Consider the following 72,089-nt stretch of genomic DNA (forward strand, 5'->3'; position numbering starts at 1 on the left):
CTATAGTTCAAATTTTGCAGGGACCTTTGTAACTGAATAAAAAAGTTATTTGGAAGCCATTATAAAAATAAATAACTTAATATTACTGAAAAAAAGATATATATATTGTATAAAAATGTATGTAAAAATTATTGATACGGTTATAAGAAAATCCAGTCAGAACATATAATTTGGGTTCTAACTGGGTTTTCTTATAGTATCCATCTTTTAAACATAATTATTTATTTAAGTTCAAAAGATGGATGCAATGTAATTTCATCATACATTAGATATAGATACAGATTTAGATACCTAGTGTATCTGTTACCTAGTCAGTAGTATTCAACACAGAGCAATTAAACTGAATCAATAATCCCAAATAAATTAAAAGTATAAAAATTTTACTAAAATTTTAAATTGCTGTGCTAAAAAGTATAAAATAAACTTTTACTGTCAACTCATGAAGTCATTACACAATTTATAAGATATAAAAGCCTGTTTCGAGATTTAAGTACTCCTATTTACTTAGTTTGATTTGTTTTTATTTTAAATCACTCATCGGTCATGTAATTTAAATTATGTGTTTATCTACACAAGTAAATCTCGCGATAAGCTTTTATATCATACAAATTGTATTATATAATATTATACGTTAATTAGATGCATACATACATTGCAAGTTAAATAAAAGCTAATAAAGAAAGAATCTTTCACAGTTTCATACAAAAAATATTATCTAAACACTATTTTATAGAACTATATACAAAATTAATTATGAACATAACATTATGTTAATATATTCGGTACGTAATCAAAATTCAACGTTTTTACTAATTATAAAAAATACTACTTTAAAAAAATATATGTTGTGGTGACTCATTTACTTATATTTTCAGGGAATTACATGTGTTTTAATCAATTAGAGCTAATTGTAGGGAATAAACAAAAATAATACCATAAATTATGCTTACAATCGCACCTAGGGACATCTTCATAAGTTGTACGGTAATAGATACACAAGTATTAAGTTAGAAAGTTGAATTGTAAATCTTATGCCTGACAATCACGCTCGCTTTTGTCTAAAACTTGCAATCTAAGCCCTCTGCTGAGGGCGAAAGAGATTTTTTAAGGACTAACGCTCCAATACTAGCAATGCGCTAACAGTATACGTTAGCGGGATACCGGTAGAGGATGATAGGATTATCTTCATCAAGAGTGTAAGTCAATTAGCTGATCATGACATATTCACCAAGAATGGTGAAGCACGAACCACGTAGGTTTCCAAAGAAGACGGCATGGAGATCGATCTGACTGGTACATTGCTAGCAATGGGGAAATCGCCCCCGTTACTGACAATCCTCTTCCCTCAATAATAAGTTGCTATATTGCTAATTATTGCCAACTACAAAAAAATAATATAGTATTGCCAACATTTGGATATATGAAAATGTAGGTATTAAACGTGGATATAATATAGCATAATATAGTAGTGAAGCAAACGTATAATTATTGATGCTAACCCGAGATACACCCGCTATTGAAACCGAAATGTCAGATGTTCACGTTATACGTTATTAGCCGTTTTGTTTTGCTTTATGATTTAAAGTACCAGGGTCAATGGATGTGCATTTAGTTGATATAGATATCAATATTACTACGGGGGACTGTATTCAGCTAGTTATATATTTGTATGGTTCAACGCGATAATCTTAAGACTGCTCTTAGAATTCGGCTATATAACATCATATTACGTCAAATAAGTGAGGAGCTTTAATGAAAAATCTTGCCAAAAAGTGACGAAATGAGCAAAATAAATATTTATAGATATAAATGAGTCTATTGACCTGTTTATTTATGTACTTATAAAAATGTACTTGCGTATATTTGTCAGTTGTGTAGTACACATAGCACAAATTCTTCTTACTTTAAGACTTGTTGCACCCTGTATGTCATCCAGATTTAATTATTATTTTCATTAACTATAAGTTTCAACTGACATATAAAAGGATGGGTTCAAAGCGACTATATTTTTTGAGAGCAGAAAATATCTTAGATAATACTATCATAATCTAACCGCAATGGATGTAACAGACAATAAATTTGTTACACTTTTGTCAACAAAATCGAGTACTTTTAACCGTCATCATTTAAATTAACTTAACAAAAGATACCTGAAAAAGTCTGAATCAATTTTTTAATACTCAAAGAATTACAATAATCGCTCATTAGATAGTAGGAAGCATTTAGTCACTCACATTTGTCACTTTAGCTTTTTTTGTTCAAAGCGAAAACAATAACTCATAAATGGACACTTAATAATACAATTAATAAAGAATATTCATATAAATATTAATTAAAGGTTTAAAAATCTACAATATTTTATTTCTTAATTAAAAGAAAACAATATATGTATGGACATAATTAACTTATATATGAATTGCTTTATTAATCTGAAAAAATGTCTAACTATGATTAGTTCTGTTATTACTATATTTTATGTAACTTAGCGTTTAAATTACGTATCTAGAACTAAATTTGACAATAAAACATACAAAATGACAATAAAAAATCTAAATTTGTTGTATTTGAGTCACGTAATGATGCTGTAATAGGGCACGCATGATTAGAAACGGTATCAAGCGGCGAGATCAAAATGTCTTAACGGTACAACAGTTGTATAATGAGTGTTTCCAGTTGCAATTTTACTCGACTGATGTCACAATGGAGAGTGATGTGTTCATCTGCAAACGGTTTACTGATTTATAAGTACCATTAAGTAAGTATATTGTAACTAGTTACCAACTCCGGTTTTGAACGAGTTCGGTTTAATTAATTTACAAAAAATCTTGTACAAAAACACACTAAGTATTGTACAAGATTTTTACAATCTCACTTTCCCCAGGAATTACTTAATTGATAGAAGAAAGCGGCATAAAGTTCGTTCAGTAGTAGTAGCGATGATCTCATCGCTAACATACAAACAGGCGTAGTGGGGAATTTTGTTTATATGTTATGTGTATGTATATTTATTTATATAATGTTTTAGCTATCGTCTTGTAGAGAGGTAAAAACATTTTCAGGGTATAGTAGCCTCATTATTACATATGCACCTACCATCGTAGGGAGACCCCAAAGTGATCATCCCCGAATTCGCCATAGCATGCACCCTAACGAATATCGTTACCATAGGCAGAAGTGCCATTCCATTTTCAACCATTAAAAAACAATAAATTTAAAATAATAGCAAAGCTATACATATCTATATAATAAAATTTGTCAACGATTTTATACTTTATTAAATCATTTATGTTTTAATTTATTTTTCTTATTATTAAACTTCTTATTATTTCCTTTTTAATAAACACAATTTTTTTACAAGCGACTATAATTACCGACTATCTACTGTATGGAAAGTGCTAATTGTTACTTATAGACATGAACGACATTGCGACGTCGCAAAGTTTTAATACACATGCCGATTGAAATGGTAAGATACTAGATCCTTATTTTAAATAATAAGGATCTAGTAACTTGCTAATTTCTTTATTCTAAAATTTCACAACATAAGTGAATTTTTTATGCGATTAAATTGTTAAAAGTTCTTATAGCCTTATCTACTTGAAGGTAAGCGGTTATCACTTTACCATGGATATCACGTCATCATATGACGCCCGCTGTTATGCAGTACAGCAAACCCAATATATATATTCTTTACATGAACCAAAGAATTGTTGCCACCGCGGTATCACTGGATATGTCATACTCAATCACTGAAAAAGCGTTGCCTTTTTGGAAGATTGAGATGTCCTGCTTCGAACCCTGTGATTTCACTGTCTTCAATCTAACACATCTTAAAAAGATGCGGTAGGCGGCTGGAATAAATGACCACGTGTCCGCTCGTGACCACGGCTAGTGCAACCTAGTCGAAACGTCGAGAGAGGTTTATTTGCCTTAAAATTATTCGTGTTAAGACCCTGTTAATAATTTAAATAATGGAATAAATGAGACAGAGGTACTTACACAAACGACTCCGTACGAAGTCTATCTATTCTATATTAATTCTTGTAACAAAGCATAATTTTTACCAAAGGGAAAGCTTGATCCATCACATATTAACAATGCATGCAGTGAACATAAATTTTCTTTCTACAGACTAATAAAAGGTAAAGGTTTTTAATTTGACGGGAACAATATTTTTCCTTTTGTCATATTACAAAATAACGCTTAAGTACCTCTTAACTTTACTTACATATCCATGTTTGTAGAAATCTAAATGAATTTTGAAACTTGTGTATATTTTGTCACAATTTATAGTCTACGCAATACATCGAATTTGCAATGTCCGTCCCCAAGTCAATGTCAATACTAACTACAAATACATAATGTCTTCTGATATAAATGGTTTTTTTTTAATTCTCATGTTTACTGCATTCATAATCTGTTAATTTTGCCGTAATTAGTCTGTTATTTTTATTATAGTGTTACAGAATGCGGCCAATTAATAAGGAATTCACACGCGTCAAAAACTGTTCCAAAATATTTTTTTATTCTCACCTACATATTCGATAGTGGTAGCTGCACCACTCCCGCCATCCACCTTCAGGCTAGAAGGGGTGCCTCTATATAAAGTGAGAGTAACATACACGCAGCGCATACGTAATACTTGACGCGAGTGTGTGGTGGCCATTGTTTTTTTCATAAATTTTATTTTTTTATAAATTACTAATTAATATTGTGCAATCATGTTGAAGAGGTGTGTTACGTTAGCAATCCTGGGATGTGCTATGGCGAGACCACAGCATCAGTACCAGACGCAGCCACAACAAGTACGTGTTACATAATCCCTATTCTATTATTCCTTGTGAGAAATACTTAACATCACGACTCTTATCCCACATGAGGTAGTCAGAGGCATTGTCAAATGTCAATGTCTTTTTTTAATCTTTAGGGACTTTTATCAAAATACGATGTCAATGTTGTATGGAAAGAGATTCTTGATATGGCCATGTTTCGCTGCGTATACTTGAACTCAACGTGGCAGATTTTTAAGAAAAGCAGAGAGTAAAAAAAATATAAGAATGGAGAGTTAAAAATACAGTCTACAAACTCTATATAAGTAGATGTTATATATTCCTTACATTATGCCTCAAAACCTCTTATAATATTAATTTAATATTATATATCTACTTTCTTACAATGTGCATTCGAAGTTCATATACAGTTTAATAAACAGTTATGTACCTTAAACTACAATTCATTACGAATAAACATTTAGCAAATATCGACGCATCTCTGAGTATTTCAGTTAAATTATAATTCATTATTGTGAACTAGGTTCTGTACCCGACATCGTAATTGATCTGTATAAAAAGTAGTCTATATCCACCGTCTTTAATGCTACATTAGGTTTTTTAATGATTATTATTGTATTATATAATTTAGAGACAACCCTAGTTGAAGCCAATTACATTAGTCTAGACATAATCGGCGTGTCTCGTTTTATTCAAACTTGATCATGCAAGATCAATTATAAATTTAGTAATTATATAAGAAAAGTATAATTTAGTAATGTAAGTATATATTGCAATCAATAATTAGTTATTTTAATACAATCATTTGAGTTCAGCACTGAGTTCAAACCCTGGGTAAGGCAATGAAAAATAAAATTGGAATTGCATTACATAAGAACTTAGTGAACACACACCTGTATGTACCCACTCATAAATAAAGTCCAGGGTTTGATTCTCAGGGGAATCAATATTAAAACTCTTCTTAATTAACTTATGATTGCATTTTTTATGACTCTAGAATTATTTAGATTTTCTGTAGAAAACTTCCTTCCTGTTTACCCACAGTGGTATAAACAATCTAATCTACCAAAGATCTATATGCTTTTAGACCACTATTTCAAGTATATTTTTTTATACTTGAAATAGTGAAGTCCTAAAAATCCTTTCTTAGCAATTAGTTACATAATAAATGTATGTTTCAATGCAATTAAAATTAGTAACTAAAAACGATGTATGTCACATCAAACTATATTATAACTATATATTAGAGTCGATTAATATATTTATATGTATCTATATATTTTAAAGAATAAAAAAATTACTCGAGTATATGACCTCGTTACTGGATAATAAAACATATTGAGAGTAGTCATTGGATTCACGTAATGATACATAACGCATTATTACCATGTTGCATCAAGTGTTATTATTATTACGCCTTTGCGGCTTTGTTTTTTTATACAGTTCAGCTCTTAATATAGTCATCTCATAACACCGCAAACTTTCACTATTATTATCTTGTTTAAAACAGTTCATACATGATTGACAGGAAATAGATCGCGGTCAGCAACTGTGTTATGTCAGAGATCATTTATTTAATGATCATGTTTTAATTATAATGTATAACTATGTATTATAATGTTTATTCGTGTTAACTATTAACATACATCCATTTATTAATAAATTAATATTTATATAGAGATTTGATTTGTATGTTTAGTTATAATCAAGAGACATGTGACACACAATGGATGGAGTCTTCTGGCATTGGCATTTTTTATAAGGATACTTCAACAATTATATAGAGTTAAATAAAAAATTGTATTACCCAATTAAATGATTTAGAATTTGTATTTTGAAATATGCTGACAATTATTAATTTACTATATTATTTAATTACTACTTATACTATACTTATAATTGATATTAAAAAATATCTTAAATCTACAGAAAACGTTTATCTTATAGCGGTAAACTTTGCATGAATTCATCTGCGTAAGTACCTCTCTCTATCTCATCTATTTAAGCAGCTAGCTTTATAAGGTATGTTTTGGTTGAAGGGTGAGTTAAGTCAGTGAAATTGCAGGCTACAATGGCATGATATCTTAGTCTTATGCAATAGCAAAGCAGGAGTCATATGATAATATAATATACGTAGAGCTATTCGTATTTAGAAGCGACGGCTATGATTGTTCTAAAGTGTGCCGTTAGCACGATTGCCAATGCATTTATATAAAAAAAATAACATGGACTATATTTTATATTCCAAAAATCCCTACAATAACAGTTTATGGATGCCTGAAACACCAGGGGTGTCACGTGCGAATTGCCGACCCTTAAGAAACCATATATACCATTCTTGACAAACTCCATGTTGTAGTCTCTAGAGAAAACTACAGCAGGTAGTTCATTCCAAAATCTAAGTGTACAAGGGAGGAAGCTCCTCTGAAATCGCACTGTCCGTGACCACCTAGGTTCTTAACACGCTGTAACTCTTAAATAGAATCGCAAATTTATACATTTTAAACCGTTGTAATTGAGATTTTTAATAGCATCGTTACATAATTAGGTCCCAGATTTATTTTACACTAGAAACTTCGGAATATGGTTAATCAAAAGTATATAGGGAAGAAAGCATCAATCGTGTTAAATACGGATAGATACCTATTACTAAAGGAAACCAACCAGTCTAGCAACTTTCATATAGTATACTTCATGAAATATACATTGAATTGCTTTCCTATGATGCAACTACTGCAATGTGTATTATAAAGTTACGAATAAAATTCCATATTTTACGAATTTATAAAATTATAAAAAATAAACTTCATGCAAAAGTACAGATACAACTATACTGAAATTGAAAAGAATATGCTCAACTACACGTGCAACATTTTTATATACTGGTAGCTAGTCGCCCCGGCTTCGCACGGGTGTACATGTAAACCTTCCTCTTGAATCACTCTATCTATTGCTAAAAACCGCATTAAAATCTAATAATATATATAGACTTCGTAGTATATTATGTACAGATAAAACAATGTCACCGCCGCTGTCTGTTCGCTTATATGTTTTAAATTATGCAAAGGATTGCAGTTTTCAGTAATAGATAGAATGATTCAAGAGGAATGTTTATATGTACACCCGTGCGAAGCCAAAGAGTATAGAGCAATTCAAAGATTTGTAATGCAAGCGACCGAAGTCGAATGTTGCCAGTATTATTACAAAAAGCTACTATTTACTATTTAAAAAAAATATATAACTGTAATAATTTTCACGTAATTTACTGCAATTACACACAAATGCATAATGCAATGAACACCAAGATAAATCATGTTCTGTAGACATACAACTATGTTATTTATAGCTGTTGAAATTTTGATGAGAAACTTGTTAAACCACGCACCAGCTGAATTATGTACAAATGGACCGGAAAATTTGAACAAAGCATTTGCATAAGCCTCGCGTATGTGGTTCACAAATCGTTCGAAACACAACCGGTCAGTTGTCCGATTTCGTAACAGTGGTATATTTTATTTCAGCTTGTTGCACTAAGTAGGTCCATTCCAATTATGATGTAATGTTTCATATACGATTAACTGTATTGAAGTTTATTACTGTGTATTATCTACATAATATCACGCCTGTCCTTTATTGGCGTAGGCAGAAAAGGAATATTGAATGCTCCGATTCATACATTGTCTTGTTTATTAATATTGTAAAGAGGATACATTAATATTATTTGATTATTATTATTAATTTTCTGTCTGTAATTTTTTTATATATGATTCAATTTTTAAATTCATTCATGTAATTGTAACAACATTATCACCTAGTAAACCGTGAGATCGCCTTTCGTAGGTTTCTCTATATAGTTCATTTATAAAAATACCGTGTATGTGACAAAAATATTTTATCTAATATCATTATTTATTCTTAAATTTAATCTTTTATGAACTTTCTGTATAAAGATAATAATATTATATATTTTTTGTACTTTTTAAAGGAGATTTTAGTTATAACAGTTAAAGAGATTGGACCTGGCCCGTGCATACCCAATCTTGAATAAAATTTTTGTTACTACAATTTTATACAATATTTTAAATACACATAATAAAGAATTAGTTGAAATATAATAAATGTGTAGATAGTGAATAGTAGTAGACTCAGCGTGTGACTATTTGCTCACAGCACACATTTAATAAGAATCGGTAAAGCCGTTTCGGAGGAGTTTGTTACAAACATTGATACGAGAATTTTATGAATCAGATTAGTTTTATTTATACTTACTGTTATGTTTAGTTAAATATATAAATATAAATAATATTCCAGCAGGTCGAGGGCATACCACCACATCTATTGAGACAGTACATCGGGCAGCAAGGTCAAGTGCAAGCTCCCACACAAGTCATCGCCAGACCCGTGCAATCTCAGGCTCCAACGCGTCTTGTAAGTTTTATATTAAGTAATATATATATCTTTGTTCAAGTAGGTCTAGTATAGACTCATACGATACGTCAAATCTGCCGTCAGTCCGGAGTGTTATCAAGCTGTGAAGAATTTACAAGAAACTCAGCTTTAGTTAATATTACTATGCCTTTTTACCTTTTGTGTATTTATATTAATTATTAATATTTAACAGTTTCTGTCTGCTGTCCTCTACCCAAATGTTGTCTGTAAGAGATTGCTCGCGATAAAATCGCCTTTTGTAACTTACTACTTTTATTCATCTTTACATAGTTTAAAATGAAGTCGTGTCCGCTTTTTATTTGCTTAGATCTTTTAAACTATACAACAGATTTTAATGCAGTTATTCGCAATAGATAGTGTGAGTTTTCATCTCTTTTCTCTGAGAGAAAAGTACATATACAATACATGGGTGTACATATACAATGCAGGTAACTTGTATTCTATATAATTTACTGCTGGTGCAATAAATAATAAAAACATAACTAAAAGTGACTTAACATCAGGCGAGCCGTCTGCTTGTTTGTCACTCCAATTTTATAATAAGTGTTATTTGTATTTGCAGCCATATTCAGCACAAAGTGAAGGTCAATACCAGCAACAATATCAACCACAACCTCAGCCCCAGCCACAATACAGACCCCAGTATCAGCCACAGAGGCAGCAGGAGTTGCGCGAACCACAAGAAGACTACGACGTAAGTAACTTACTTAGTAGGTGCTGTTTAAGGAATTGAGATTATGGAGAATTATGGTATATGGTATATTATTTATATACATTTTTCAACAAACTTGCTCGTAATGCAGATCTTATTTCACTATTTCTATCTATTTCACTATATCTATTCTTAGAAATAGTCTAATTTCGATATTTATAGCAGCTCATAAAACACGCATGCTTTTAAACGGAAGATGTTAAGTTATATTCTATAAATGCACTATTTGCTATGTTTTGTTTATTAAATTTCGAAAGTAACGTAATATACCCATAAAATAGTTAGTAATCGTAACTAGTTTACTAAGAGATTATTTACTAAGACGATCATTAAAATGTTAAAATATTTTTATGCTTATTTCAAAATTTGTTATACTTTTTAATTCCTCAATTGTCAAATAAAAACAAAGCCTGCTATTTCACTACAGTTCACATTATACTAAATGAGGTACAGTTATAAAACCGTATAGATATCAAAATGAACTGTAGGAATATAATAGAACTAGCTTTTTGAACCTCGATAATCTAGCGGTATTACTGCCTGCCTGCACATTGCCTTACTTTCCCATGGTCGGCGGTTCGTTTCCTCGCACAGTACAAATATTTGTATTCGTGAGTACGCTAATAATATATGTATATCTGCGTTGCCATTCCCGAGGAAATAACCTTGCCTTCCTGCATTCTACTACCAGGGCATTATCTCTTTTAGTATAAATTTTATTACTTCCAATGGAAAGTCGACAACCCTAGCAATCTAGATATAGAGCGTCGAGTTTCATAGTGAAAGTTGTCGATACTCCCCTTTTGATCCATCCGCATTACAAAGTACTGTTAAATGTAGGTACAAACCAGTACTGACGGAGTTGCGTGCACGCGACAATAAAAGTGTCTTCTATAATGTTTATTCAGGAAATACACGTTTCTACGCTAATATTTTCACCGCAATAATTAATAAAATAGAAAAGTTTTATTGGCCACAGAAAAAGGAGGTGTAAGAAGAATTAATAATTCTATTACACGACGTTAAACAGTCCTTCTGTCTAATTTATATTTCTGACTAATTCATATGTGATAGAAAATTAATCCGAAATAGATGCCGCGGCTTCTTATAACATGCCTTGGTTCGGGTGCAATTTAACCTTTTTTTTTATTAAAATAAATATTTTCCCGATATAAAAGGAGCCTAAGTTACTCCTTATGACGACTAACTACGAATGAAGGCCTGTCAAAATCGGTCAAGCCGTTTCTGAGATTAGTTTATTTATTTCATATGTCCGTCTATTTGTTCATAATAGACGGACAGATGAAATAAATAAACTTAATTTTTTTATGTACTTTCGTATACTAATGAAATATTGAGTGAAAAGCTGTTAATTTATAATTACAAACAGATACTTTAATTTTATTTATTTGTATATAAGAAATGTATATATTCAGGTGTTGCGTTCAGCATGACGTCGACATAGGTAACGGTTCTGACTACCCCATGTATAATATTAGTCGTAAAAGTATATTTATACAAACTTATTCAGTTAGTTTGTAACCATAAATTACAACTTGAAAATGTAAAGTTACAACAATTATTTGAAAGAGGAACACGCTACTTTCTTGCTCGATCTTCTTATGATGAGACAACTTTCCGAATGAGCGGTAGACTAAAAAAATACCTATGACTATTCAAAAGTGCTTAAATTTAAGTTTATTTCAAATTCATTTCAATTCTGTAAATATTGTAACTTTTACATACTATTATACACTATGTTATAGTCCTATTAAGGAGTTACCTCACCGAACATGCATTCAAGTGGAATTGTAGGGCAACCGTAAAAACTGTACGGTAGTAAATCGTAACAGTAGCCTTGGTATGAATAAAGATAGGATCTAAATTCTTTCCACGCTATTGGTAAACGAACTCCGTTCACTAATTAACCCAATTCGAATTGACTTTATGCTCAGAGTTATATTTTGACTGTCGATTACAAATCACCCGCTGCCTTCCCTGTTTTTATAGAGAAATATATAACTCATAAATTATTATAGATCTGTCTTTTAGTCGTAAGGTTACAACGGATGGACAGACACACAAAACGAAAATCAGCGCTGTAAGCGCGGCTGTAGCACTATAAAGTATTATTAGCATATATTTTAGAGCACCTAAATGTATTTTAATTAGTTAATTATGTTGTGATGAAGTGAAGTTTAAAAGTAACTATGTTGTGATGGCTGTATAACACAATATATATATACATACAGCCTCGTTGTCTAACGGTATAGCACACCGCCATATTCCGATGGTCGCGGATTCGATTCCTCGCAGGGTACAAACATTTGTATTCATGAGCATGATTGTTTGAATTAGTCTGAGTATTTTCTATATATATGTATGTATAAAAATGTATCTATATACAATTATACATGTATCAGTTATCTTGTACCCATAATACAAGCTCTGCTAAGCTTGGGACTAGAACGGGCAACGGAACTAAGCGCTGTGTGAATTGAACTGAATCCCAATTATACATACGTAAACTTCATTTGTTTGTAAATACTATGTTTGCTAAACAAATGTTTATAATTATATCTAAGTAATGATAATTTATCTAGATGTTAAGTTTGTTTGGCAGCTGAAATTAAAGATCAAACGAACTTACCAAGTGAAGTTTGATCATAATTATGTGACAGCTTCATTCTTAGCGATTTATTCACTAAGAATGAAGCTGGAAACATAATAGGTGAGATATAGGTGTTTACGCAGACGACTTCATACAAAGCCTACCATTGTAACGTGTATTTTAACACCTGACTGAAATAATGCTATCAATCAAAATATAAACATTCCAGTTCTAATGATGTAATTCTCCACAGCCTCATCCTTCATACCAGTTCGGCTTCGATGTCAACGATGACCAGTACACCAACTACCAGAACCGTAAAGAACAGCGCGACGGTGACGTCATCAAGGGCTCGTACTCCGTGGTGGACAGCGATGGCTTCGTGAGGACAGTCACGTACACCGCTGACCCTAAAGAGGGCTTTAGGGCTGAGGTAAGATACTAGAGTATAATACTGATTTACTATTATTTAGTTACTCAACTAGTTGGTTGTATATTTAATATTTTATCTATTTGAGTATGTAATTGAATTAGTACTAATTGCTAGTTCGTATTCACATACATCAACTTAAAAATTTAAAGTAACAACAAAATTATTTAAAAGAGCAACATGCTGGTTTCTTTATCATTCTTCTTGTGGTGAGACAGCTTTCCGAATGGGCGCTAGATTGAAATAAAAATGTGATAACTATTCAAAAGCGGTACAATATAAGCTTATTTGAATAAATTATTTTCTGGTTTATTCTTTATGGAATAATAATGACATACAAGCTAACGGCCTGGTGGTAAGTAGTAATCGTCACTTATATACATATAATACATGAAGAGCACGATGAACTTCACAATATCATGTAATTTCTCTACCGTATCTGAACCTGAAAACAAACCACATCTTACTTAGAAAGCTGCTTAGCGAATGAAATAGTAGAGACAAAGTTACATGCACCGACGATTTTTGTACAATGTCTATCTTTGGTAAATCCTGAAAAATAACTATTTGTAATTTTTTTTCAAAATGATTTTAATATGAGTTTTTTTTTCAGGTTTCTCGGCAACCAACCGACATCGTAGTCAAGATCCCAACGCCAAAGCCACAATTGCAAGCGCAGGTTGCGCATGCGCAACCCCAAGTCGCCCACGTACCACGCCAACAACAGCAGCAAGCGCCACAGTATTACCGTTACGAACAATAGATTATATTAATATAGCAATAATAATGTCTACACAGTAATAGAGTTAGATCAAAATCAACAATTAAATCGGTTACCACCAATTCTTTATTCAAAACTGATGTTTCTAAAACAGATTATTTTTTTCTATTTCTAACTCACCTTGCATTATTTTTTATATTTCTGACTATATCAGCTAGTATTATCAACTCTGTTTTTAATGACTATACTTAACCTTAGGTAGGACCTAAGGTTAAGGTTAAGTATACTTATACAAGTGTATCATTTCTTATGCAATGAAAAATTGGAGTCTACATTTAAATAAAGACAATAAAAGTCAATTCGTGCATGCAGATGAACATCTGCAATCCTTATAACAAATGACTAAATGTTCTGCAATACAGTAATTCAATTTTAATTGTGTACATTAAAGTACTGGGTACATAATATAGTGTGGTTGGTAACCCTAGTTTATAGTAGAATAGAAAAGAATTAAATAACTACATATCATTCAAAACTTACTATATATCGATAAATATTAATTGTCTCTCATATTTACAGTAGGTATATACTAATACTAGAGCCATATGCATACTTATTTCCTATTTATGTTTATACACAAAAAAAATCTATAAAATGATAGTAGACATTATTATTGCAAACTGAGAATGCACAGTTCACTTTTTTATCTGTTCCTCGTAGATAATTTAAGCAGATTAGGAAATAAGAAATAACATAACTTAATATTGACGACGCGACGGTGCGTACTGTCTTAATTTTTTTCTTAAATAATCTGAAAGAGTAAAATAGTCATTTTAATAATTTATTCATTAAGTACTTATTTTTTTTCTTTGTCGAATTAGCCATAATTTAATGTATTACATTAAAAAAAAATACCTTTACTTTAATTTTGTTAAATAGTGGATCGATTAATTCTAATATTATTTTCTGTTGTTGATAATATACAACATATATATTTATATACAATAAATACATTTAAATAATTTTCATAATTATACACTACAATATATCTATATCAATAATATCATTACAAATTGTAATAAAATATCTATATTTCTATGAAAATTAGATAATTGTAAGGAATGTGATTGTAAATATGTAGAGCGGGAGGTTTTATATGTATATGCTGTTCAAATAAACGTTGTATGATACATACAAAAAAAATATTATCGTATTTGAATTTCAAATCAATACCTTTTTGATATAGGTAGATATATTTACCTGTGTCAATATTTATTATGTTTATGCCTAATCATCACCATTATGAATAGTCCACTATTGGACATAACCATTACTCTATATAAAGTCGTAAATTTGCCTCTATATAAGTCACGAATCATCCGGTGAAACTGTAAGGCCAGCTGTGGCCAGCATTAGAATTGTCCAAAAAAACCACTATTATGTGCTCAATAATTTCAGTGGTCAAATAGTAGGTGGCAACAATTTCAACAATATATTTAATTCTTATATTGAATTGCCTAATTATTTGTTAGTCACTATTGAAATTACTACCCTTCGTGCATATAATTAAATATTGAAATTTAATGTTTGATCCTAAACGCAACAACAAAACCGAGACTTTTTATGTAATTGATATGTCAAAGATACTGACGACCCCCTTAAGGTCATATATGGGAACCTATAGGTTGACTATTTAAATACATATATGTACATGAACAGCATCAGGAACGTTACGTTATCACATGATCCTAGTTGTGATAATGATATCGTACTTCTAATTCCTGTAATTCACAACTTTAATTCACCCTTCAACTGAAAATCATCCTATAAAGCAAGCTGTTTGGCGGCTGATTACTTGAGGCGATACCCACACTATTGTAAGGCCCATAACCCACAATATGCAAACAATTTATAACTATAATAAAATATTTATACGTACAATGATAATTAAAATAAACACCAACGGATATGTTAAAATTTATTATTGTTTATTACATTCGTTGTTCCGGATTAACTAAAATAAACTACTTAAATTAAAGAAACATCTCGCAGACACATAACAGGATTCATAAAATAATTTACAATTAAGTAATCTAGTAAATTCGATAAATAAAATATGAATACAGACAACAGCGCGCACAGATATAAATATATTTTAATAAATAAAATTAACAATAATAAATTCAGTCTATATAGATTTATTTTAGCTTTACAAACTACAAAATGGCCGAAAAATTTAAGTCTTGTATTATTAGTAACAAGCAGCAATAAACTTGAGCAAAACTTTAATAATACATAACTTGCGCAGTAACTTAACAGTTTTAATCAAAGAGGATATTACCTAGGTACTGCCCATTTTTTTACATCATTTTGCACAAGTTATTTGTGACGATTCATGACGATACAAGACGATTTCATGGCAATTTTACAGTAACCAATAAAATATTTTAGACCCTTCGTTACACCAATACCTTTTTGAAGCTTTCAGTAAATTATACCTTTTAATTTATATATTAATATCATTTATCCGTACTAATATTATAAAAAGGTAGTTTGTGAGTTTGGACGTTTGGAGTAATTGCCGCTACAACTGATCCGAACTGAACTGTCCGATTTTGAAAATAATTTTAGTGTCGGAATACACATTTATCGGAAGCTATATAACATCACGCTACGACCAATAGGTTGAATTGCAATGAAAAACGTTGCAACATGGGAAAATGTGACAAACTCTTAAATATAATAACATCATAATCGACTTTTAAAAACCCTACAACTTAACCTAGCTTGGTTTCGTGTATGACATTAGTACTTTTCTAACCCAATGACTTTAATATTTTTAAAACGTAACTTAGGTACAGAAGTACTGGACAGACAATTTTACTAATCTTTGAAATATTAACCAACAATAATTTATTTGATTATTTCTCAATAGATATTTCGGTCATTACATTTATTTATACATTTTATTATTATTTGGTTGTTGAGAAATATGTTTTTCGACCACAAATTAAATCATTCCTTAAAAATTCTTTTGATTTTCACATTCTATCGACCAAAATAAATATACTGATCCATCCATATTAGTATATATTTACTTCCATTGATTTTTCCTTCCTAGTAATTTTGTATTTAAGAGGACTATCATAATTCTAATCCATTATTTAAAACCTACCAAAAGCGTGATGTAGTAAGGTCGAAAGTTTGTTGTAAATACGGATATTGCCATGAGAAAGCTTACGACCTACTTTGGCATGTGAAAGGCTTGAAACATCTACAAGGAAATCACAAACTCTCAATATATCTTGCCTGTAGTCATAAACATTGATTACAATAGAATGATTAGCAGTTTACAAACAAAACATCGACTCATACCATTTGTTTTAAAATCGGCAATTGAGTTAACATCAAGTATTATAGAGTGAGTATTGAAACTTTGACTATAAAAAGACGTTGGTGATTATTAAGAATGCATTTTTGTGTGAATGTGTTTGTCAATAACGAATCAATTTGATCATATAATAATAGTTCTTAAAATTGTTTCAATTTGGGACACAGCACATTAGGTCTACTTGTATATTATTAACTATTAGTAGCATTTTACTATAAGATGTATATTAGACATTTTTCTCAAAATAAGTTATTTGTAATAATTATTATAATTAATTATTATTCATCTACATTTAATACAAGTAATACAACAGATTCATTCACTCTATACACGCATTTCTCATTCGTTCTTTTACTTCAAATTTTAATCGATTCGATTTTCAAATTCAAATATAGAACAAAGTTATGATCGGAAACGTGAAGTCAATATAGCAACTACTTTCAATTAAAATGTCGAATAAAATAACTGTTTCGAATATATTAGCCAGGGCATACTGTTATCGTGTCAATGTTTTAGTAGGTTGATCGATTGAGAATAGTTATCAATATCGATTGTTTTTGAATCAATATTAATGATGTTTGACATCGATAAACTGCAGTCTGTTGGACTTCAATGTGTTACTACGCCTCCTTATAACTATAAGAAAAGCTACACGTATTCATGATAATTTCGTATAACACCTATCTAATTAAGATACAATACCTATGGCATAGGATCTGGCCTGCAGACACACCCTGACTCCACCAGCACGTAGTCCTGTCCAGTTAAAGTCACAGGTCCCAAAGGAAGAACTAAGAATAAATAAGGTACATACGTTTGGGTGCATGAACCCCGCACTAGGGAGCATTCACTTGATCTGAAATGGATAAAACAAAAGGTATTTTGTTAGGATACATTAAGAGAAAGAACACGTACAATTTTAAATTAATAGAAATAAAAATAGTATGTACACTTTTGAATAGTCATATTTTTTTGGATGAGCAAGAAACTTGCGAGTCTCTACAACGTTTGGGCATGCGACGATCAATATAGAGACCGCTCTGCACTCAATCTTTGTGCAATCAAATAATATTAACATAGGTACTAGGACTAAAAAAATACTTCTATATTTAAAGACATGGAATATTAAACCAGCTTGCACGTGATCCTATATATTATTGCTACACCAGCTATTGCTTGGTATAGTCTTTTATTCGACTTTCCCTTTCCTGTACTGATATTATTCCTTTTTTCCTCCTGATGGCTCTATCGTAATCTTACTCCGTGACTATGAGTTCGAAAGGGATTTTTATTACTGGTGACTGTGACCCCCATTTCTAACATTTGTATGATTGTTTGTATCGGTCTGGGTGTATTCTATGTGTATTATGTATGTATTTTACAAATATATATAAGTATTTGTATCAGTTGTCTAGTACCCATAACCCTCTACTTAGCTTGGAACTGGATGGCCCTGTATAAATTGCCCAGGGATATTATTGTTATTATAGCTGGCAATGGCAGGTAGATCACCAAGTGATCCTCCCTAAAAACTACTGCGGTTAATTCATAGCTAACTTGTCACGATAGACTATCTGACGTGACCTCAAGTTCAACATGAGCTTGAGGTCAGGTCAGATAGTCTATCGTATCAACCTCAATTGGTATACCATTTAGCAAAACCGAGTCCATCTAGAAAACTCCGTAACCACGTATAAATATCTAATGGATCACTAGTGAGCATGGATCTTATAACCGAATAAAAAAAATATTAGTATACTCACTCGCAAACCTCGAATACCACTTGCTGCAGAAGATCTGGGAATTTCTGGACTATAGTGACGGGCTGTCCAGATGTCAGCGAGACTCCATACATGGGGGCGGTGGTGTTATATCGTGTTCTGCAGAGTCTCGATCCACCACACGAGTTAGACGCCATCGTAGACAGGCCTGGAAGGTTCGTGGCACGACCTGGAAGAAGTCAGAAAAAGTGGAGATATACCATCACAACTGTTATTCTAGATAGAGAAACAACTGTCGACGTCTCGGTAATTGCAACAATTATTATACATACTTATGTTTGATGATTATTATTGTTTAATGAGTGGAGAATTAGCCGGCAAAGAATCAGTAAGAAATACGATTTGACTTGACAAGTAGAGATTGTGACTGTAAAAAGCATGGGTTTCAGTCACTAAGCATCATTGTTTGTAAGCTGTTTTGTTTGAAGGGTCAAGGTTTTGGGTCAGATAAGACAGTGAAACTACAGAATATTGAGGCATGACATGTTAGTCCTAGTTAGGAATGGTATGGTAGCATAATAACGTGATGTCTATAGTATTGTCCATGGGCGACGGTTAACCGTTCGTGGGTAGTCAGCCATTATTTTTTTTTTCGGAAAAAGATTTTATTTTATACTATGATCCGAATGATTTGAACCCTAAAGTGCAAAACTTTGGGGTCTAATTATTTTATACTTGTACTCATATATTATTTGCGTACAATGTGTTATTTTACGAAAGGTGTAATTATGATGAGTTTTACAATATTTTTTTGAGAAATTACTGACTTCCCCCATATACATATAATTATCCTAGACATATATATAATTTTCCTGATCCCCTATTTCAGTTTTATTTTCGCAACATGAGACCAAAATAGGAGGTGAAAGCCTCCTATTTTGGTCATAATAATTCATATTTCTATAAAATTCATTAACTTTACTCCAAACATTTAAGCATAAAAAATTAACAGACAGTTCACTTTCGCAATTGTAATATTAGTACTTATGTATCTTTTGTAATACCAATAACACGGAATAAATATAAATATACCAGTTCTGTTGCCAGTGTGGACTTTGGCCTTCGCCTCGGAGTAACCCTCGTGCGCATCAAGGAGAGCTCGCCTCATCAGCGCCGGGTCCAGGGTACGAACTCCTCGCCCCTGGCGTGATTGGCCCCATGGTCCAGACTTCAATGCCCTGTTCACTAAATGTCTGAAATGAAATAATGACATTTTTAAACTTTCATGTGTAGTACACATTATTATGATGTATGACATACGATGACCTCGGTGGTGTAGCGTTTTAGCATACCGCTTTACTTCCGATGGTCTCGGGTTCGATTCCTCGCACGGTACAAATACAACACACTACACAACCTCTGCTTACCTGGGATTAGGTGACATAGTGTGAATTGTCCAAGAGTATTATTATTATCACAGATAATATAATTATTATTATTATATAGTTAAACGGGTCTTAACATGAACAATCGTGTGGTAAGGTAAAGGTATACTTCTCTCGACATTTCGACTAGGTGTCACTAGTCATGGACACGAACAGACAATAAAATTGCTACCCCACCTGGTTAATTAGTGCAAACGTACCTCTGTCTGTCTGTCTGTCGCGCTTTCTCGCGAAAACTACAGAATCGATTTAAATAAAATTTAGTACACAGATAGTCTAGACCCTGAGAAAGGTCATATACTACTTTTCAATGCGAAAAAATGATTGCAAGGGGTTGATAGGGCAGATGAAAGGTTTTGTGGAAGTATCGTTATTTTTAAAACTAGAAGTTTGAAACTTATTGTACTACTTTTAGGCTCTTGATTAAATATAAATAAATACGACATTCAAAATTTGTAAATGTTTTACATTTAGAAAGGTAAAATATAATAAATAAATAATTAATAATGCTATCCAAGGTCCTTGTCCCACACAGACATAATCGCGAGCACAGCTAGTTTATTATAAAATTAATATTACAGATGTCTCGTTAGGCAAAAATTGAGCTTCCCGTTACCGTCACGTTATTTAGTAGCAAACTATAAAGATTACGTACATACTTTACCAAATTATACAGGTGGCAAATATTTGAGTGTGAAAATTACTTTTTGATTGAGTTACTCAAGGTTGATGTGGTGAGAATGTTCTCACAAAATACTAAATTGAATAGCGTGCAGATGATGGTAGATTAACTGTAACTATAGCTACAAATAATATAAATACTAATGCCCATTATATCTACCTGCTACCACAGATAAGATCTATTCTGATAAATAAACTTAAATTAAAATAAAAGAACAAAAAGTGCAAAACAGGTGCTAGAATATCAGGTAGATGGATTTGGTAGCAAAAAACATCGCGAAACCAACGTTCAAATTTATTCGCGAATACAGATCTAGACAGATAGACTTTTCTACCTACGGTTTTTTACGACCTATTTATTTTGTACCTACAATAAACTTAAATTATTTTCATACTTTTTCCTTATACAACTTAATAGAAGATACTCGAAGAAATTACGAAATAAAACGTATACTGATGATTTTTTTAACTGATGATTACAGAATGGTGCACCAGCAAGTGCGTATATACGTTATCAGATCAGTAGGGGAGGATGAGAATATACTAATGTCAACTAATCCACCGTGGAGAATTTATCAGCAATTAACCACAATAGTTATACAGAGAACCAAGTCGAAGTCGACCTGACATCAACTGAATATTATTGCTAGTAATGAGGCCACTACTAACAATCAGCTATCCGTGGTATCCATCTATTATTTTATTAGCAGCATGGAGAGATTTGGAGAACGGGTCAATATTATAAAAGAATTTTACAACAACTCTTAATACTTCTCTAACATTAGTTTAAATTGATAAATCGTATCTATAATATATAAAGTTTCCTTAATAAACCAAGCTATTCAGATATTATATCAGAAACTATATCTTTTTTCAGATTTATGCTAGACGTTACCTCATTTGGAGGTCTGCATATCGTTTCATTAAACATTGTAATTAATGTATATTGTAGATAAGTAGCTGTGACGTGGTCGAGTGGAATGAGTAGTCATGCTCACTAAAATGTCCAGACATGTGGCGGCGTGGTGGGCCGGGTCATTCATCATCATCATCATCATCGCAGTCCGGAAGAGTCCACTGCTGGACATAGGCCTCCCCCAAAGATCTCCACGACGATCGGTCCTGCGCTGCTCGCATCCAATGCCTTCCAGCGATCTTGACCAGATCGTCGGTCCACCAGATGGCCGGGTCATTAGGCTCCCTAAAATATTGTCGAGCGCAGTGATGGCTGGCTCATCCGTCATACTCGTGAACGAGTGCTGCTTGTAGGGACTGGTCTGCTCTTATCACTACGACTGATTTAATCTTATTGTTTATTTATATTAGACCCAAAAAAACTAGTGTTGATTGGTAGTTTGTATTCACACGTTTCGACTTGTAAACGTAAACTTACAAGGACTATTTGAAAGAGCAACACACAAGTTTCTTATGATGAGACAGCTTTCCGGTCGAGCGGTAGATAGAAAAAAAATGTTATGACTATTCAAATGTGCTTAAATTAAGTTTATTTGAATAAATTATTTTCTATTAATTCTAGGTGAATTGATCTTCGACTACAAATCTATTTAATTGCCAACACACCATTTTAAGACACTATAATATCGGGAACACCAATTACTCTAGATATCTCTTATCAAACATCTATAATTTCGAGAATAAATATATTTTTAAGGTCTCTAAATATATGTACTTGCTAATATATCCACTGTTACACCATCATGTACACAAATTCGTCATTAGAATGGTTAGTTACATCAAGACCTGTGCTGTTCTCTGCGTCTGGGTGAGAACAGGTGTTGTTTATTATAATATTTTGAGTTAAAACATTGTACTGATATTATGTGAATTAGGTGGATCACTATCATCTAAAGCAGCCAATAAATCTGGACCAGCAAAATTATATTAACAGTTTCTTTTCAAATTAAATTAACAGACTTTTCTATATTGATTTTACATACCATATATGGCTCCTCGACAAGTTTGAATGCCATCATCACCTGTCTGTCTGTTTAGTAACAGACTATGCTCTTGTATTTCTTTAATATTATACATTTCTACTATAGAAACGAATTGTCGTCTATCCTCCTGACTAGATAAAGAGACTCCTCTTTAGACTTAAACAAACTTCATCACGTGGTGTTTGAATAATATCACATTTCTAAGCTCGACTGTTATCGAGGGAACTTTTCTGCCAATTTTTTTAATTTACTTTATCTCTTCAATAAACTCATCTGTCCAGAGTGAATAAATAGAGCAAGGACAGTTCTGTATTAATTAAATTAGATATTTTATGCCTCTCCTTACAATACATGCTATTATTAAAACTTTCTACAATAACTAATTAAACTCGATAAAATTTTGTTCATAAGATAAGACAACTAAGATCAACGTTTCACAGTTGTAAATTTTTAAACAATGTGAAAGACGCTGGAATTTTAATGAATTTTCAGTGTAACAAAACAGATACCTTCATATTGACTGTTAGAATAAGCCGAGTAGAGCGGAACGTAAATATTTCCAGCAAAATTTCAATTGAAAGTATTGCTATCGCTCTTAGGTGACGGAAGACGCAAGGTTTCTGAATAGACATATGAAGAACTAATAATGCAGGTAACATTGCAATTTTATTGCGTGGACATAAACCTCTTAATATAGAGTTGTAAATCCCTGGATATCCGACATAGTTAACTGAATGAAGTCTTGGCTATTAACCGAAATAAATAATAATAATATCCTTGGACACACTCTCACAAAATCACACAGCGCCATCTAATCCCAAGTTAAGCTGAGCTTGTATTATGGGTACCAGACTCCTAATATAAATACATATATACTTTTTTTTGTAAATACATACATAATATATATATAGAAAACACCAGGACCGATACAAATAATCATACTCATGAATACAAATGTTTGTACTGTACGAGGAATCGAACGCGCGACCATCGGACGTAAAGAGGTGTGCTAAACCACTAGACCACCGAAGCCGTCGAGTAAATCGACTGTAACCCGGAGAAAGATAAACATTAGCCACGTTGTCCGGCTGGCCAGGCCAGTAGACGCGTATTGCCCATAAGTAAGTACAGATTATTCAATAAAACCGGTTTGGATCAAGGTCAGTGTACGCTAAAGTGATAGTTTATAATTAGACAAAAGCAATTATGTACAGTAAGAACATAAATTAAGTATGTAGTACATGCTTTAAAGTACACGAGTAATTTAATTTACTTAATGAATCTAGGTACTAAACACATCTAGTAAGTTCAGTATAGGTTTGACATCATTATCTTTCTTATATTATAAAAGCGGAAGTGCGGCCCATCCGCACTCTTGTTAGTTACTCTCTCATGCCAAATTTACTCAAAATTGATTTTAATTAAACTTTGAAAATAATATAGCTTCTACCTCAGAATAACACATAGGCTCTAAATATTATCTGTAATATTGAAATGAATAAATAAATAAATAAATAAATTTCACGCGGGTGCACTCAGGCACAGCCACTTTTTACTAAATTTTATTATATTGTAAAAATATTGTAGTGGTTACGAATATTATGCAATATGAAAAATTATTACAATATGGAATATTCAGTTTCGGTTTTCACGAAAACAATTTTTCAGTCATATAGAGCACCTATTAATAATAAATAAATATTTATATATACAAAGATTAATAGAACTTTTATAGTCAAAGCAAAATAATAAAGTTAAAACAAATACATATGAAACAAGTAAATAAAAAATGTTCTTATATGAACATTTTTCCTGAATTTCCCTAAATATTTTGATGCCCTGTTATTACTGCGGAAAACATTTGGCGGATATCCGGAGAAAAATAATAAGTAGACACAGAAAAGTTTGAAATTATTATTAATTAGAATTACAGAGTCTTAAAAAATTAAAAAGACTATAATACTTTCTGACAACCGGAAAACATTTTATTTCCCGCAGATATCCTTAACCCATAGTCGCCCTACTTGTGACTCGTATGTACCAATACGAGTCAAAGCTGCGCTATACAAAGTAGCAGAGTGGAACTTTTTAGTACATTTTAGAGAAAAAACACGTTTATTATTTATTGTATATAGTAGATTCACTATGTATTCTACTTTATAAAATGTGTACGCTAAAATTTTATCTGAACGGCAAAAAAATCCGGTACGTAAGACCTTTCTATTTATCAATCAAAATAAATATATTTCTACTTATATATCTACTTGGCAAATAATACCTTGGATAGGGTGTACCATCTGGGCCGGGACAGTCCGTGCCTTGGAGTGCATCTCCCCAAGCATACTTTAATCGCGGCCCACAATCAGCCACGCAGTATGCTAGTAACGCCTGAAATTCGAAATAAATAACAATAAATTAACATGAATCACGTGCTTAACAGTTAGTAGTTATGGTTGAATAAATAAAAATATTAATAATGGCAACGAAAAAAACCGAACTCCAATCGCATTATTAAGCATTACTGAGTAATTATTTTTTTATGGAACCGCCAGAATTAACAGATTTCAAATAAAAAATAATTATAATAATCTGTTATTGTTGTAATAAAATATATAACATACACTAAGATATAATAAGAATCTAGTCCTTTTTTAAATCGATTTACGTACATACAAGAAAGTAAGTAGGCATAGAACAAAATATTATCGAAGTAGGTAGGTACTATTAAAGATAAATAGAAAGAATATAGAATTAAAGAAAAGATAAACATAGTTTGTGATTATATTTCTTATTATGAAGTAATTTATTCATCAGCATACAGAAATGTATACATGGCAGACTGATGGCATTCTGTTTTCTCAATCGTTTCTTAATTTATTATAAATGGTGATAATAATGATTATCACGATGATTATTATTAATAATAACGATTATAATAATAGAAATATGAATTATTATGATCGCAAGGAGCACAAAATCATTCACAGTGTCAGTAGTGAACGTGAGGCAGTCGTGAGGGCGGTATGTGTGCCGTGGCCGAATGACACAGTTTCCGTAGTCGCTCCAACCGTATTTATAAAACAGAACCTGTCCTTATTATTGTCCAAATTGTGGTCTACCCACATTAAGGGCATGTCATAGTAATATCACGACTACTTAGATATGTTTATTTAGTTTCTATTTTACCTTTTTATGGTGTAGAGGTTTGACACCAGCACACATTCTAAGAGTCGGGGGTTTGATTTTCGAATAAATTAAACATTATTTTCCTAAAGACTGTTTGTCTGTATTAGTAACCATTGACTAGTTCCCATACTGGGAGAGGGAGAAAATTGCTAAAACGGAGAGTAATTTTTCATTGCTGTAGTAGGTCCCATGTCAGAAGGGAGTACCGTGGATAAGTATTTTTTTTTAATATTGTAATTACTCAAACTTCAGCGCTATCCTTGCCCGCTAATTACCACCTCTGTCCCAACGTCAGGTTGGCTGGAAGAGATCTCATTTAGGGATAAGTCCACCCTTGCTCCCATTTTTGTATAACCATCTATATTTTTAGTGTTACAAGTGCAATATAGTATATTAATAACAAGCTGTACTCGCGACTTCGTCCGCGTGGAATTTCACTTTATTTATCTAAAATAAAAGTACTTTCTCCTTATTATATCAGCTACCTGCCAAAAAAAGTCCCGTCAAAATCGGTGCAGCCATTTCAGAGATTATCCGGAACAAACAGACAGACAGGCAGACAAAAATTTAAAAAAATGTTATTTTAGTCTATGTACCGTATTTATATTCATATGCATGTAGTAAAAAACGGTTATTTCAATATTACAAACAGACACTCCAATTTTATTTATATGTATAGATTCCTGTTGATTTTGTAATGACGGGCTAATTTACTTAATGGCATGCTTATCCTATCATTCTCTATTGATACCTCACCAGCGTATACCGTTAGTGGATGCACCATTCCATCATGACCCATAAAACAGTAGGTACCCATAGCGCAAACTGTGCCGAGTTTGGAATTAGACAGCGCTATATCCATGGTCGTTTATTAATTTTATTTTAAACTTTCATATTTTCATCTATACAATAGTATATCTACCATCTTATTAAAATCATAAACGCGAAAGTCTGTGAGTATCGATGAATGTTTGTCACTCTTTCACGCAAAAGCTACTGAACGGATTTTGATGAAACTCTACAGTAATATCTTATACTTGCATCAGAATAACATATAGGCTTTTAATTTCACGCAGGTGAAACCGCTGGCACAGATGGTTATCCCTTTATCGACAGGATCAAAAAACATAAAATTAAATTCCTTATCTCAAATGTTTACATACTTTGTAAGTGAAAGGGAAAGAGAGATATGCCGATGCAAAGGAGAGAAGAGGCGGAAAAAAGACAAGAAATTTTGGCTGCTAAACTACTATCATTATATATAATAGCATATGTTGGTGGTCACTGTATTCACTCTAAATTTAAAATTTAATATTGTGGCACTACGGCCCTCAATGTTCGAAATTCAATCTTTAAATTATAAGTTTGAACTTTTTTTTCTCTTCTTGTGGCTCCGGCAGAAGTTTGAACATTATTAAGGTTGTATTGTCAAATACTACTTCTGTGTGTATGTATGTAGGTATGTCAAATTCGTGGTAGTGTATGTAATGTTCTTTATCGATATAATTTTTTTGACACACAATTTAAAAAATAATTGTATAATGCACTTTTTCTCTCCATAAACTATAAAATGGGCGAAATTTCATAATCCTTCGTCTGTGCAATTTTTGTAAAAAAAACCGGTTTTTGGGGGGGCAAAGTTTATGCTTAACGATTTAATGTAATTATGTGCAATGGCATTTGAAAATTTATTGCCACAACAAACTACATTCCGAATATAAAAAAGATATTTGGATTTTATTTAATGTGAATATAAAATAACGTTTAAAATTTGGCACCAACCGATAAGAATAAATTAAAATTATATTACGTAATAAAAACGAATTTGGTACTCTTACAATTTGTAATATTCAAAGGTTAATTATCACAGTTCTCGTTTTAAATGATATTAAAAATAATTAAACTAATAACTGCCATTTTCCCCCTTAGGAACGAACACAACTTTAAATAAGTTCTTAGGTACTTTTTCTACATCCGGTGATTGTTTGACCGGAAACATTAGATAGCCTAGTGTAGTGACGCGCGAATCGGTAAGACCTTCAAAAGAAAGTGCTCGTAGTCGATTTCTAGGTCATTTTTTAATAACATGTCATTGAACCGTTTGTATGACTTGCTTCGCTATCAGGTGCCTCTCGTGTTTTATCAAACTATATTGGCACTTATTAATACCTACTTGTCAACCATACTTATTGTAACAACAGTTATTAACTATTGTTTTTCTAAATAATATGTATCTAAACTAGTGTCTATTAGCAATTACTATTTAATAAATCTATATGATCATGTGCTCACTGCCTAAGGAGGACACTAACTATAAAGGAAGTAATTGTTTGTAAGGATTTTTTGTGCTAATAATTAATAATTTTGTCATTTCATGGAAAATTTTAACCAATCATCTGATAGCGACCAGTCTGATATCACTTTTGCATCATCAATCAAAAAACCGCCTATGTTAGACAACTATCTACGTCCACTATGAAACGACAATTGGCGTAGATAACCAAGATTTTTTATTATCTAAATCGAGTTTGGGGATTTTTGTTACTAAACTTGTCGACCTCGTTTTATTTAACCTAATTATAACAAGTCTAAATAAAATTCTAAATAATTGCCGACAGAGACGGATCTATTTATCAAAGGGTGTTATTCATTATAATCTGGATAAATTATAATTAAGCATATTCTTAAAAATAACGATAAAGTCAACAATTGCCTATTTTAAAATCAAAGCTGTTATGAAAAGTCTGATGGCAAACACCTGCGTACATAACACTGAGCACCCAGAACTAAAGCCTCATTTATACAAAGTAACGTCCAGTGCGTACCGTTACATTATAGAAGTAGTGTAGCAACATAATTTAGTAACAAAATGTGAGTATTTACATAGAGGTATAATGACACACTGTTCTATTTTTTAGGAAAAATAGTTTTTCCATAAGTATAATTTGTTTTCCGCGGATAATAAGAAAGATAACGACGAAGGACTTCTGTGATGTAATAGATTCATAAGCAATAATTGACTTTCATGCGTTACGTATTTTGAATACTATAATTCTATTCAACGTTATGCTTAGTCCTCAGGGACAAGTGTGTTTATTATTATGTCTATCAACGAGAGTCTCTGTAGACCCAAAAGTGAAATTTGTTTAAAGAAAAAGCAGCGAAAGTGCTTAGCGGTCTCTTGAGCTTATTGTATGGTCAGCACGTTCTTGTACGACATTTTTGTTGCTCGATTTCCGAGTATTTGATATACATAAGTACTTATATATTATGTATAGTGGGTAACGAAACCTGAAGTGAATTTGCTATCTAGAATTAAAATTTTGTGTATAATATCTGCCAATCAAATATACGCATAACATTATCGTTTAATAATATACACACATAAATAGACATATTTACTTTAAATTAATCAAAATCATTTTTAAGAAAGAAAGAAAAAATATTTATCTAATGGTTTGTAATCATTGCCCACGCGATCTTTAAACAATTGTTTTAAATATTAATCTAGGAATTGCATTACGAAAATAATGTGTTTTTTTATGAATAATAATAGAATTTGTGAATCTCTTAGAATTTGTTTATCTTTCTGCGTTAATGTCATACCTATGCTGATGAAAGAATGAGTATAAAATCAGGCTCATCTTGACCTTGGCAAATTCACATCATATCATGAATTAAACATGCTGTCTTTTTTTTCTGTCATGGATGCCGCGTAGATGCCTTGAATGCCTTCATTGGCTAAACTGTAAGATATCGTGTGGCTAGACAAAGAAATCGATAAAAAGTGACTCTAATGCACACCACACCTTAGCCTCACTTCTTTCAGTAGCCAAATAAACATGCTTTACGAGAGAGTACCAAATAACTATGCTTTAGAGAGAGAGTCTCGGTGATGACTCTACTGCACCTTATAAAATTACAAGCCCATAATTAAATCCTAGTTCTTCGGAATGCCAATGCATGATCGATATCACAGACATCACATTATAATGTAAATCTGTGGAGTAACTATATATGTATAGGCGACGATTACCGCTTATACATAATTAGATGCATTGTCTACTTGTTTGCAATTTCATTTGATTATGAATCGTTCATACGAGGTATATGTTCAATGATATGTAATATTTAAAGATTGAAACTAACTAAAAAAATAATATTAACAGTTGAATTTCTTGCCAGTTCTATAGAACTGAAGTAGCTAGCCGACATGGAAGGTAGGAATAGTCATAAATTACGACATTCACAAAAGACCGAAAAGGTCCTATGTTAGTAAATTAGTTTGAGTTTACAATTACATAGAAAAGTGAAACTTGTAATGTTACGAGAAGTAGTAAAATAGTTAGATTTTATACTAACCATTTCAATAATTAGATCTGGACATGCAGTGTAGAGAATATGGGAATCTCTATAGGGCAATCCTATAGAGATTCCCATATTCTCTACACTGACTATCTTGTATTAAACACTATCCTATCTTGTGAATTAAACAAAATTACTCACAATGAGCCAAATTTAATAAAGTCACTAAAAGTATATTTTGGTAGTTTATCCCGTCCCGTAGGTTGGAGCAATGAAAGCAACAAGAGCCAGGAAATGGGAACCGATTAAAAATGTTGAGAATCCTTACAGTATACAATTTTCACATACTATAATATTGGTATATACTAATTTCCTGGCTCTCGTTGGTTTCGTTGCCCCAACCTTATTGTCGACTTAGTCGGACATTTCCTCAGCTATAGGCAGTAGCTACTTGACTTTCCCCTAGCCAACTCATGTGAGCATTTGCATATTATTACGTGTTGGTTAACCCTAATTGCCCGTTTTACATAGGTTATGTTTTCAGCAGAGACAAAAACAAACAGAGCGGTCAATGTACTACTACTTATTCAATATATAGATAGGCATGGAAAGTTCAAATATATGCCGTATTGCTATATGTAAACGCAGCTTTTCATACTTTGTCTATAAGGAACAATTATTCACTTATTTTGTTATTATATACGCCCCACTTCTCAGAAAATAGATAATCAGACATATTGTATCCTTTCCTGTTATGAAAAGAAAAGCTTTGATTTCTGTTTCTTTGTCCATTATAATTAAATAAAAAAAATCTAATATTCGAAAATATTTTTTGTATAACTATTTTAAATGTTCATTCGCGTATAGACAGTTATACTGACAGCGAATAACATTAATTATGAACACAACTAATTTAGAATAAAACTTAGGTACTCAAATACAGCTAGAGACCCTAGTCAATTCTTAGTTGCTGATTTCAAAGTCGTCAATGTACCTAATAAATATGCAAATGCAATTTTGATATATAGATATATATCAAAAGTGCAATTCGATTGTCATTGACTCATCGATTTTTAATCGGATAATTTATTCGCTCACTTTAACATTATCAAATAGATTTAAATTATTTACTTAATTATGCGTATACTATAGCAATAACACTATAAGTTACACAATTCACTAATACTTACTATTATCACAAAATTTATTACATTTTTAGAAAAAAAAATTTAAGAGTTTCCTGTGTATCTCCAACGTATTTATTGTATACTAGCTACCCGCCCAGGCTTCGCACGCATATGTATTATACTAATAAACATACCTCTTGAATCACTTCATCAATTAAATTAAATTAAAAGATCTAAGCGAACCGATAGCGGAAACGACTTCCTTTTATACTATGTAAACAAGATTAGTTGATAATTAAGCTTCCACAGTATGATCAAAATAACGAAAATACAAAATTATAAAAATAAAATAGCTATTTCTAGCTTAACGTCCCATCAGAAAAAAAATTACAATTGAATATAGAACTAATGACTATAAGAAAAGTAGAATGGTGACAATGACCAACTTTTTTTCGAACGTCATTGTGGTTATTGCTGAATAAGCGTTAATTCACGTAAAAGTTGTCTCTTAGTTATTTTCCAAAATGAATTCGAATAAAACTACTATTAAAGCCAGAGTTGTAGGTAGTCATTGTAAAACTTATATAAGGAAACTTATTCATGTTTTCTACATTCTATGAGTTTATTTTCTAATAAATATTTAGGTACCTACTTTATATTGCAGTTACGTTTTTGCGAACTCGTGTTAATAACCTTTCACATAGAGAAAAATAAACGACAGTACTTTTGTAATATATTCAATACATGTGCCATATGACTTAAGTTCGTTTTTGTACAACTTTATAAATACAAGAAAAAAATTGTTACTAATTTATAAATACGTTACAATGTACTAAATATCAGTAACTTAAATCATTTTTAGTCACTACTTTTATGCACAATTACTTTAATATTGTTTTAGCGTTATGGTGTCCACACTTTTTGCCTTTGTTAGGAACACGTCTCATGACTAAGGAATATTTCAAAGTCGGTCATCCACCTTTAACTAATGACACGATAATGCGTTTAGAGCGAATGGGTGCCGCCGGTAACAGTAAACTTGAAGATAAACTTCACCCACTGTTCATGCCTTTTTTACCTAGCTGCCTCAACGGTCTGTTCGCTCTGAATGCATAGGCAATGAGTCAGTGGAGCATGCAACAGATGAGTTTAGAGGAAGCTATGATGAGCGTATGAACATGATAAAATTGTTTAATTGTGATAATTCAATATATTAGATATTCAAGACATGTCTTTACAAATAGGTACCGACATCGGTACGTTTTGAGAATTTGTAAAGGTTTAGAAAATGGTACTTAATGTTTGGACATTTAAATTGTTCTTTTAATACTTGTAGTAGTTCGAAACCTTTCAAAATATTTTTGTAATAATAAGGATGTGTTTTTTATATTAGGTAGGTAATATTACAAAAAAATTGCAGTAACACTTCTATAACATATATTTAGGTATAAATATACTTATAGGCACATATAGGCATATACTTATGTACCTACATAAACAGTACATCATTTTCGGATGATATCGGGAAAAATATTTATTTTAAGAAATTTAAAAAAATAATTATTAGATTCTGTTATAGGAATGCTATTTCTTAGAACATATTTTTTTACGAATCAATAAATGTTTGTGTATCCATTAATACATATTTCAATATCAATGTAAATAATGGGAAGATATAAATACTAATTTATATCTTATTTTTTTTATTTCCTTTTTGTAATTATTTGTTTCTTTTATGCACAATAAAGAGTTTTATTATTATTAATTGATTAAAGCCCTAATAAGTTTCACTAAATTAAATAACTAATAAATTAAATTTAACTAACAAATGACTAAATTTTAGCAACACTAGTCCTTACTAGTGTATCAACAGAAGTAAAAGAAGCATCAAAATATACTGGAAATAAATACGCAAAATCTATCTGTTAATATATTCGAATACCTACAAAAAATTAAGTGAAACTAAGAAACTTAACAAAGTTACAATTTATGTACTTACATAAAAAAGTTTAAATTGTAACTTTCTTAAGTAGGTGAATACATATATTCACTTAATAATAAGTTTATTATTTATATATCAAATACACTCACCAAATTAATATAAAATGATAAAATTTTGACACACATTTTAAATGTTAAACTGAGTTATTTAACTATAAGTATAATGGAAATACACTAATGCGACACAATTTATATGCGAAATATTCTCCGAATGTGAAGATGCCACATTCGCGTAAGAAGGGCGTGCGGTCGACGCACTGCCCGTGCAGACAACAAGTGGTATGGTGTCCATTATAACGGGAGTTTAATCGGGAGGTCCTCTGTGCGGGCGCTTACCTACTAATTTTCCAAGATTACTCTCGATATTAAATTTCAGCGCCATCTGTTGGAAAACTATAACATTTCAACACATTTTGTGTATCCCACAGTTTTTGTACTCATTTTTAAAAAATACAATGCTAAAATACATCACTAGTTAAAAAACTGTGATACTAGGCTCCGTGACATCAGATATTTAGATGAATGGATGAAGGATTCTATATTTTTACGATTTATGTTATGTTTAGTTTGTGAAATAGCTATCAAACTGTAGCGCCATCTTTTGTACACCTGGAACGTTTGTGTTACCGATTCTTTATCGATTTCTACAGTATAGTACGTGAAACGAACATCACTACAGTCATTGAATGAATGAAACAAACAATCATGGCCTCATGGCTCGGTGACAGTTCCATTAACTCCACACAAAAGAATAATAAAACATTTTTAAAGAGTGAATTTACTGTCGATACCAACGCCGATTTATATTACGAGTCTTTAGATAAGCATTTTGGAAAATTTGGAGTGTGTGACGATGTAAAGCTTGCTGCAGAAAATGTGACGTCGGAAAATAAAATATCACATAAAACTAATAATATTGAATATAATGGATTGTTACCGTAAGTTTTATTGAAAAATCTCAAAATCTTATCACTGTGGTTATTCAAATTTAGAATTGCCATCATATTGCCGCCTATAAAGTTCCTTGTTAGTTATTCAATCAGCTGTTTGTCAATATACATTTGTCTCGCTCTTACCCGTGTAATTGTATATATCAGGTCTTTTTCGTGTAGTTTCATTTTTGGGCATTCTATTTTGGTACATTACCATCATGATGTGATGTTATCCTACCTAATTTTGTATTCTAAAAGGAATACACTAGAGTGGCGAGCAAGAGGTAACTGATACTTTAACAAATAACAACTCCATTAATGTCTGATAACCTGTAAACTTATTAGAAATTTGTGTTTACTGCAAGATGCCTAAGGTACATTTCATACCTTACTTAAATACATGTGTATTTACACTACTAATTCATAATTACTAGTTCATTTTTTAATATTTTTTGACATACACAAATAGTTTGGTTATATTTTCTATCTAGCTAGGATCAATAAGGGCTACCTTTGATAAATATTTTCATTAATTCTGAAAGTGATACAGGTTGTTTACCTGTATCAGTTTTTTTTCAAATGAATTACTTTAAATTGATAGTTTGTAAATGTTCTATTACATCTTTATCAGTAGGTTGTTATAGGACAATATTTTTAGGAATATTTGTAAAGTATCTACTTGCCTACTTTTACAAATTATGAAAATGTGTTTCTAATGCTTGGCTGAAGCAATCACCAAAACAATTTTATGTCTAACATTTGGAATGGAAAAATTACATAAACTATAGTCAGTATGGTCTAACTGAAAGTAATTTTCAATTTATTGCCTGTACCCAATAATTATTGACTTTTGGTGGCTTGTGGTTATGATAACTTGTTATGCTATGAATAAAATTATTGAGACTCTTCCTTAAGTCCAAATTTTAAGCATACACTTAAAATTTAAATTGAATATCAGCTTGTCTTTCAAATTAAAACAACAGTTATTGCTTTTCCATAGCAGAAATATATTTTAAATATTATATTTTTTATTTATGTAATTGGCAATCAATCTTATGGCCTGAACTTGATGGTAATGGTAACCATCATCTATATATATGAACAACACTACAGACATCATGTGACATTTGTGAAATCACTCACATGTAATTCTAGAAGATAAGATGTAAAGCCCCTTATACTGTTATTACACTGTCTAATCTGTACCCCACAATAGGTACAGCTTACAAAGTAAGATACTTGGCGTCTGAAACAAGTGAGACTGTGTACCCAAGCATAGTACTGTGTGGGTACACTCACAGTCTCACCTGTTTCAGGCTGTACAGCACTTTGCAGTCTACCTCACATAATATATAATATAATAATGCATATATAATGAATTATAGAATATATTTTTATTTGATTAACTTTTCAATACATAACCATAATCAATTTGTTCTCCAGTCATGATGAACCTCCTGATATGTCAAAGACAGAGGTTAAAATCAGTATGGAAAACAATCATCGTAAGCAGGAAGACCATGGTGCGAGATACCGGTGCGAGCAAGATGGCTGTGAGCGGACTTACAGCACTGTGGGCAACCTAAGAACCCACATGAAGACACACAAAGGTTGATATCTTATATACAAAATTCTCAAGTCACAGTGTTTGTAACAGCTTGACCGATTCTACTGAAATTTTGTATGTATATTCAGTAGGTCTGAGAATAGGATATAAACTACTTCATACTACTAAGTGATAAAGATAGTCTACAAGTTTTTTTTAAATTTTTGGACTATAATTTTATCAATTTTTTATGTTTTGCCCAAAAAAAAAATACAACCCAACATTTTCGCCCATCTACCATCAACTCTTTTTTTTTTTAATAGTGCTAGTAATTTATATGGCTAACCTGTTTTTGTCAGTTCAGCTAGTAATATTATAACAATCAATATAAGTAACTAAAGGGTAGAATAGGGATGAGTAGAAGGAGATAACATACTGTGCCTACTCCAAATAATAGGATGAATGCAAGGAAATGATGATGAAGCTGTTATCCCAAATGAAATAGCAGAATTATTGTCAATGTTCTATTAACCTTTTGAAACATATATTTTGATTAGTATCTTTGTGTCTGATATAGCAAGAGAAAAACCACCTTTTCGTAGGTTAAACTAATTTATTATCGGTTTTCTCATAACTGGAGAGTCAGCCAAAAATATGAATTGACACACATAATTATTGACGTCATTGGTTACGACTAAATTTAAACTCAAGACCTTAAGTCTGGTAACAAATTACTTGACCATAAAATTCTCTATAAATCTGTGAAATAGTTTTCTCTTAATTACTATTTACAACATTGTTACATTGTTAAACAACATTATTAATAATCATAGTTCATTGAGTTTTATAGTATCGAAATGAATTATCTACAACAATTATCTTTATAAATAAACATTAGCATTTATAATATTTTTATTTATATATGTTATTTCCTTTAAAAATGTGAATAAATCTATTTTCAGGTGAATACAGGTTCAAATGTCCAATGCAGACATGTGATAAGGCATTTCTCACATCGTACAGCTTAAAAATACATGTTCGCGCGCATACGAAATCGAAGCCTTTCGTCTGTACAATGGGCAACTGTAGGAAGGCTTTCAATACATTATACAGGTCTGTATGGTTTATGTTTAATAGATAATTATGGAATGGTGATGACTAACCCCCTATCTGTGCTTAATATATATATATATGGTATATGCTGGTGAAGTATTGTGACAAATTGATCAGGAATCAATCACGCTGGTTTCCAGCGGGGACTTCAAAGGTTAATAATTAAGTATATGAAATAAGTACATAAATGCTGGTGGTCATTCCAGGGAGATTTCCCTATTTTGAATTTAAAAATGAATCTGTATTTTTTAAACAAGTACAAGCTCATTTGAAGATATTTAGAGGTGTATTTCTTGTCAGTTCTTCTTAACTCGAAAACACTCCGAATTGACTGTAGATTTGACCTATCATTAGAATCTTTAATAAACCTACATGAATAAAGATATTTTGGTTTGATTTGTAACAAATACCATATTGGCTGAGTAATAAAAAAAAATTGTATAGAAATAAAAAAATTGAAGTTGAATTACTTAACGCCTTAGATATCTTCATAAAGTTTCGTGGTATATTACTCTTATATATTACTTAATCATTTAAAAGTCTTCATAAAGTTTCGTGGCCAGTGAACTAAGGTAATCATTTACATGAGAGTTATGGGTTCGTACGTGCCTCTATTTATTTGGAAATCAGCCAAAGTCGTATTTTGTTCGATATAACAAAGCAATTCAATCAACTTACACGCGAGTTTATATTATATGCGTTTAGATTTAAGATCTCAAATTGATCTGTAGGCTGGCATAAATTGAAATTGATAAAATAATTGAGCGTTTTTGTAAAATAGTATCGCATTTGGGTTTGTGAAAGAAAATAATTGTGCTTGACGTTATTGCGTTTATTTTGATAGCCACCTGTTGTTTGTCATTGCACCGTGCCAGGATTGTTATCTTAACGTGAAGACAGCTAGTTGACGTGTATTAATGTTGCTACATACAGTCTAAATCAAATCAAAATATCTTTAATTAATGTTAGTCTATTAAAGACTCTTATGATACGTCAAAATCTACTATCAGTTCAGAGTGCATTCGAGCTAAGAACTGTCACTGAGCTAGGAGCTAGGAACAGATATTATAACACATGGTTTCCTATCTGAAGTAATATTATAGAAGGAAATATTCTATTTATATTATGTAATTAGCCATGCCCACGATTTCAGCTGCGTGAAATCTATATCTTATGCGTTATTCATCAGAATAGCTTTCATTAATCAAGTTAGCTTATATATATATAAGCTATATAACTGTGAAGTTTCATTAAAAACTAATTCATTAATTTTTGCGTGCATCCATACTCACAATCTTGCACGAGTATATTTTTAGTAAGACGATAGAAGATATTATAGAACAAGTTGACGACCTCTATAACTACACTTTCCATTTCAGTACTAGTGACAATTTCACTTGATGCTTTACGTAAGCGGATAGCCCGTATACAGTAACGTGATACATATTATTATCACGGTATCATATCCACATATTGCTTTTCTTGTTACATATATTTAGTACAATTCAAATATGGAAAACTTTGAATATAATTTGTTATAAACAAAAGTGGTGTATATTGGCAAAGTATTTCTTTTTAAACTTCTAAATTATTTCTTAAAATAATTTAGAGGTTTAATTCTTTAACGAATATTTGACGTATTCTCCAGGGTTAAAAAAAACAACATACTCTGAATTGGGTGTTCTATTCTTTGCCCACTCCAGGTGGAAACGTGTAACGCTTATATATATATGTATTTCTATACATATACGCGTTACCCGTTTCCATATTTATAGTAGGTACAAAATTTAAACTATTTCTATTTTTTGATAATAATGGAATGGTACACCCGCCTCCGCAAACGCTGTACTCTGAGGGATGATATGATAAAAATGACTTCAAATCAGATCAAATCAGCCTTTCATGGCGAGTTCACTAGGAATAAATTACAATTTGTCAAAATTGTCTCCTGCTTTCACAGGACTATTCATTGTTAATTTGTGTTTGTCTTTTTATTGTTGACTGGGAGAAAATGCCTCGAGGTGTTATGCCCCTTTATTTTTGTATTTTTGCATTATTTTAATAAATAAACTGTGTTCGTTGTGAAGACGACGGAGTGGAGGTTGAGTTGGCATTGTGTGCGTGTATTGTATGGTGGGAATTTATGTTTATTGTAATATAATTATTATAGTATATATAATAAATTTATGTATTTATATATTATTGATTATTACTTGTAGATTACGAGCCCACCAGAGGTTACACAGCGGGGATACATTCAATTGTCAGGCCGACGGCTGTTCTAAATTCTTCACGACACTTAGCGACTTGAAGAAACATACACGCACGCATACACAAGAGAGACCTTATAAGTGAGTTTATTACATTTATAAATACTAATTATATTATTTTTATATTTCGACGGCCTCAGTGGTCTAGCGGTTTAACACACCGTTTTATTTTCGAAAGTCGCGGGTTCGATTTCTCGCACGTTGCAAACTTTTGTATTTATGAGTATGCTTGTTGGTCTGGGTGTTTCTTATTATTCATATTCTGTGTTTTTACAAAAAAAATAGGTACAGATCATGTTTTATGATAACACAAGCTCTACTTAGCTTAGGACTATCGTAGAATTATATAGACAACCTTTGGATAATTAATTCGTAACATTTTGTTCATGTAATTTGAATCACAAACAAATTTAAAACCCGCCTTGTAAAGATTGTAAGCGTTGGTGATTGCGATACCGGCATTTCCGGCGGATGAAGTTCAACTCTTACCACAGTGGACTAAAATACACTTAGCAAAATGTGGTCATAACTCCCTTATAATCCAGTTTTTCTTCTTTATCTGGAATTACAATTTTTTTTTCCAATAGGAATGATAAAGAAGCTAACGTCCCGCCTTATAGTAACTGTCGCGTATATACATGAACAGCATCATGTACATAACGTTGTTACGTGTCTTGAAAAAGTTTGAATTCTTTTTTATTGTTTTTTTTTTTATAACATAGCTCGTAATTAGTGACAATATTCTATAGATGCTTTATTTATTCTTTATCTAGATGCAGATCGGACGGATGCAGCAAGTCATTCACAGCATCACATCACCTTAAGGCGCATTCTCGCACACACCGGCCCCACGCACCCAACGTGCCCAACCACCAGGTTAGATTAATATATATAGGTCTAGCGATTTAGTTTTGCCTTACATATAATGGTTGCGGAATCGATTCTTTGCACCATACAAGCATTTGTATTTTGAGTATGATTATTTGTATTGGTCTGGGTGTTTTCTATGTATATTATGTATGTATTTATATTAGTTGTCCAGTACCCATAATACAAGCTCTGCTTAGCGTGGTATTTTTATTATTGTAACAAACCAAAATTAATTACATTTACAATAACTAAATAAACAAACAACCAAAGGGATAGTAAAGTTGCTAGATACTTTGATAAGATCATTCTTGCCTTGCCTTAATTCCATTATTGGGCGTCGGCGCAGGATGACATATTAATTGTAATAATAATAATGAAAAAGGTAACTTTCAAGCCAATTACACAGAGCCACCTTCTTATAAATTATACGTAACTTGTAAGAAAACATAGATATATTTAAATAATAATTTTAAATAGATAGTAAAATATCCACATCAACACAAGCTCATTATATTAGTTGTCCAGTACCCATAATACAAGCTCTGCTTAGCGTGGTATTTTTATTATTGTAACAAACCAAAATTAATTACATTTACAATAACTAAATAAACAAACAACCAAAGGGATAGTAAAGTTGCTAGATACTTTGATAAGATCATTCTTGCCTTGCCTTAATTCCATTATTGGGCGTCGGCGCAGGATGACATATTAATTGTAATAATAATAATGAAAAAGGTAACTTTCAAGCCAATTACACAGAGCCACCTTCTTATAAATTATACGTAACTTGTAAGAAAACATAGATATATTTAAATAATAATTTTAAATAGATAGTAAAATATCCACATCAACACAAGCTCATGAATTGTTTCTATGATACTGTTATATTTTATTTATTTTTTATTTTTAATACTGTTTTATATCCCACGGAATGGCAAAGCACGAGCAGTATCGAGGATGTCATATAACAACGTTATGTCCATAGTGTTGTTCATGTAAATAGGCGACGAACACACATCACACATCAGCATGTTTGCCATTCCATAAAAAAAGGGACACGGTGCGCTCATACTTCTTTTGTAACTAAACATATTTTAATTATTACAATTACAGGTAGTAACAGAAAATAACTTGTTGAAAATAATTGAAGCTACTACAAAGAGTCCGACAAAAACAAAACCGGCCAACGACTGGCCGAATTGGGATGGACTACTGGAATCCTTTGGCCGGATTACGACGGAGTCAAACTCTACAGATGGTAGTTTAGAAGATATTGCCCGAGTAAACTCACTTAATAATAATGTAGACTTAACTGAACTCTTTTTTGATAATGCTACTAATCCAACTAAAAGTAATAACAGTCTAACAGATTACGATTTAACTAATTTAGCTACTATATCGCCATATGAAGTAGAAAAGAAGAAAAATCCAGAAGATGCATGGGTTGACGTATCTGATTTTCAAGTAACAGTGCCTTTAGAAAGTGAAATTGTTGGCGACACTAAAATGGAAGTGAAAACGAAAGCTGTACAATTGGCTTTAGCCAATGAGATTGAAGTGCAAGCGCCATGGGTGGACGTCAGCGCCTTAGCAGCTTCAATATCAGAAACACCAGTCAGCATAAAAGAAAAGACACCGGAAAATATTTTTACTCTTGCAACGTTCGTGCCTACGCATATGCAAAGCTATATCGACTTAAATTCCGATGTAACACCTACAGCAAATCTTATGTCACAAGGCTTCCATTTAGATACTCCAAGCATACTAGATGTTGGTGATAAAGTATTTAATGATAGCGAACTTGTAACAAATTTAGGACATAGTAAACTTGATAATGTAATTGATAATTTGTTAGAAACTACAAACGATGATAGATCTCTCAATACTCCACCGCCTTCTAAAGTACAACAAAATATAGAAATAAATCCGGCTAATTCTGTTCTCTTCAATACGGAATTAGCACTTGAAGATACTTTGCTGTTTAACAATGAACCACCGTCTGATATGTATGTGGTGAGAACGGAAAACATATTTGGAAAGGAAATAGCTAAGAGGAACGCTTTAGAGCAGCTAGCAACAGATGCAGGAATATGTTCATGTTCAGATTGCAAATGTGATCCAAACAATGAATGCGAGAATTGTTCACAAAAAGAAAGTTCTCCTGAATCACGAAAATGTCCGGAAGATAAATGCTCATGCGTTGATTGTAAATGTAATCATGCTGAGATGAAATGTGCTGTCGGATGCGGCCGAGCTACAGATACGAATCACAACACGTTCATACATTATCACCGGCGGCATAATAATTCAAGTTTAGAGGAACTCGGTGTTTACACAATACATGAATGTGATCAGGATGTGTCTGCTAATGCAATCATCGATAAACTAAAATGTTCATGTAAGTCTACTAATTCTAGCAATTGTAACAATTGGAGCGACAATGATACCACGGAATCGTGTTGTGACAAAACCAACAATAATAGTAAGTGGTGTTGCGTAACAATATGTTTTAAAAAACTCGACGCGTTTAAACAATTCTTAACGGATAATGACTTATTAGAAGCTTTGAAAGTTCACAATTTTAATCTAACAACTAGCTTGTAAATAGTTGCTTTATATACCGCTGCATTTAATATGTACAAAGTATTTGAGTTCCTTGCAGTATGTTATGTTTTGCTATTAGTATTTCTTTTTATGTTTTGTTGAGTTTTATGTATTGTTAGTATGATTGAAACAGGGTTTATGTGTTATAGTATTTGTGATGCTTCTATTTTATTTAGAATAGACCTGTATGTTTTTATTCATGTTATATTTTAATACTTAATATTTGTAATGCCTTTAACTGTAGGCATGAATCACTTATTTGGTATAATGTTACTAGTTATTAATATTTTCTAACTAACATCTACATCTAACATCACACTTTTCATTACATTGTAGAATATACGACTGAAACTCGAGAGCTTTATATTTTAACTATCTTATCTTAGCTGCAATATTTTAAATATTTGCAACATACTAAATATAAAATAAGTTTTGTATTTATACATATTATACTGTCGTTTATTCATAAAAAATACTCAACTCTTTGATAAGATTTAACGAAATCACCATGTATTGATATTGCTTTTATATACAAATTTGCCACTCATATAAAATCTTCATATTTCGTATAGTGTTGAAATCCAAACTGATAATACATACAAATTTGGGTTTATTTTGAGACTAATTGTCTCAAAAAATATCATATATCTACAAATAAATTTATTGTCATACCTGGAGCAAGAATAAGACGCGTTATAAATTAAAAAGATGTTCTATTGTATCTTATGTGTCTGCATCTAGTCCACTACACTCTGTATTCTGAAGAATTTATCTGGTCGGCTCTTGTTAGATAATAGATTCCAAATAGATGAGCCAAGATTTACTCCGCTTTTTGCTGAGTGGTCTTGAAAATACCTATAGAACTAGTAAGTCATGATTCTACTTGGTATGTAGTTATATTGAAATATTCATTTAAATTATTTTCTCGAGAGAATGTAATGAAATTCATTCTGAATTCATATAATGTGTGTAGGTAATGAAAATAATGTATTATTTATTTAACAATTTTCCAAAGCATAATGCCAAAACTAATTAAGTATTTACATATTTTTATTAATAATAATAACAAATCTATTATGAAATCAGTATTTAATGCTTCTACATTTACAGCTTATGAATTTAATGACATGATTAATCACGAAAATACTAATTTTCATATTTATTTAAATCCTGGGTCCAGTAATATTGAAAATCATTATTATATCGTAAAGTGTAACGTATTAGTAGATTAAGGAGATAAATATGTAATTAAATCAAGTTGTAATTCAACAACGAACTTTGTGTGAACTGAGATATGTAAAGAAATTGTCAGATGGCAGTTTATATTAGTCTTCCATAAATGTACCATACAAATATTAAATATATTGATATATTGAATTATATTAAATTGTTGCTGATTTTTATATAGATATACATATATTATATATAATGTTATTTGCCATCGGAGTGCCATAATTTTTTGTAATTTCTATAAATATTAAGCAAATGGAATATGTGTCATGTTCAAGAGATTTTCCCCCCTCCCATCGAATTGTTCAATCCAATCGTTTACCAATGTTTTTATAAATGTTTAATTCAGTTTATCGAAATAATGTGAGTCGCGCTTTGTACTAATACAGTTGCAAGTCGACCTGAAGAGGTTGATACATTAGTAATTTATCAACTTCCCTAACCTAATTGATTCATCACTAAATTATTCCTAGAATCAGATTAATTCCATCGTATGTCAAAATAGTGTGCCTTCTTACCAATTATAGTCACTGTCAGTTACGTGTTCTTATATAAAAGAATAAAAATATATTTACAAATTTAATAGTGAACATTCGCAAAGGGAGCTCTGACTATAGTGTTATAATGTATTTTCGAATGGTGCCTTATCAATACGTGATATTACGTGCCTTAAATGTTGTTATTGTACTTATGTCGTACAATATGTTGAATAATTTTATAAGAGAACTTGTATTAGTTTAACATCCAGCAATAATCTGTAAGCTGTAAGTTTCTAGTCCGTGTAACAATAAAATGCTTTTTAAATATATTGCAGTATGTTTTATTTAATATTATAAATGCATGTGTCTAAATATTAAATATACTTAATAGAGAGATCGTGTACTTAATCATTGTGAAATATAAAAAAAAATACTTCACTAAAGTAAAAAACACTAGGTTATTTAAGCAGATTCATTAGGATCTTTTTGAAAAAATATCTATTAACAAATAATTCATTTGAATATTTGTTTATTTTGATGTTACCTATCCACACTGGAATAACATACAATACAAGAAAAACTAAAACATCTATGAAATATTTAAATTAGTGAAATAAATACAATTTGTGTTCATGCGATGTTATCAATAAGTATTAGTCAATTATACCAAACTGATTCTGTGACTCTGGAAGTATTATTTAACATTCACTTACAAAGTATAATTTATAACATGCTTTTTAAATTGTCAAATTTTATTGTCAATTGCAAAACTATCTGTGGTAAATTGATAATAAGACAGTTAGAAATCTCATCTCATGAGAATGTAGGAAAGTTAAATTCTATCTTAGTATACTGTAAAATTATATTAACAAAGCCTTTAAAATAAACTATTGGCTTAAGCCAACCTCAAATATATTAAATAAAGTAGTGCACCTGCATACTTTCTGTAGAAAAGTATAAAAAAGATGGTTAATTCAAAATCTACTAATTTAACACACTACAGAAATTCACACCCCAACTTCATTTTACACTATTTAAAAATTACACACTTACAAATAAGGAGTGATTTCTATGAATATATTTATGTCCACAATATTCATGGGACTGTAAGCTGAGTTTATAAACCATACATTATTTTATGTATAAGCAATGACATTTGAAACTAGACCTAAAAATTTATATACATAAGATCTGTTTTCTGAAATGTTGTGAGTATTAGTTATGTTCTCATCTCCATGTTCTCCATCTCAGCTAACGTCTTTTCTTCTTATCGTGGCGACGAGTACGCGACATAGTTGCTCGGTGACCTGGTGATGACTGTTCAGAGCTGCACTCATCACTATCAGTGTATGTCTGAAATTGAAACAACTTTGAAGTTAATATACAATTTTTTCAATAGATTCACATTTAGTAGTCCACTTTTTAGAAGTTGCTTTATATAAATATATATGTGAAATCACATTTTTTTTTACACAATTGGCATGACAAACAAGTTGAAGGCAAGGGGTAACCATCACCTATATACATGATCAGTAACCAACTGCTTTAAGTATTGTGAGGCTCAGGGTGGCAGGTTTTTGCGACTCACTTCCAGGTTGTTTAAAATTTGCTTGGGTTGGATTGCGACAAATCTGCAAGAGCGAGGCCCCAGGCGATTACCTGTTCGCCACCTGCTAAGACCGCCGCAGAATCATGTTATATAACATCCATGATACCACCCTTCCATTACTATTTCAGAGGAATAAGATGTCATGCATCTTGACCAGTAAATTTACTGCCACATACACCTACAATTGAAACGCAGCTTACAAAGCAAGCTGCTTGAAGGTTTTATGCACATTTGTTTTTTTAGAGAGAGAGAAATATTTTTTTAGTAAAAAAAACTTAATATAAACCCTTTTAAATAGTAAATATTTCTTCTACCGCTCATTTGGAAGGTAGGCATATCACAAGATAAGAAACTTGCATATTGCACTTTTAAATAAATGTAGTTGTGTGAATATAAACTGACAAAAAGCAAAAATGACAAAAGTAAATAAATATAATGGCTACTTCAGTAACAAAATAAATTAGTCATAGTTATCAGAGCTGACCAGCTTGAAGTTAAGTTTTTATTAAATATGGATACCAAATTAACTGATAGAACTGTAACAGACATCATATATACACAACCACCAACCAATTTCAGCTTTTCATGGGTGCATTTAGAACTCTCTGAATTTCTTAGCTTTTCTGTATTACAGTATGCATGTATTATACAAACCTTCGTGAATCACTTTATCTATTGCAAAAAGCTGCATTTAAATCTATTGCCTAATTTAAAAGATCTAATGGCAAAGACAGCGGCGCCTTCTATTTTTATACAATGTAATGAATATGCCATGACACATTAAATATTATTATATTTATTCATGGTTATACTATTGTATAACCATGTTATTACTCATGTATTGCCATTCTTAAGAACTAAACAGACTGCAAGATCGCTGCTGACAACAGAATAATGTGATGCAGAGAAAAATAAAGCGGTTTAAAGGTCTTCTTAACTGATACCTTTTCGTATGGATGTGGCTCGCTATGCTCGTCTGTTAAAGTAACACAAGCCAGCAAACACACTACTTGAAACGCCGCACCGATGTACAAGCCATATCGAATCACTGTACTCATTAAATCCTCAGCGAAAATTTCGTTAGGAATCATGATCGTTTCTTTGCGCGAATCGATATTCCACTGAATAGAACTTAACCGGTTGCCGATCGATAGATACACTATTATTTATTGTTCTTTAAGATATATATATATTCACGTTAATTCATTCAATAATGTGTATTTTAATGCTGTAACTTGTAACTAATAGTCATGTTAGTGTATTCTAAAATATAATCACAAAATATTTTGTATTCTATTCGATACTTCGTGTTTTACAATATTTTTTCATTTACGTCAAGTTACTTGTCATGTTTGACGTAAGGGAGGATTGACGTTAGTCTCTGAGACTTGACAATTGTTCGATTTAGGACACTGGATAATTTCAATGCTAAATTATATTTCGACAAGTTAACTTATTACAACTATCTATTATATTTTGATTCGGAGGCTTTTATTTTTATTATTTATTTACGACCTTGTAGAAAAGATTATAAAAGCAGATTTAGTGAACCGTTTTTTTACATTATTACGTAATGATTATTTTCATAACTTTCATAAAAAATATCTAATCTATTAAACATTATTTCAAATAATTAATACTTCAATAAAGGAAACTAATAATACCAGCAGTATAGCAAAACCAATACATATTCATTATGTGAAATTAGGTACATTCCATACTCCACACGGAACTAGTCGAGTTCCAATGATGTATCTACCCTCACTCTAAATCTAAATGCATCATTAATTTCATGAAGTTAGAATTCCCTTTAAAGAATATTAATTTATAATAATTATTAATCACAGTAATATCATTCATAAAGTTGTCCAAGATTATACTTGACACAATACTAGTATAACGACTGCTTTTTTTATTATCTATATTGATTTTGGGGTTTCGGTTACCAAACATCATCTAGCAACATTATGCCATGAAATGAAAGTTCATTCAGTACTTGATTATATGTAAGTGGGTAATGGGTGCAAATAAAGAATTATTTATATTAATAAATAACTTTGTTTAATATATTACTGTAATAGTATATATCTATCAATCGCATAGATCATCACATATAACATCGCATATATTTATATAATCTATACATCTACTGCATATAAATAAAATTGGAGTGTCTATTTGTAATATGGAAGGAACCGTTTTTTTTACTACATGCATATTAATATAAATACACACATACACCAAAATAACATTTTTTACAGTTTTTGTCTGTCTGTCTGTCTGTCTGCGGCTAATCTCTGAAATGGCTGGACCCGATTTTGACGGGACTTTTTTGGCAGGTAGCTGATGTAGTAAGGAGTAACTTAGGCTACTTTTATTTTAGAAAAATAAAGTTAAATTCCAGGCCGACGAAGTCGCGAGTATAGCTAGTAATTTATATATTTCAGGAATATAAATGTTTGTACCGTGCGAGGAATCTATTGTTGTGACCTTGGAATTATAGTTATGAGCTAAACCGCTGGAACACTGAGGCCTTCATTGTATTAAATTTTAAACAAAATATTAATACACATTTTAAAATAAGTAAGTAAATATTAAAACATCTCTTTTATATTAAAAATTTATTATAATTTTTAGCAATTTATAAAATTTGGTTTTGATTTAGATAACTATTTGTGGAAGAATAGTGTACCTATAATTATTTGTTTTGACATGGGATTCTATTTCGCATTTTTAGGAGGTTCATACCTTATTACTTTTATTTGTTAACTAGCTGTACACGCGACTTTGTCTGCGTGGAATTTAACTTTATTTTTCTAAAATAAAAGTATATTTCTCCTTACTACATCAGCTACCTGCCAAAAAAAGTACCGTCAAAATCGGGTCCAGCCATTTCAGAGATTAGCCCCATACAGACAGACAAAAACTGTAAAAAATGTTATTTTGGTGTATGTATGTATTTATATGAATATGCATGTAGTAAAAAAACGGTTCCTTCAATATTACAAATAGACACTCCGATTTTATTTATATGCATAGATGTATAGATTATATAAATATATGCGATGTTATATGTCATGATCTATGCGATTGATAGATAGATACTATTACAATAATATATTAAACAAAGTTTTTTGTTGTATGTACCGTATTTATATTCATATGCAAGTAGTAAAAAAGCGGTTATTTCAATATTACAAACAGACACTCCAATTTTATTTATATGTATGGATTACTGATACCTATGACATGACAGACAATTACTACATACATCTATTATGAGCGTCGCCTCGTCAGCATTTTTAGGACCTGTCACGTATTTCGTTTGCGCGGGAAAATAAAAAAGGTTACGTAAATATGTAGACTGCTACTATAGAGCAATTAGCAATTTAACACTACGCTTTATAAAAGTTGGCACGGCATTGTTGAGAATGAAGATGAAGAGACCCAAAACACAGTTTACCGCGGCACCTCCATCAATATTATTACCTACATAAACGTATAAATAATTTGGAACGTTGTGATGTCGACTATAATTTAAATGCATAGTAAATAGACATTAATTAAAACACTGTTGTATTACATGACAAAATATTAATTCTACAAGCGATAACTTGCCAACTTGGGTCATTAGTGGTGAAAAGTTTCTGACATGCGCAGAACAGCCCCACAACAAGGGGATTGTATTCATTCATCCCTCAATTCCCAGTTGCACCATGTCCGCCGAGAGACCAACACTTATTTGAATTTGGAGAGAAAGTGAATAAACTTTTACGACGTCTCGTATACAAATGTTTATTTTCTGTAGTTGTGACATGAAATTACTGGGTTTCTTCGTGTGGACTTACGTGAAATAATTATAAATGCAGTGTATTTATACTATAGAAATATTTGTTATGAATTAATCTGTGTAGAATTTAAATTTTGAAGAAATGTAAAATAAAAAAAAATGTAAATGAATTGGATACAGTTATGGAAAGTGATGGCAACGAAGATGCGAGTTTTGATATTTCATTAATTTCATTACGAGACACATTTATAAATGGAAGTGAATATTTGGATTTGCTTTATTTTAATTCAATTGCAGTTAGTATTTCAGGGAACTGGCGAAAATACGGCAAAAAGTAAGTAGAAATGTTTGTACAATTAATTATTTATTGAATAAAACTCCCATTTATTTATTTGAGAATATTTGTCTAGATAAAGAAATAATAACACGTTATTTCAATTACTTAGGTACTTGCATATTAAAAGACAAACACCTATTATCTTTTAATATTTTTTGTAATGTAGCAACAACAATTTAGTTACAACTTGTTGTTATTTTGTAACGGAAATAACGTTTTTGTTATCAGAAATGCTGTTTAAAAATGTTCCAAATTCCTACGAATAGATTAAATTTTGAAATAGGAATCCCAATTAGCACATATTGGAAGTTTCGATGTATTTATTATCAGTTAAAAGTATGGTATTGATAGATCGAAAATTAAAAGTTGTTTATTTTAAAATACTTACTTTACTTACGTAATTACACTTGCAAGATAAAATATTAATGGTAGTTATAGATATGTTTAGATCGTTGTAAAAATGATCTCAGAATAAAGGCACGAAATCAATTTTATTATAAGTAAGTAGAAGTAATTACCCAAGACAACTGACACAACGTCATTCAGCCCCAAGCCAAGCTGATCTTGTGTTATTGGTATTAGACAACTAATACAAATACTTAAAGTATTTAGTTATTTTTAAACTTTCGTATTTAATATACATTATTTATATTATTAACCGGGTCTTAAGAAACGTCGAGAGAGGTAAATACCTTTATTTGCCATAAATTAGTTCGTGTAAAGACCCGGTTAATAATATAAATACCTTAAAGTATTAGTTTTTTTTAGTAAATACACACATAATATACAGAGGAAACACCCAGACGGACACAAACAAATATGTTCATTATTATATTTGCACCGTGCTAGGGATAGAATCCGCGATTAACGGAAGTAAATCGGTGTGCTAGACCACTAAATCACAGAGCCCGGATTTGTTATGTTTAGAAACTTTCTTTGTCATACTTAAGAGTAATTTTTTTTTTAATTTGATTAATAGATAACAATGCATAAATATATCTTCATATATTCATTATTTGTTATCCTATCCATCTATACCTATATATAATATATTATGTATAGTGCCATAATAGGAACATTTTTAATTTATTAAATAGATATTTTTAATGTAACTATCTAATAATATACTAAAATTCGTAGGCACTCAAAAGCGTATAGATGACAGCAAGGAAGCAATTGAAACTAAAGATTATGAACACAAACCATTAGAATTCTTAATAAAACATAACAAAAATGAAGCAACAGACTACTTTTTACCCCCTGTTTTTACTGATCATGAAGAAAATGAGGAAGACGAGGAAGAAGAGGGCACATATTTAGATTATTATGACCCTAAAGATGCTAACTATAAAGATTCTCCAGATTTAGCGACAGCAAAGTCTAATGTAAATCAAGACAATCTACCATTAGACGATAAAATACCGCTGCACACGACAAAAGATAATTTGCCAATATTTCTATTGGAACCGGAAAATACATATGTTTTTAAAAACAAACCAGCAACTTTGCAGTGTCGTGCTGCCAACGCTTTAGAAGTGAGTATAATTAATTATATTTGTATAAAAATAGTAACATTAGAGTTTGAGATGAAAATTTTAGACGAACTGAAAATTATATCGAATTATTGTTCATAAGGTAAGATTTAGTATTGTAATAGATAGGATCTTAAACTATTTTTTGTATTATCTACATATTAAATGAATTTATGATTTTATAAACGACTATCTGGCGTAAATATTTCTGAAAAATAAGACATTATATTGTAAAACTATACAAGTACACCAATCAGGCCCGGCCTGAATACTCATTAAAGTGAATCACTTTCATTAAGAAATAAACCAAACCGAACTTAATTTGAACCTTTTATTCAAAATTAATCATTAACCATAATTATTTTCTATTTTCCACGTTGCTTATATGGCGTATAGTATATTTAATACATGTAATGTATATATAATGTACTTATAAGTACATTATAATTATGTTATATACATAATCAAGTAGGTAACTGCAGCTTTACCCAATACAAACATAAATATACCCAATAATAACAACTCTGGACAATTAACACATCCCAACAAACAGCCATGTAATCCTAAGCTAAGAAGAGTTTGTATTATGGATACTTAGACAACTGATAGAAATAGATAAATATTTTGTTGTGATGATGAATGATGAAGCCGCAATGATAAACAAATGATTGCATGTGCGAGGAATTAAGGGGTAAGACGAAATCGGAAGTAAGGCGATGTACTAAACCACTCGACTACTAAACTAAATGAAATACACTAGTAGTAATTTAGTTTCTGTGATTTTTTTATATAAACAAACTATAAATAACATTTATATTTAAGGTATATTTCAAATGTAATGGCGTAAAAAGTCACCCCGAACAATTTGAGTTCGTTGATCCGCAAACAGGAGTGAGAATAATTGAAGGTGAGCATAAAGTGACCAGAGAGAACGTTGAAGAGTATTTCGGAAGCGAGAAGTACCAATGTTCTTGCTTCGCATGGACCAGTAGGGGGCACATTAGAAGCCAATCGGCCACCATTGAGCTTGCATGTAAGTGAACAGTTTGATATAAAAGCTTCGAATGTATCGGCAAACCAATTGCTGCCTTTACAAGTACACTCTTTCATGCGGAAATCTGCTTTCACGCGGGATGTACAGTAAGACCACGCGCGCCGCCAGTTCGCCCATTCCCGCGTTCTTCAATCGTGTGTGCTTTAGCGCCTTTTTGTTATATTTAATTGTCATTACAAAATGGAGAACATAGAAGACATACAACCATAGAGCAAAGACATAATTATAGAGAGTTATTGATAATTTAAACATCTTATATGTGTTTTTGGAATATATAATCAGTATAAAAAAAGCAAGCACTCTCGACTGCGCGCTCTGGATTTCCCGCGCTAAATGGCGCACATTTCTGATCGCGCGTGAAAGTACCATACGTGTGGTGTATTTAAATACTACACGGCAGCCAATGTATTTAAATAACGTATTTTAACTCTAATTAAGTCGAATTAAAAAGAAAAACAGAATTATTGAACACTTAGAAATGCAATACATAATAATAATGATAATAAATCCATTTATTGCCAATATAAAATACATTCATTTCTAATTGTTCAATAATTCTATTTGTTTTTAATTTATAATTTTGTAAATTCGGCTTTGTAAATGACCTTATTCGTAATATAATAAAATCCCAAACTGTCCATGCACTTGTTTTTTTTATCGCTTTCATAATTAGTTTTTAAAATTATTGTATGTTCGTCTAAACGTTTTGATTGCGGATTTGACTAAAATATTGTAGGAAGTTACTCATGCTATTCAGTAATGCTTCAGTACTTGTTTCATTCCACTCAGTTACGAAACAAGAAAGTTATACCATATTGTTATTACTTGTTTTAGTATATAAAAAAATAATTTGAATCGGGCATCAGCTATGGTTGACTGGTAAATAATGCCACAAGGTGTTAAAGAACGTCATAGGAACATTTATGAAACTGTAATGTATATATAAAAAAATAAATTGTTATCATAAAAGTTAACAACAAGAAATAATAAAAAAGAAATTATTATTAAAAAATATAACAACTGTTAATATAACAACAACTAATATAACAAAGTTATGTCATTTACATAAGTAAACAGGATATGTAACTTTTATATCTGCCTTAGATATAAAGAAGCATTTCACACTGGCTCCTGAAACGCAATTAGTGAAGCAGTACATGCCAGCTACGTTCCGCTGCGAGCCACCTCCTGCAGCGCCATTTGCTCAACTGTACTGGCTTAAGAACGGCGCTCCCGTAGTAGCTGATGACAATGTACAGATTTCTAAGGAGGGTGATCTGCTCATCAAACGCGTGTCATTATTGGTACGTTTATGGTTTTGGATACTAGTTCTGTACCTTATGATCTAGAGCAGTCGTTTTAAAGATACGGCCCGCGGGTCGCATCCGGCCAAGGGCCGCGATTGCTTTTATATATCGCAATTAATTAAATAAATAAAATATTATAATAATTCGGTACATTTTTTATTTGAATCTGAACCATTTACACATTCTAAATTTAATATATGGCCCGGTGCAATTGAGTCTGACACTTCTGCTATTATCTTGAAATACGTAAGTGTATTTAAGCGAGTTCAAATCTGGTCAACGTTAATTTATATTTTTGATGAGGTAGACTTGCTCCTATTACGTTAGATTCTCTTATACACACTTAAATTTTAAGTATAGTATTTAGACAAATAATATGAAAATATTTATACAATGTTATGTAGATTTTCTATATTCATCTTTAAATTTCAAGAATAACTTTCACCGCTATAAAATCTAAATATGAACATTTTACACATTTTTTACTTGGATTTATTTTTACCATTGACCACACAATTTACTTTAATGGTTTTTTTGTTTTCAAGACTCTATCTATAATGATGTTCCAGAAATACCACAATTCGTCTTATTTCAACTTATATTTATGATTTTTTCAGTTATTTTTAACGTATTAAAATTTCAATATATTTTAGGATATGGCAAATTATACGTGTGTGGCGGAGAATTTAGCGGGAAAAAGAATATCGGAGCCTGCTCAGTTAAAAGTCGTTGGTAAGTGCTTATTTTTAAACTATCGGGTTAAGAACACATTATTAATATAGTTAAACGGGTTTTAATACTACAATATCTCACCTTTCTTACCTCTTTAAAAAGCACGCTGGTTGGCGATTGATCCACCATAACATTTATGTAAGATAGAGATACCAAGGCATTTAACTTCGTACAAATTCTACAATTAATTCTATTGTCATCTGCTATTACATCTTTCATCGCTTCATGATTATCTTCTACGTGTACATAAATAGTAAACGGTGGATGGACTACATGGACGTCATGGAGCGACTGCTTCTGTTCTCGAGAAGGTCGAGAGAGGAGATCGGGTAGACGACGAGAGAGGTCTTGCACCGCACCACCTCCTCTTCACGGAGGTCAACCGTGTATGGGGCCAGATGAACAGAAGACTCAAGACTGTTTGGATTGTGATTTAGGTAATTATGTACTAACGGTTGCCGGCGATTTTGAACGCGTCGTAACTTTAAGTTTCTTTTTAAATATGCGATGCTGTAGTAGAAAAAGACGTATGGAAAGTGTAAAAGGAGAGTAAGCTCAGATATGACGGCTAATAGGGATCAGTAGAAGAGAAGGTCATACTGCGCGGACTCTAAGTAATAGGATAAAGGCAAGACAATGATGATAACGCGAAGCTGTAGTCAAACTGGCATGCAGTCTATATCTGATGGTGAATGGTTAACGTAGTTTGTGGATGCCTGAAATACCGGAGCTGTTATGTGCACTTTGAGACCTTGAATAACCTACTGTTGTAGTCTGTAAAGAAAACCTGGCAGGTAGTTCATTAAAAGAGACTCTATGTTTTTAATTGCTTTCTAGAATTAATTAGCAGTTTTCGTTTTAGGATCAAAATATTTTATTATACTTGCTTTTTTTAAAAGAAGATCGTATCTAAGAAATTGTAAGAAAGTATAATCCTTTGATTGAAATCCAGTAAGATAGTTTTATATGCTAAGATATACCTATTTGTTTTGCTTTACGCTTTGCGAATTGAGATATCTTTATACTGACACCCTCGGATTTATAGCATCAAATTCAAAAATTATTTACTCGTGTAGGACATGTCGTTTACTAAAGTCAACATTTTTTCTATCTTTATTTCGTAACGTCAAACATTGATCAAACAATAAAGTACCTTCGAGTGTAAGATAGAAAGTTTTATTTTCAGATTTGTATGTCGATGGTATAGATGGATTAGCTGATGATTCCTCCAGTATTTTATTAGGTAAGTCTCATATTGAGTTGGATTCTAAAAACATTCTGTTTCCATTTATACCTGATATAAAAACCATATCAGTAAGCCTTGGTATCGATTCTGTTTTACTTGCCATATTTGCTCACAGCTGATCCTAAATAAACAACTGTAATCTAAGAAATGAACTAGAAAACAATTACTGTTCTAATATTAACTAAACGGATATCAATATTTGAAATAGGTTTCCATTTTTCATTTTTAATATAGTACTGAATTAACTCTAAAATTACAACTTTTTGTAAAAAAGACTTTTATAGAGATGAGAGACTTTTATGAGAGATCTTAAATATTATATTTAGAGTCAAATTTCTAAATTTTTAATCTTTGAGGAAGCATCTGATTTGTTCATGATTTCATTCCATTTTAGATCGTTGGTCACAATGGTCCGAATGGTCACCATGTGACTCCGACTGTCTTCAAGGTAGGAGACGTCATTGCCTCAGTGGTACGAGAAAACCTTGCACTGGTACTGACTATCAGGTTGCTCAGTGTCCGATGTGTGTTAGAACTTCCAAGTCTGCTCTTATTAACGATGGTAAGTCCTATTATAAAAATATTTGTAAGTTTTCCATCAATAATACTTAGTTTGTTAGCTATATGACTAATAATATAATAAAAGTCAGTTATCGGAGTACTTATTTTATATTTAACGACTCCATGAAATATTAATCTCTCAATACTACTAGTACTACTACTTTGTTTTTTTCGGTTTATTAATCACGGCAAGTTCTTTTATCTTACATTTATATTAAAATTTTAATTCAATAAAGATTACTAGCTACTAGAATATTATTATTATATTTATTATCAGAATCAATAAAATAGCACGAAAATGTATTATTTCTCGTGAAGGTTAAGTTAAGTTCTTTGTTCCGAGAAATAATTCCATTCCTGATTCAAATACCTTTGCATGTTAACAGTATGTACGTTATGAAACTAAAGTATACCGTAAAGAATGTTGTGAAACTAAAGTATCGTTCATGTACATTGCAAAGTATAAGTTGGGTCTGCTGTAAAAGTTCGATAGGTATTATAATGTATGCACCAACTTTAGTTGCCTGTTCTAGTCCATAAGTACCTTCATAAATCATTTTGATTTCATGTTATCTAAAGTGAAAACTTGCCACGACAGCAACTATTCCCAAATTATCGTCGTTGCCAACTTGTTTAATTTGTCAAATAGAAGTTTGCATTCATTTATGTTTAGTTTATGTTTCAAAAGCAGATTTTACAAGTACCTAATTCTAATTAATATTGTGAATGTGACAGTGATTATTATTTCTTTGTTTGTTAAGCTGTACCTCCTAAATTAATTATCACAAAAGGCATAATAGTTGCCCATTTGCTAAATAAAGACATATTAATTATCTTTTAGTCCAATATGTTATAGTTACGTGAAGGAAATTAAGGGCAGAAGCTAATGATATTAAAAATAGATTAACCATGTATAACAACACAAAAATTGAACAACCTAAAGTAATGTAATTTTTACAAGTTATATTTTATTAGGTGTTATCGCATTCTTCAAATATAGTTTGATAAAATAATTATTTGGTAATAGAAAGTAGATACCAAATATTCGGCACTACTTACGTCCTGACGAATTGCAGGCATGTAATACTTGTTACACAATGTTTTAATCCAAACTAGCTTTATTTGTATATCAAATTTAATTGAAATCCATTTAGCCATTTAAACGTAATTACCTAACAGATATATATATATCTTTTCAAAGTTCTATCAACTTCAACATATATACCTCAAATTTATAGGATTTTAAATCCATTGATGCTCGTACATTATTTATACCGTAATATATTATTTTTCAGGGTCATCTTATTGGCCGCTCTTGATGGCTTTGTCAATTGCGTTTCTCATATTTATTGTTAGTGTAATATTGGGAATTAAGTATATGAAGATTAAGATGACTGAAAATTCACCATACGCGAAACCTCCTTCAAGTAAGATTTAATAATAAAATAAAAAAGCACTTATGAGACTTTAACAAACGAAATGTAATCAAATAACAATGTTATTTTAGGTACAAATTACTTTGGCAATGTAATAAAAAGGACTTTAACAAATCAACCAGATTTAACTATACACGAAGAGTTTCATACAATTGATTCTAGACGTACACATAGACACATGAGCACGTCTACTAACACACGAAATGAACATCTATATGAAGTACCACAACTGGCTAACAGGTAAGAAATATAAATGGAAATGAAGAACAGAAATATCCCAGACTAATGCGATGTGATAAGACAATAGCTATTTATTGATACAACACTTTCAAACTAAGCCTTTTTAAAGTTAGCACCAAATAGAATTTTACGTACTACTTTCATATTATTTTTGGTAGTGTATTTATAAACTTTAAATAATTTTTTAGTGGAAAATTTTAAATATTTTTAACCAATACTTAGTTCCAATATACTGATTTTATTATGATTTTTAACATTTACACATATGGCCAGTTGTGATACATTATTTTGAGGACGTAAATCACATAACCATATAATCTTTTATGTTGTTTAAATTCTATTGCAGTTACATCTCCCCAATTGACCATGAGGTAAGGGCTGAGAGACGCATTCAACTTGATCGGTTCGCTTGCAAGGATACTGTCCAGTCGGATCGATCTGACTCTAGTTGCTTTTTGAGTTGTGAGTGTCAATGCTGCATTGCTTTATGTCATACAAAATTATGCGCTGAACTGTAAATATTTTCAGAATAACATGTATAAGGTTCTTTTTTAAAATCATTTTACAGTTTAAAGTTATTCAAATCCAAATTTCAATATTCTTATTAAGAGCACCTATCATATATACGTAATACAAAATTGTGTTGTTTTCAGCGGGGTCGTCATATGGCAATGAAAGTATAGATATGAATCAATCATTAAGGAATAATGCTTCAGTCGATTCTAAATTCATAAATCCTAAGCATTTGGAGACTGCTACATCTAGAATAATATCAAATGAGGGTGGATTGTTAAATTTAGACAAATGCGGTGTAAATCTATTCGTGCCAGATGGGGTTGTGGAGAAAGGTGAAGAGTTATTCTCTGTTGAGGTCACAGACGAAGACTGGAATAGACCAATGTTGCAGGAAGGTAAGGCCAACTTTATTTTACGTGGTAAGTCCCAAATATTGTGGTCGGCTTCTGATGAGACTATTTCAGAAATGTCAATATTACTTTATTACTAAGATTTATGTTAATCATCTAGTCATCCATCTTATCCATTTTTGGAAAGAAGCCATAATATACTTATTTCCATTTGACTTCTGAAGCATAACATTACGCAGACGCCACTTATAATTCTTAATAATTTAATATTTTTCTAATTATTAACTTTTGTTTTACGATCGAATTTATTTTGTTACATTTGAATATTAATATTTTAAATATTTCTTTTTAAAAACTCATATATGGTAATGAATCTGGAAGAGCAGGATGTATCTAATACATGCATTGCTATTCTTATTAAGTCATCCCAACAGTGTATTCAAATTATGAAAGAAATAAATATACTCGGGTTAAATTTTCTAACAATATTTCCTTTGCCAGGCATCCATGCATGTCCATCAAAATCCAAAATCTACTAATATTTATTTGGACCTTAGCCTTTCACTTTTTGTAGATTAAATATACTAGTACTGTTTCTAATGTCTGTTTATTATATATTTTACCAAAGTATATCCAAAGGAGTACTAGTTCTTAATCTTGTTGATTATAAAACTAGGTTGGCAAATAGGTCACACTGTATTGAACTTTGCTATTGTGAGCGGGGTCAACATAACTATAACAGGATTATATAGTCCACAGTGACCTGAATAGCGAAATGTCATACTTTACCTGGAATTTGTAGTTAGTTTCGTCTTGGCTATTTGCTGACGAAGTTATTCGTGGGCCGACTGGTCATTTTCGTAAGTACCACGCTCAGGCGAGTCGAGGCTTCGAATGCCAGTCTATAGAAGGTTGTTACTTATACTTATGTAAGGTAAATTGTAAATTGATGGATGACAACCGGAATGAAATTTATACACAAAAATCACCCAAATTAATACATAGGATCATACTCACAAATATAAATGTATTGTCTCGTACAATACAAATGTTTAAATCGATCCAGCGACTAACTGAAATAAGTGCGCTGAACCGCTAGATCGTTGATTTTGATAACTGGCCTATCAATATATTGAGTTCAAATTAATAGCTGGTTACTTTCAGATCATTCTAATTGTTTATTTATTAAAACTAATATTACTCATTTGGTAAGTGTCAAATTGTAAACATATTTTTCTTTTTTCTTAGATGAAACACAACTTAGCCCAGTTATCCGTTGTGGACCGAAAAACTTCCATTTCCAAAAAGGGGTGGTCCTTTCCTTTCCGCATTGCGCGTCTCTGAAGAACACCAGTTGGCTACTATCGATTCTGCAGAAACCCGAAGAGATCAACTCGAGGGAATGGCGAAAAGTTTTAACTCTCGGCCAAGAAACACCCGGGACCCCGTTGTTTGCCCAAGTCGACCCCTCTAAAGTTTACCTGGTATGCGAGTTCCTAAGCGACTTTGTTTTAGTCGGCCGAAGTTTCAACGGTCTAGACGCCAAGTTATTAAAGATTGCTCTATTCATCTCCAAAAGAATGGACGATAATTATTATAGTTTGAAAGTTCATGTGTTCAACGATACGCCTTATGCTGTGTACGATTGTTTGGAAGACGAAAGGAGGGTAGGGTGTACTTTGCTCACCGAACCGAAAATAGTTTATTTCCAGCAGAGTTGTTCTGATTTATGCTTCAATATTCGGGATGTGGGGGACGGATGGAAAATACATTCAGGAGGTAAGTATCAAGAGTTACCATATTCGGAGATCTGGAACATGGGCGTTAGGTCAATGCACTGTATATTCGTTCTGCAGCAAACAGACTCGATTAACTGTCTGGAACTAAACATGTCTGTGTATCAAAAACAGAAGCAATCGAATTCTGTTAATTTCAATCTTAAAACGAATGATTTGAATTCGAATTCCTGTAATAAGCGTTTTAGTTATTCGGGCGTGGAAACGAATTGTACTGTTAATATTCTTGAGAACCCTTTCAATTATTCGTCACTGTCTAAAAAGGAGAGCCGTTACAATTTTGCGTTTAAGAACGATGGTGTTCATCGACTTAACTTCACAGACAATAACTATAAAACTAATGTACTGACTAAATCTGATAGGGTAATATTATGCAAATTATTAGACTCCCAGTCACCTAAAGGTAATGATTGGCGATTGTTTGCTGAGAAATTGAAACTGAATTCGTATTACTATTATTTTTCTAACACATGCTCGCCAACGGAGAATATTTTAAACTTGTGGTTGTGTCGTAACAACGATGTCAATATGTTGGTTAATTTGTCTAGGATATTTAGAGAAATGTCTAGAATCGACTGTGCTACTGTTGTGGAAAGGAGATGTTATACAAATTAAATTAGCTATGTAATTAACAATTATTTATGCAATAATATCGAGTCAATACAAGCGTCTAAAATGTATGTTTTATTATCACCGATAATAATTATGTTAGTGGAAACAGACTAACTATATATGTTTTATATAAACAGTAATGTCAATATTAGCATATTAGTTATATATGTTTTATTGTACTCAATAGTTATAATGTTAATAAAAATATTTATCTTCACTCTGAACTTTATATACTCTATAGATTCATTTTAGTATTCACAGTGCGTTTCTGTGATTGTCTTTATAAAAGATTTAATAATATTCAATTACTTTTGTTACTTCTAAGTAGTACTTACTTTTACCACTATTATTTTGTTTATCTACACGTATGGTTATACTTAGTAAATTTTAGTGTAAGAAATATTTAGAGCTTTTACAATAAATCACACGTTTTCAATTGTCTACGTTGGTTGGCCTATTCTAGTCTGTTTATTATAAAGTGCTTAAAGATTTATAGAATATATTATTATATTAGTTGTATATAATTATGTAACAGATGTATTGTTTAGATAAGAGAAATTATATTATAAGGTAGTGATTATAAACTTTTTAATTAAATTAACATTTGGAGTCAAGGACGTTTTTTATTTATTCTTAATTAAGTAGTGTATATTTTTTTATCGACTAATTAATAAATAAATACAAAATATATAATAAATAATTGACAATTATCTATATATTATAGATAACGCCATTTCACCCGAGGTAGAAAAAACCTAGATGTGTAATACTGATTGTGCCACGGTAAACACATGTACCTAAAGAATATACAAATAAAAAATATGACAAATAAACGAAGTAATGAAAAATGCCATATGGTTAATTTATATGGGGTCGAATTGGAAGCCAGATGTATACCAGCGAATTCCCTCTATAATGTTCTAAAAGAATTGCAGTTAGTTATATTCTAGAACATGAATCTAAAGCTGTACTAGCAAGCCAGATTTGGCTGGGTAGAGAGAGAAACACGAGCGATGAACAACTCACCGTGTGTACACAAAGGAGTCCCTTAAAGCTACACCCGGTTCACAGGTCCCGAGAAATGCTCGGAGTTTGCCACTCTGCCACACGACGGACCCGGTACCTACACGATGAATCCATGGAATGCTAAGACGTTACGTACCTTAGTCTCATCTATTTCAGCCGTTACACAGTTTGCTTTGGAATATGTTTCGGTTGAAGGACACAAGGTATGAGATAAGGTAGTGATATATAGGATATGAATGAAGGCGTGATATCTTAGAAAACGTGAAAAGTGACACAGGCACCATTCGTGTGTTCAGAATGGCAACACACGAATGGACTTAATAAGAATAGCAATACGTGCCCGTGAGTCACAAGTTAACTGATGTACGTAGTTCTGTTCATGTATATCGGCGACGGTTTTCTTTTAATGCTTCCTGATGATGCAACCGCTTTCGCTAATAGTTTTCGCTGGTGGGGCATTAGTGAATGATGATCAGAACATGAGGTTCAAATCAGTTAGCCCATATTGACAAAGGAGGATGATAAGAATATGAAGTGAAGATAGTTAGCCCATCGTAACAAATTCACAAGGAATTTATCACGATGGTTTCCAGGGGAAATACATCGGTGTTAACCTGATATAGTATATTGCTAGTAATTTGGTCATCAGTCTACAATACTAGCAATCCCGTGTGTCCCTCTATCGGCAACGGTTACCACTTACCATCACCTTGTTAAGACTAGAGGTACCCAGGTAGATGACTACATACAAAGCCTTAGTAAAACTTTTAAAACAGATACTATAATGTACAATGGTTTCCACCCTAATACTGTGAATCTGATTCTAAACTATTATTATTCACGTGTCCTTCATAACAATATAAAGTATTCAGTTGAAATGTCGCAGCTAAATAATTTGTTAGTTCGCCGACTATACTGCACGACACTCTTAGGGTTACCATCCATAGGAGCATCCTAATACTGATACGAGAGTTTAATCTTCAGTACGAGAAAAGAAAACATCATCAGAGCAACTTATGGCAACGCATGAGAGATATAGGTAATTGGATAATTATAAAATCGTATACTTGCTTATGTGAATGGCATTGGTTGGCAGAACACCAATGGTGTGATAGGATGAGTATGAAATTAGATCAGTTAGCCCATCGCGGCGGAATTACTAGGGATTAACCAGGATTATATCTGGGGGAAATAGCGTCGAGGTCGACCTGACATAAATCATTGCCAGCATGGGGTTTTTAGTCCCCATTACTGACCAGTACTTTTGACCGATATGACAGGTATCAAAGGTCAGGATGGATGTGAAGTACGTTGTGCAATTCATGTATATATAATCGCCGATGGTTGCCACTTACCACCAGTCGGCACGTTAGTATTTGGCATCTCATAAAGTAAAAATATCTTGGTACGAGATATTGACTAAAGGAAGTTTATCAAATTTTACATAAATTTACTATCAGTTTACAGTTACATGCGTCTTGTTTAGTCATTGTATACGCTTATATAACTTCATCCGCTTCTTGAGGATATGACGATATAGGGATATTGGCGAAATCAATTGCAGTTCAAACACGACACTTTTGTTTTTCTTGGACGGAGCAAAAAGTCTTAAGATCGGCAACCCTGGGCAAACATTCTCAGTTCCCACGTATCTGACCCACATACCTACTAGGTACTCAAGTATTAACGCTAGGGTTGTGCCGAGCGCGTCAGGCGATTGCATTGTTTAATAATTGAGACCGCGTTCCAACGGCACTCTTCGCTATACGGTCTAAATTATGAGCAGAGAGCGAATTTCACAAATTATTAAATTATACCTGAAAATAAGAATAAATACAATAATGCATAAGGTTTGTGTGTGACTGCGATATATAATGGAATATTTTGAATGTGATACAATATAATTTATTTATTTTATAATTGTAGTAATAAAAATATGTAATTCTAAATATTACCATATATCGTTATATTTATTTCACACCAATTGTAGAAATTTTGTATGTTGGAGTTTACAGTAAATGTCATATTTTTTTACAGTTTTAATGTAATAATTACTCAAAAATAAGAAGACTTTTTACTGATTTTATATAATTGCCATATAAATAATTTTAATATAGCTACAACAACGAAATAAACACTTTATTAATTACAAAAATATGTTGTGTTATTGTATATTCAATGTTTGTCACTTGGACCACGCTTTTTACAATTCTACGAGTTTCCATTTTCTTCTATTAAAGAAACCCTTAAATAAAGATGAAGGTATTATGTGAACATTCGAAATTTTGCGGCCGTTATCTGAATACAACGCATGAGGCCGAATTGAAACCGTGCAGTATTCAATTGTACGAAACTTTACTCAATTGTTATTTGGTCCTTGTTTTGGCGACCTACTGAATTGCTACAGTAATCATATTTCGTATACAAAGAAAAACCTATTTATTTTATAATAGCGACATATTTAAAAATTAGTATAACTTACTTCATTACCTAGTATAAAACAAATTTGCTGTCGCTGTCCGTCCCTATGTATGCTTAAATCTTTAAAACTACGCAACGGATTTTGACGCGGTTTTTTTTATAAGGTACAATGATTCTGGAGGAAGGCTTATATGTAATACATGTACACCCGGGCGAAGCCGGGGCGAGTAGCTATACTATAAAATATGTACCATTTACACTAGTTCTGTAAATTAAAAAAAAAACTATATGTTAATGTCAATGTCGTCTCTGTCGGACGACTAAGTTGTTTATACATCTAATATAAATATAAAACATGTTAGGCAAGGTTTAACAGAAATAAACAAATTGATAAATAATATTTCGTAATTTATATAAATGTGATATTATATAGTCATGAATTGGATTGGGTAAATATCGATAAGTTTATTTTTATCGAGTTAATAGATCATGTAATCGAGATAAGCCAATTAGAATTTTTTATGCTGAATGAAAATGCTGAGGATGCTCTAGCTAATATAAATTACCGATAGCATTTAATTATGTGACTAATTGCGATTCACTCTAATGCGGATCGAGCAGGATTTCCTCTCAGAACAAAGAAGTGTTAACTCATTAAAAATGACCGTTCAACTGCGTAATTCTCGATCATGGGAAGTAGCTATTGATCATACACATGAAAGCGTCGATGGTCTAGCGGTTTAGCACGTCGCCTTACTTCTATTAGCCTCTTGTTTGATTCTCGCACGATATATATTTTTTTTTTGACTTGATGAAAGCTGTAATGGAAAACCAAACAAACTGACGGTCCACTTTGTAGTAAGTAGTAACCGTTGTCTTGATTGTGCAGTATATTTTTTTATTGGTTTTGTTTTTTTTTTTATTTTTTTTTTTTTTTTTTTGATTGTATGAACAGCATTTTTTTTTTATTGATTGAGATTGATTGGACATCCCGATATCATATGGCGTCCGTGAATCCACTAATATGTTGCTATTCCAGAGAACTAAAGATACCATGCCTCTTATTCTATAATTTATTAATTGATCGGTGAGAAACAAACATAGCTTATAAAGTAAATTGCTTGGTGGTTCAAATATGTAAACAAAAAGTTTACCTGAGTCTAATTTTTATTGGGGGTTTCGGGCTATTGTCAGGGGCTAAGACCTGTAACACTGAGACCTGCATAGATCTATTGTGCTCGCCCGTTTTCAAAGTTCGTTACCTAGACCTAGACCTGTAAGGGACAAGAATCCAAGGATATTCTTAGAAGCGATAGTTTTTACCTCCTCAGTACAGAGTGTATACTTTCCTCTTATGCTTGGCAAAATTGCAGATTGTTAAGCTAAGGCCTAATTTCGCTATGTGCCTCGGTCTGACATTTTTTGCTAAAGTATATATCTATATTCTATATCTAATATTCTTTCGTGTCTTTCGAATGTGACAAGACAACAAATCACAAAGTCACTGTAAGGGTACGTTTAAAAACTATCCACAAGTGCAAGTGAGAAGGGCGTACTAATTGGAGGGCACTTACTTCAAGAGCCCTCGCGTTTTCTGAACAACGCTTTGCTGAAGTCAGGTAAGACAGTTCTTTAATTTTTTTAGATATTACCACAGATAACATATTATATTAGATACCTAACAAAATTAAAAGCTTTTTTTAAATACTGAACATTACTGGTATTTGGTCAGTTATACGTGTTTTTTTTATATTCTATTTTAAATGTAATTTTTTTATTAATACCCGATTATATATTATTATGTTTATATAGTACATTCATCCTATACATATCTTATTTTAATTACGTTTAAGTATTTACTAACCTTTTTTCTCAATCTATAATATTTTTGTTTTTATCTAGTACGATCAAGCATATGTAGTTGATATACAATAAACATAGGTAGGTATTATAACAAACACAACAAACATAGTACTTATGAATACACACTTACACTTTGTTGTAGAGACATTAACCCCTGAATATTTTTATGTATCACCACAAATCTATTATTATTATAAGCTACTAGGTATATGATCATCCAGACCGGAGTATCAAACTAGTCCAAGTAATAAACACTAAGAGCGTTGTCTTACATAAGAAGTCTCTTACCAGCAAAGTAAAATGCTGCTGTTTTTAAAGAACAAATATCTTGTGCTCCAACAAAGGAAGTAAGGAAGGAACAACAAAGGAGATAACAAATCGTGCTTTTAACACACTCGTTATGTTGAATTACTATTGTTTCCTCGAGGAGTGTTGATTTATATCAGCTCATCAGATCAGTGGTGCGTGAGTGATCTAAGGTGATGGCAGTTAGGGTGCTATGCCAGTGTTCATGCGAAGCGAGTACAACATTGTTGCTATAAATATACTACTGAAGAAATGTTGAGAAAAATCATTTCTCAACACTTACTTGTAAAGTGGATCTAATTTTTATATATAAGAATTTATATAGATTGAGAGGTTGATTGATTGTTGATTGAAAAATGTAAAATGGCAGCAAAGCAATAGTGTGCATAACAGTTTCATGGTTTAATTTATTTATAATCGTGTTGAAAAACGAAAATATACGTGCGTATTAACACACTTGGCTCTATTACGCCCTCGTCTTCTCGGGCTGAAACAGCTTCAGCTTCGTGTTATAACCATTATAATGCACTTATAGTGTAATATATTAATAATTAATTACGAACAAAATCGCATATGTGCTATTTATACCTACATCATTAAGTTTCAGGAAATTGGCAATATGCTGAAGTGATACATATTTGCAACACAGTATTAAAATATCTTATACATATAAACACTATATAATTCATCTTACAATATTGTTTAACCAAACAACACGTCTGAATAGGTATATGTATTAAGTGTGTAGCCTTTCATAGTGATAATAATGCGAATGTAGGTGACTTGGTTCATACCTTGTGGCGATTTATGAGAAATGGTGCTATTTTATATACCCCATAGAGTATTTGTTCGAAAGAAGAATAAAAAGTAACCGTAACTATACAATCTATACATGTATTTGTAAAAGCCTACAAAATTATGTGAAATTGAAATATGTAAAATTGGAAAGTTTAGGTGCCAAGTCTTGTAGAAACAAGTTTTGGGCAAACTGAACGCTTTGAGTGGAAAACTGACTTTACTAATGAATGATGTTCAAAGTTCCCCTTTAGAAACTTGGACGACATGTTTTCCTAAAGGGGTATTTTATGAGAAAACTATATTTTTATAGAAAATTATATCCGTATGCCTTGTATGAAATGAATAGTATAATTTGAGTATCATTACATATGATAATAATAATATAATATAATATTCTTGGACAAATCACACAGCTTCATCTAGTTCTTTGTGTTATGGGTACTAGACAAATGATATAAATACATAGACACTTTTATTTTTGTAAATACTAGATAATATATATAGAAAATACCCAAACCGATACAAACAATCGTACTCTCGAATCGAACCCGCAACCATCAGGAATAAGGCGGTATGCTGAACCACTAGATCACCGAGGCCGTCAAAGTATTACATTATTCATTAGGGGTTGCCCCTAATAAATAATGTTATACTATTCAATACGTAATCAATAGATAACTATTTGGTTATTCCGACACACTAATCTCATTAGTTACATTTAACTCCCTCCCCTACTTACAGCTAGTCATATTTTAATAATTATTTAATTTAATTATTTAAATATAACTATATATAATTATAATAAAAAAAAAATACTATGGACAATTAACACAACGCCATCTCGTCCCACTGTAGAGCTTGTGTTATATGTACTAGACAACTGATAGCGATACTTAGATTTTTTTTGTAAATACATACATAATATACATAGAAAATACCCGGACCAATGCAAACAATCATGATCATGAATACAAATGTTTGCACGGTGCCAGGAATCGAACCCGCAACTATCCTATTATTATTGTCACGAACTCTGGGACCCACCTAGGCGGTGTTTTGATTATTTATTATAGAGTGGAGAGGTCAGGTAGTATTCTATAAAGTTTATTACTCTCATATATACAATATTATTAAGTACACACAGTATTATACGATTATGGAGTACCTATACATAACAAACATATGCCGCCAATACAATATACTGGCCCGCCGATCGTTATGTAAATTTAACCCTTAACTTTCTGCACTTCGGACTGTTTAATCGCTCCTCCGCAACTTCGGAAGAAACTCAGAATCGAAGGGTGAATAAATTTAAAAACCTCTTAACAACATCCTTAGTGGGTGCGAAAAGTTCGCGTCGAAGCCTTAATGTGTTTTTTCTTAATCTAGCTGAGTGCTTTTCGGTATTTAGAGATCTTTCTTTAATAAATTTCTAATATGCTTGTATATAGTTAAGTCAATTAAAGTGTTCAGTGACGAGCATGCGTGGCAATAGATGTTCATGTACGGGATTTTCATTAAATGTTAGACATAGACACCTATATAAATATATATTGTAAATAAAGTGGCTTTTAAAAAAATATTAATTTAATTGAGTTTCTTGCCGGATCTTCTAAATTGGATCTATATACTGAACTGAACGGTGGGGATAAAATTATAATATAAAAAAAAATACGTTCATAAGTGACTAAAATGTCCTACATGAATAGGGGGAACGCTGCCAGTATCTTCGGAACGTTGCCTAAAGGGACCTTTTTCATAATATATTTTAGTCATCATATTATATTTTTTTAAGCTTTTTTTTAAGGTCATGTAAATACTAGTAATAAATAAATAAATAGGAATAAAATTTAAATTTGTATATTTTTATATTTCAATACACATCTATTTATATGTATAACAGTTTTCGGCTCTTTTCAAATAAATAGAGCAGAAAGCTATATATTTGTATTTTAAGATTTCACTAAAAAATTGGTTGTAATTAAATAAGAAAATAAAGATAAATATATAAATAAAAGATAGATAAATAAGAATTTTTATTTGTATCTTAGTACACACATATGTTCAATTACATGTGGATGACATAATATGTAATTACACATTCTATGATTTTAAATATTTAATATAATTCTAATTAAAACATTTCTTTAAATATCGACATTATATCCTTTATACGTGTTTATTTATATAGTCATTACTACATAAATAGAAGTATAATATAGTATAATATAGTATATGAAGAATTAAAAGCAATACGTCGCTACATAGACTGCGCTCGACATACACTGCGTTTACCTGCATAGGGTTGTTACTCGACAACATTTCACCTTGATTGGGTCTCAAATATTCAAGCTATATGGCACTATGTTGTAGTTTTAATAATAACAACGACGGACTCGGGTAGTGTAGCGGTTTAGCACGCCGCCTTTTATTATAAGGTCGCGGGTTCGAGTCCTCGCACTGTACAAACATTTGTATTAATGAGTATGATTGTTTGTATTGGTTTGGATATTTTCTGTATATATTATGTATGTATTTACAAAAAAACTATCTATGTATTTATATCAGCTCTCTAGTACCTATAATACTTAACCATATAATAGCAGTGCTTCTGCTTAGCTGGGACTAGATAGCGCTGCGTATACACGCAGCGACATACATCACGACAATTCTGTCTTGATCTATTATTATATATAATAATATAATATATCACATATGATATAATGATATAATAATTTATAGATGGTATGTAGAAAACGTATTTATTCTGAAATATTGACACTAGGATGTCATTTTAAACGAGTACGTTCATTATCTAGTCTTTAGCGATTTTAATGAGATATCCAAGACAAAGTAAAGCATCTGATATAACCTAAGTAGGCTGTTATACTGTAATAAGTATGTTATCTTATACGATAAAATAACTTCACATAGTAGGTAAGTAAATATAATATCATCAATAAATATAATCTTAATTTATAAATAGCTTTTTGGTAAATATAGCTAAATGTATGGGACCGACCGACCCCAAATAATGCCATAAAGTCGATGCAGAGATGATACTTCAATGGATATATCATTTATTCTAAATATAATCGTATATTTTGCCAATTTCATAAGAATGTTGTTCAGTCTGTATTTTTTATGTAGTAGTAAAAAAGATTTTTTTATGTAGTTTTGTTACTTACGTATGACGTGCTCATTCGGTAATTCAACAGTTATTTTCATATTTATTGCTCATTCTAGTATTACTATCATCACAATATACCAAGACAACATAACCTTCAAAGACTGTCATCCCTGATAGGGTAGACAGAAAGATAATTTTATGGGTAGTCAGTGGCATTGGCAACTATCGATATTCTGATTTTAGAGGAATATTATAAATTATTTTTATTATCACAGAAAACATTTTTTCAATATCGACGACAACCTTAACGGTCGTGCCGACTAGAAGACCGTTCAGTAGTAAAACACTGGCCATGAATTTAACTTACGTAGTTATAAAAACGAAAAGTACCGTTGAATTCACAACCTCCTTTTAGGAGTCGGAAAATATACACGGATGGATTCATCTCCCGAAGAGCTCGACAATTGCAAGTGCACAGTTGACGTGACACCGTAACGAATCAAAGTTCCCTTCCCCCATACTCTGCGACAAAGACAGTCATAAAGAGACGAATGCATGACAGATAAATGTCTACGGTTGATGTGCGCGCACTTCCGAAGCACAGAGCAGCATGGGGCGCTGACTGTGAGGTGCTCTGTGATCTGCAACGATGTCTCGCTTTATGGAACAAAAGTGTAGGGGATCTTGATAAATGAACATGTAATTGTGACTTTAGGGAAATGTGTTTTGGTATGGTAAATGTAGGTATTATAGGAAAAAAATATTCTTTCTTAATCTATTATAAAAATGGCCTTATACAAAGTCGATTGTAGTAACTGTGGATATTGCCTTTTTTCTGCCACAGATGTTCAGCTG

The 72,089-nt window shown here is 31.6% G+C and overlaps 5 protein-coding genes across 7 annotated transcripts; 3 read left to right on the forward strand and 2 right to left on the reverse strand.

Annotated features, from left to right (window-relative positions):
* Positions 1-4,647: 4,647 nt before the first annotated feature.
* On the forward strand, positions 4,648-13,821 carry LOC131843694 (cuticle protein 19.8). 2 transcript variants are annotated; one of them, XM_059192385.1, is made up of 5 exons: positions 4,648-4,805; positions 9,102-9,218; positions 9,802-9,933; positions 12,816-12,995; positions 13,606-13,821. In XM_059192385.1, the coding sequence occupies exons 1-5, from the start codon at positions 4,722-4,724 to the stop codon at positions 13,753-13,755; spliced, it is 663 nt and encodes a 220-aa protein (XP_059048368.1). In that variant the 5' UTR covers positions 4,648-4,721; the 3' UTR covers positions 13,756-13,821. The 2 variants fall into 2 exon arrangements, with proteins under 2 accessions (XP_059048368.1, XP_059048369.1); XM_059192386.1 differs by having other exon boundaries at positions 9,105-9,218.
* A 3,478-nt stretch (positions 13,822-17,299) lies between these two features.
* LOC131843664 (uncharacterized) lies at positions 17,300-33,790 on the reverse strand. Its single transcript, XM_059192350.1, has 5 exons — positions 33,619-33,790; positions 25,188-25,297; positions 19,918-20,078; positions 18,868-19,054; positions 17,300-17,960 (listed from the first exon to the last, which is right to left on the reverse strand). Exons 1-5 carry the CDS (start codon positions 33,652-33,654, stop codon positions 17,807-17,809), a joined length of 648 nt encoding a protein of 215 aa, XP_059048333.1. The 5' UTR covers positions 33,655-33,790; the 3' UTR covers positions 17,300-17,806.
* Positions 33,791-34,233: 443 nt separating this feature from the next.
* On the forward strand, positions 34,234-43,149 carry LOC131843659 (zinc finger protein 281-like). 2 transcript variants are annotated; one of them, XM_059192341.1, is made up of 6 exons: positions 34,234-34,466; positions 35,904-36,070; positions 36,969-37,119; positions 39,339-39,470; positions 40,163-40,265; positions 41,373-43,149. In XM_059192341.1, the coding sequence occupies exons 1-6, from the start codon at positions 34,234-34,236 to the stop codon at positions 42,861-42,863; spliced, it is 2,277 nt and encodes a 758-aa protein (XP_059048324.1). In that variant the 3' UTR covers positions 42,864-43,149. The 2 variants fall into 2 exon arrangements, with proteins under 2 accessions (XP_059048324.1, XP_059048325.1); XM_059192342.1 differs by lacking the exon at positions 34,234-34,466 and adding an exon at positions 34,682-34,744.
* Positions 43,150-45,694: 2,545 nt separating this feature from the next.
* On the reverse strand, positions 45,695-47,501 carry LOC131843674 (protein anon-73B1). Its single transcript, XM_059192362.1, has 2 exons — positions 47,126-47,501; positions 45,695-45,925 (listed from the first exon to the last, which is right to left on the reverse strand). The coding sequence occupies exons 1-2, from the start codon at positions 47,270-47,272 to the stop codon at positions 45,824-45,826; spliced, it is 249 nt and encodes an 82-aa protein (XP_059048345.1). The 5' UTR covers positions 47,273-47,501; the 3' UTR covers positions 45,695-45,823.
* A 2,404-nt stretch (positions 47,502-49,905) lies between these two features.
* Positions 49,906-62,262, forward strand: LOC131843640 (netrin receptor UNC5C-like). The gene is made up of 13 exons (XM_059192315.1): positions 49,906-50,305; positions 51,449-51,843; positions 52,663-52,873; positions 53,999-54,198; positions 54,855-54,933; positions 55,188-55,370; positions 56,120-56,176; positions 56,574-56,741; positions 58,036-58,167; positions 58,248-58,416; positions 58,763-58,878; positions 59,070-59,327; positions 60,531-62,262. The coding sequence occupies exons 1-13, from the start codon at positions 50,224-50,226 to the stop codon at positions 61,691-61,693; spliced, it is 3,213 nt and encodes a 1,070-aa protein (XP_059048298.1). The 5' UTR covers positions 49,906-50,223; the 3' UTR covers positions 61,694-62,262.
* Positions 62,263-72,089: the final 9,827 nt, after the last annotated feature.

This window comes from Achroia grisella, unplaced genomic scaffold (genome assembly GCF_030625045.1).
Source record: "Achroia grisella isolate CSIRO2021 unplaced genomic scaffold, CSIRO_AGI_Agris_v1 utg327, whole genome shotgun sequence".
Classification (NCBI taxonomy): domain Eukaryota; kingdom Metazoa; phylum Arthropoda; class Insecta; order Lepidoptera; family Pyralidae; genus Achroia; species Achroia grisella.

Bases quoted from the DNA above. Each gene is read 5' to 3' on its own strand.
- LOC131843674 (XM_059192362.1), bottom strand. From the start codon at position 47,272: ATGATTCCTAACGAAATTTTCGCTGAGGATTTAATGAGTACAGTGATT. The intron at 45,926-47,125 runs GTATCAGTTAAG...TTTCAATTTCAG, and splicing joins AGCCACATCCATACGAAAAG to ACATACACTGATAGTGATGA.
- LOC131843640 (XM_059192315.1), top strand. From the start codon at position 50,224: ATGGAAGTGAATATTTGGATTTGCTTTATTTTAATTCAATTGCAGTTA. The intron at 51,844-52,662 runs GTGAGTATAATT...TTTATATTTAAG, and splicing joins GTGCTGCCAACGCTTTAGAA to GTATATTTCAAATGTAATGG. The intron at 52,874-53,998 runs GTAAGTGAACAG...TATCTGCCTTAG, and splicing joins GGCCACCATTGAGCTTGCAT to ATATAAAGAAGCATTTCACA.
- LOC131843694 (XM_059192385.1), top strand. From the start codon at position 4,722: ATGTTGAAGAGGTGTGTTACGTTAGCAATCCTGGGATGTGCTATGGCG. The intron at 9,219-9,801 runs GTAAGTTTTATA...TTGTATTTGCAG, and splicing joins CTCAGGCTCCAACGCGTCTT to CCATATTCAGCACAAAGTGA. The intron at 9,934-12,815 runs GTAAGTAACTTA...AATTCTCCACAG, and splicing joins AACCACAAGAAGACTACGAC to CCTCATCCTTCATACCAGTT.
- LOC131843664 (XM_059192350.1), bottom strand. From the start codon at position 33,654: ATGTGTGTCAAAATTTTATCATTTTATATTAATTTG. The intron at 20,079-25,187 runs GTATTATTTGCC...ATTTCATTTCAG, and splicing joins GATGGTACACCCTATCCAAG to ACATTTAGTGAACAGGGCAT. The intron at 19,055-19,917 runs GTATATTTATAT...GACTTCTTCCAG, and splicing joins CCACACTGGCAACAGAACTG to GTCGTGCCACGAACCTTCCA.
- LOC131843659 (XM_059192341.1), top strand. From the start codon at position 34,234: ATGGCCTCATGGCTCGGTGACAGTTCCATTAACTCCACACAAAAGAAT. The intron at 36,071-36,968 runs GTTGATATCTTA...ATCTATTTTCAG, and splicing joins CCACATGAAGACACACAAAG to GTGAATACAGGTTCAAATGT. The intron at 40,266-41,372 runs GTTAGATTAATA...TTACAATTACAG, and splicing joins CCAACGTGCCCAACCACCAG to GTAGTAACAGAAAATAACTT.